Here is a 72,089-nt window from a genome sequence, read left to right as displayed (position 1 = left end):
CACCGCCCTACGACTACAGTCCTGATTTCTCATTTAATCCTACACCACAGGGCATGAGTCCCCAGCAGTTATATGGTTTTCTTTCGTCCATGACTCCAGAGCAGAGAGCCATGGCTCAGAGTTATTGGGGTTCTGGAGCAGGGACATCTGCCTCACCATCTGGCTTTCCGATGCCAGTTCCCACACCGGTGGGTACGACAGCAGCTCCCACACCTCATACCACACAGCCTTCCACTCCTCTTATAGCTCGATCTACCACCTCTTCACATAGACGTCGCTCACGTAGTGGGTCTTCAGGGGGAGGTTGTTGTGGTGGTAGTGCCACAGATGCTGTGACACCACCACCACGTGAGCGTCGTCCTTCGCTCTCATCTGTTGATAGCACACCCATAGGGTCACCTTCCACTCCCTGGGATGCACATGACCATGACAACAGCAAGATATACACAATTAGGGATGGGTCACCAATAATGAATAGTGTAGGGAAGGCAATGAAGACACGCATTCGACAATTGTGCACTATACAGTTTCACGACTCTGTCATGACTAAATGGGATCAGCAAGATAAGGGAAAGAAAAATTATATAAATACAAAGATAAAGCAAGAGTTTCAGCCATCTGACCCTATGAATGTCGTCTCTAATGAGTGGATACAGTATACAGCTCGCATTTTGATGGGGCATCATAGGTCAGAGGAGGCGAGGGATGCATTTAGAGAGGGGAAAGAGAAACCTCTTTGGCTAGATGACAGGGAGTGGGTAGCCATTGCTCAGGAGCTCACAGAGACACCAGAGAGGTTTCAACAACAAAGAGAGGCGGCAAGGGCCAGACTCCAAACAGTAGGGGCTTCTCATCTTGGGAGTGGTGGTTACGAAACCATGCGCCATGAATTCGTAAGTATTTGTAGCAATTTTATTTATGTAAATGTATGTATGTGGGCTAAATGTTGATTTCTAAAAGTTATAATTGTTAATCGTTTGTGTAAGAGATGGCCATGAATCGCCCACCAAGTAGGCGAGAGGAGAAGTATGCTCACAAACATGACCTTGTGGCCTTATTTGAGATGCTTGAAGAAGAAGGAGAGACCGTCAATTGGGAGGCATTACCATGATGTAAGATGACCTTCAAACTAATGGTATATGATCAAAAGATTCTTGAGTATTAATGTTTAATTTAATTTCTTGTTTATCGATCTGAAAAATAAAAAAACGAGTACGGTTGTTTTTGTGCTCTATTTTAGACAGAATGGTGTTGTCTGTTTGCTGTTGTTGATCTTGTTCATTGCAGGCAGCCAGGCAACACTATTCTGTCCAAAAAAAATTCTGGTACAGCGTCGGTATATCCCCCGGTATATACACCGGTATATTCACTGGTATATGCGCCGGTATACATGCCGGTACTGCCATCGGTATAGATGCCGGTGAACGTCGGTATAGGGACAAGTATACACCCCGGTATAAATGCTGCTATAGTGGCCGGTATAGAGGCCGGTATAGCCGTCGGTATTAGCGCAGGTGAAACGTCGGTATAGACACCGGTATAAGCGACGGTATTGTTCCCCGACGCTCGATGACGGGGCTTTTTTAGACCCCGTTCAATGACGTCGGTATAAGCGCCGGTATTAGGCTACCATGTAGTAGTGTTGGCCAGTTCCTTTTACTTCTCGAGACCGTCGACTCAATTGAGAAATTATTTTGGATGAGACAATCGAGAGACAATCTCAATATTTGCGGCGGTCAACTCCTTTCAATTACTCGTATGTTGGCATAGCACACATCACTAGGCATCCCATTCCATCTAGTTGTTCCCAAGTACCTTGAGTAATGGGTCAGTAACACTAGACCCTACCTTTTAAAAGTTTGGACATCTTTGAATTTGGATCTAGGCAATAACTTCTTTTTCGTTACACTTTAATAAGTGAAACAATGTTCACATAGACATTTCTTTTTATTGCTAAATCTTTTTCAAGCAACTTATTTACTTGATAACTTTTATGCATATTATAAAGAAACAATTATAAGGTTCCTTATACCATATATACCATTATGGAATCCACGAGCATAACCACTTGTAATCATGCCTCTTTTTAATACGGTCAGATTTTCTTTTCACAAATGAGTTCATCTCATTACAAGCGTATACTCATACCTTTACAATGTAATTATGCCTCTTTTTAATACGGTCAGATTTTCTTTTCACAAATGAGTTCATTTCATTACAAGCACATACTCATACCTTTACAATGTGGCCGAAGCAAACATCATTCTATTATGTCACCACCATGAGAATTTATAGCCTTACCTCTTTTCCAAGGAATTAGACTTTCCTCTTTTCCAAGGAATTTATAGACTTTCCTCTTTTCCAAGGAATTAGACTCTTATTTATAGATAGACAGGCCACTTTTACCAGACATTAACTATCTTTACCATCTCGAATCTTAAACCTTAAAGTGCTTGTATGTGCAATACTTAAACATCAACATTTATCTTTAGATAACCTTTTGAACTCACTAAAAAATCAATGATTAAAGGAATATCCCCTTACGTAACAAACTTCTTTGAAAAGGTAAGACTGATCAGTCTTATATAAAGATTAAGGAGTAGAGATTAGAGTTAGCAATGAGTAGCTCAATGGAAACATGAAAGAGATAGAACTTAGCCTTGATACCAATGTAATGCTCCTTACATCAATAGCTTGAGGACTTGTAAGACTAGAACTTTGATTCTCTACCCAACTATATCCCAAATGGATCTTAAACACATGGTTATATAGGCCTAGGTGATGCATGACCTTCCATCTTCAACCCCTTGATCTTTCAACGGCTAGGCATGGCCCTTTCACTATCCAATGCCTCCTCAACTCCCCCTAGAAGAGGGTGCCTACTTTTGTGTCCTTTGGGCTTTCCTTATGCACCATCTACATCCCTTTTACATTAACCTTAATGCCTTTTAACCATTGCTTTAGGAGTTTCCCATTTGAAATCCCCTGAACCTTATTTATATGCAAACCTTTTACATATAAATAATCCATTCTAGTCAAGTTACCTTATAATATTTCCTGTTAATCTCATAACATTTCCTCCCCCTTGAAAGAAAAGTTTTTGTCCTTGAAAAAACAAACTCAGGAAACCTTTTCTTCAGTGTAGCCACTCTTTCCCAAGTTGATCCTTCTTCTGGTCTCTATCTTTCCACTTTACTAAACATTCTTTAAACACAGAATGCCTACTTTTCTTTTCTTGATATTTGAGAATCTTTTCAGGCTCATGTGGTAGAATAGGTGGTTCTATGAAATCAACTATTGCTTTTCAATCTACTCTAACATGAAACACATGATGCACTCTGGATTCGTAAGGTAAAGCTACCTTGTAAGCTACACTTCCAATCTTTTTAAGTATTGTATAAGGCCACAATACCTTGGAATTAACTTTGAAACTTTTCCACTTTTTAAAGTTTTGGACTTTCACATAGACCAAATCACCTTCCTCAAAATTAATTGGTCTTCTTTTACCTTTCTCATAATTAATAGAATGATCTTGTGCTCTTTTAACATTGTTTCTTGCAACGTTTAACATGTCTTGCATGTCTTTGAGAAAGTATTTTGCACTGCAATTTTTATTTTTGTAACCCAACAGCTATGGGTGCTCTAGGTTGAAATCCATAGATTAGCATGAATGGACTAAAACTGGTAGCAGAATGTTTAGCACTATTATAAGAAAATTCTAATAATGGAAGATACTCATCCCAATTATTTTGCTTATGATTAACATATGCTCGAAGCATATCTTTTGGGAATTGATTAACCCTTTCTGTCTATCCATCACTTTGTGGATGTTCAGACATACTCATACTAAGTTTGGTGTCTAACTTTTTAAATACTTCTTTCCAAAAATGGCTTGTAAATTTTGTATCTCGGTCACTTACTATATTTGTTGGCAATCCATACAATCTATATAGATGATGGATAAACATTCTAGCCAATTCTCGTGTTTTAACTTCTTTTTTAGTTGGTATAAATTTTACCAACTTGGTTAATCTATCCACTACTACCCACACTGAATCATGCCCTACTTGTTTGGGGTAGTCCTACTATGAAATCCATAAAAATACTTTCCCACTTACCCTCAGGTATTTGTAGTGGTTGTAATAATCCACATACTTTTAGGCGCTCAGCTTTATTAACTTGGCACTTATGGCATTTTATAACATAATTTTGGATGTCCTCTAAACCTGCCCAATAAAACTGTCTTTTAACAAGTGCATAGGTCTTAGAAATTCTCGAGTGCCCCACACTTGTATTGTCATGACATTCTAGTAAAATATTCTCATAAATATTTTCTTCTTTGGGTATACAAATGCGACCTTTATATAATAAGGATCCATTATCGATGGAAATCTTTTTCAATGATTTTTTTAAGTTATTGACCTTTCTTTAAGTGATTCCTTTGAACCACTATCTTTCTTAAGTGACACTCTAGCAGTTGCATTTTCTTTACTCTCTATTTGAGAGTTATCTTTTTTAATCAAGTAATTCCAAATTACTTGTTGATAGCTAGGGTCATTAGCAAATTTTCCTTTTAAGTGAGCTAGCAACTCACTTTCTAGTTGAGTAAAACACAACTCCTTTATCATGGGTGCTCGACTAAGAGCATGTGCCATGACATTAAATTTTTCTTTTTTATATCTGATTTGAAAATCAAACTCTTGTAGGATTTCAGCCCATCTAGCCTTCCTACCTTCTTTAACTCCTTTTGAGTACTTAACCATTTAAGACTTTCATGGTCAAATAATACTTCAAAATTGGAACCATACAAATAATGACATTTTTTTAAAGACAATGAACAATTGCAAATAGTTCTTTCTCATAAGTTGAATAGTTACTTTGAGATTTGTCCAACTTTTTATTTTCAAATGCAGTTGGCCTTCCCTTCTGCAATAATACTGCTCCTATTTTGCAAATAGTGGATCCAAATGAACCATTAATATTGGAAACGGATGCAATGCCTATTGACAATTACTTAGGTATTTTCAATTTGAAATCCCATGAACCTTATTTATATACAACCTTTTACATACAAATAATCTTTCATAATCTTATCTTTTAATGTTACCTGTTAGTCTCATAACAACAAGGGGGGAGTGGCATGGTACACCTATCGGAAAGAGTTAGCACCAACTTGCTACACGTGGAGACGAAAACAGCCAAGAAGGCTGGCCTGTGGAGAGAAGAAGACAAGGTAAGCATTCATGGCACCATGGCCAGTTAGATGACGAGAAAGCTTCCCATTTTTTAGTTGAACATCTAGCATAGGAGTAGAGGACAACAGAGAAAAAAAATAAAATAGGTGAAGAAGGTCCACCATGCTGTGACGTCCACAGAGAGAGAGAGAGAGAGAGAGAGAGAGAGAGAGAGAGAGAGAGAGAGAGAGAGAGAGAGGTTAACAAGAATCCCTATAGGTTGCGCTAGAAGACGATGGGGGGGGGGCGTGGTCAGTGTTGGTCTCCCTCCCCTTTATTTAAAAATAAAATAAAAATTTTGGGGTTTTTTTACATCCTTCCTCCCTTAAAGAAATTGAGATGTCCTAATCTTGAAAATAGGTAGTGAAAATATTGATACAACTTAGGTTCATCTTCCTAGGTAGGTGGGAAATCCTTGCATTGAACTAAATGTTCCCTAATGACTCTATTTTTGAGAGTCCTTCCTCTAGAGCTAAGTATTTTGTATGGTTGAATCTCTAAAGTGCTTTGGGATGGCATAACAATTTTCTCATCATCTAGGATATGGTCAGGACTAGATACATAGACTTACATGGAATACATTATGGAATTTTTGATGAGGGGGTAGCAATAGATATGGTCAGGACTAGATACATAGGCTTTCAAAAGACCTACATGGAATACATTATGAACTTTTAGATGAGGGGGTAAAAATAGCTCATAGGCTTGATCATTGATTCTTTTGGTGATGACATAAGGTCCACAATAGAGTGAGGGCTCCAACCTTTTGTATTTTCCTAATGATATAGAGCTTCTCTTTGGACGTACCCTTAGGAAGACCGTATCCTCTTCTTTGCATAATCTTTGAGTTCTTTTAGCATCAGCATAATGCTTTTGTCTATCCTATGAGGAGCAGCCTTGATATCCTATGAGGAGCAGCCTTGATATCCTATTGGACAGCTTTCATTTGTTGATCCATGTCACCTAGCATTTGTTTAGAGGATTCTACTCTATTCTTTGGATTAAACCAATTTAATGGTGCTATGCAATCTTGACCATATAAAGCCTTGAAATGGGACATACCTAGACTCCAATGATGGGCTGAATTATAGGAAAATTTTACAAATGGTAGGTAATGAAGCCATAGCTTTGGTTTGTGATTGTAATAAGCCCTGAGTATGTCTTCAATGACTTGATTTACCCTTTCAATTTGACCATCTAATTCTGGATGATAGGCTGTGCTGAAGTTTAAGTGGGTTCCAATCCCCTTAAAAAGAGCGGTCTAAAATCGAGAAGTAAAGGTTTGTGATTGTAATAAGCCTTGAGTATGTCTTCAATGACTTGATTTACCCTTTCGGTTTGACCATCTAATTCTGGATGATAGGATGTGTTGAAGTTTAATTGGGTTTCAATCCCCTTAAAAAGAGCAGTCCAAAACCGAGAAGTAAACTTTATATCCCTATCATCACTGATAATCCTTTTTGGCAAACCATGCAGTTTAAATATCTCTTTGATGAATATTCTTGCAATGTCCATTGACTTGAAGGTCTTTTTGACAAGAATTAAATGGGCTACTTTTGTCAGTCTGTCCACCACCACCATGATAGAGTCATATCCCCCTTGTATATAAGGAAGACTTGTGACAAAATCCATATTGATACATTCCCACTTCATTATTTGAGGAATGTCTAGTGTGTGCAACTTGCCTAGCATTTTTATAAGGAAGACTTGTGACAAAATCCATATTGATACATTCCCACTTCATTATTTGAGGAATGTCTAGTGTGTGCAACTTGCCTAGCATTTTTATCATTTCTGCCTTGTTTTTCTGACAAGCTAAGCATTGTGTGACATACCTGAGTACATCATTCTTTAATCCTGGCTAAAAGAAACTCCTTTGTAGAACATTCAACATCTTCACATATCTTGGAAGTCCGAAAAATGGTACATCATGAGTGTCATGTAGGATTCAATCTTTTAACTCACTAATGTCTGGTATGCACATCCTTAGTTGATAGAATAAGCATCCATCACTAAGAGTGTAATCCTTGATTATCCTACTCTCTTTATTAGAGTGAGTTGTTCCATGAGTTGTAAAATGATAATGCTACTTGCTCATCTGAGCTAAACATCTGATAATCATGATATGCATATAGCTCACCTGCATGATGGCGTACATACATAATGCTATACCTTAGTGCCATATGAACAACCAAAATGCCCAAAGTATCAGGTGTGTGTGAACAAACACTAATAAGGCCTAAGGTGTGTAAATGAACTCACTAAAACCTCCCAAATGTGTGACGTAGGCATAATGTGCTAACGCATGTGATCAAGGCTATAATTTAAGCACAAATAGTGTGAGAAAATGCTAGCAATACCAAAATATACGTGAATCAATGCTAACAATGCATAAAACACACATCATGTGTGAACAAGTCTAAATAATGCCCAAATTGTAGTCATGCATGAATAAACTCACCATCATACCCAAGCATGTGAATAATCCCCAATGTTCCACACATAGCATGTGAACACGCCCAAAGCGCGAATGTACATGTGATCAAGGCTATAAAAGCACAAATAGTGTGAGAAAATGCTAGCAATACCAAAATATGCGTGAATCAATGCTAACAATGCATAAAACACACATCATGTGTGAACAAGCCAAATAATTTCCAAACTACAGTCATGCATGAATAAACTCACCATCATACCCAAGGATGTGAATAATCCTCAATGTTCCACACATAGTGTGTGAACATGCCCAAAGCACATGTACAAACCACTAAAATATCCTCCAAGAATACTCAAAGCTATAAGGGACAATAATGGAGATAAATGCGTTGAGAAAATGGTGGAATGTGGAAGGCTTGGGTGGGCAAATGGGTTGGCCCAAACGTGGGAAAAGAATGTGAAAGGCCAAAAATGTGAAAAAGGAAAAGTGGAATCCTAAATATTTTTAACACTCTCCTTCTTTCTCAAGCGTGATGTTTTATGCCTCTTAAAGCCATATATTCATGAAACTTCTTTGACATTTACTCCCTTCCTTGAGTTGTACGAAGGGTGCCAATTTTATATGTAGACACATCTTCAGCCACCATAGAAACAAAGTTTGTGAAGCATGTAAAAACCTCTATCTTTACTTTCAACAACGGATACACCCAAGTGTGCCTGGAGTAGTCATCAATAAAAGTCACAAATAGAGATATCTTTTGATCGATGATGTCCTCATCGAACCACATACATCTCTATGTATACGTTGTAATTTTTGGACATCCGTATTTGATCCATATTTTGGGGTAAATGCCTATTTGCATCTTGCCCAAAATGCACCACTCATACATGTATAACAAGGGCCTCAAGATTTGGCAACTCTGACGCCATCTCTTTCCTTTTAAGGTGCAACAAACAATTCAAGAAGTGACCAAAGTAGGCACGTTGTAGCTTCACATCACTCATAGCACGTCTGATAGTAACTCAACAAGCATTATGTGTCAAATCTCTCATCTATGTTGTCTAACCTATAAAGACCATGGCTTAGGATAACGGATACCATAGTGATGTCTCCATCACTTCTGTCATGAAACTGTACACCTATCATCAACAAATCTGGCCGCGCTAGGCCTCCCTAGCAATTCTAGAGATTGACAGCGAGTTCTTTTTAATGCCTGACACAAACACGACTTCTGAGAGAGTGATTGTCCCAGCATTTACAACAAAGAGAACAACCTTACCAACTCTTTTTATTGGATATGAGGAGTTGTTTTCACATGTGACCGTTCCTCCTTGAGAAGCAGACTGAAGGGAGGAAAATAAATCATGTTGCGGAGTAAGGTGCTTACTCTAGCACCACTATCAAAGTACCAAACATGTTGATCTATCACTAAAATGCATACATCATGGATAGAAGGATCATGCTAAGAAGTAATGTGCTTACTATCAAAGTACCCAACATGCTAGCTTATGTCCAAGCATCACTACCATATGAATGGCTACATGTTTGCTGTGAATTGTTGTAAATGGATAAAATCAATAAAGACAAGTCCTTTACTCACCAAAAATCCGCTTTATGATTGGATGGTAGAGCCTATACCCTTTGTAGTCTTTGTAACCCTTATGAAACGTAAGGGAATTAGGGTTACCCTTGATTATGAGCCAAAGTGTAGATGCAAAACCATGGTATGAATTTGGTAAAGCTATGAGAATAGTAGACACCAATAAACTATTTGGATATGGCTCATCAATACAAGAAAGCTTATCGCTAAGATCTTTAATCCTATAAATCTTCCTTATTTAATCCTTGTGAGAAACTCATCCACCATTAAATAGACCTCATTAATAATTCTCAAACTCTCATAGCTTACACAAGTAGGTTACTTGTATCTCATTATACACCTAGTAAAGCACATCAAGTGCATCCCAAGCGTGTCTTTCACATCAAGTGTCCAAGCCTACTTCACAGCTTATTTGATAGTTTCACATGAGCAAATATGAGGAATAATTCTCCTCTTCATAGAGAGTGCCACCAATGCATGTACTTATATGTGGACCCCTACCATCTCATCTGGCTTGTTCGGTCATAGGAGAGGTGCAGAGACAGATGCCAAAGTTACATGTGAACTAGTGTCACCATCTAAAGTACTTGTACTATCCTCCTATGTTGGGAAGATATGGCATGCCTCAATGTCAATGACAAAATTCCAAATCCCTTAGACAATCAATACATGATTCATCATATATCACAATGTGTAGTTGGTCCCGTTAAGCTTATCCTCAACAAAAAGCATCCCAAATACATCACTGCATGCCATTTTAGCCTAAAAATAACTAATCTCTAACATAAAATGAAAATATCCCAACTACCTATAGGTATTGTCAATGCCCACTGAATGCAACCAAGATGGCTACTAGTAGATCATTAATGATGGAGGAAACCTGTGACGTGTATGAAAATTACAGAGTGTAGAGTGTGAAAATGATACTTAGTAGGAATGCAAAAAATCAATGAGAATGTTGATGATGTTGTTGAAGCTGTTGAAGGTGAGCTCGAAGTTGTGATCTCAAAGATGACAATGATCATTTCTGCACACCAACTATAGTGTGTAAAAACCCAAAAACTTGATAAAGCAGTTCGAATTGACACTCCTCTGAGAGGTGTCTATAGAAACCCACATCATGTGAACAAGCCCTGAAATGCACTCGAAACGCTCCAAAACGTGCAAAAATTATTTTAATATAGTTAGCATTACACTATAGGGTACCTTCTCCACCTGAGAGGATAGCTCAATCTAAGACAACAAAAAGAGCAGATCAAGGAGAAGATGACAAAAGTGAGTGAGGGCCAAGAGAACCTTCTCTAATACCAATTATTAGAGTGTAGATCAAGGTAGCAACACAAGCATAGATGTAGAAAGAAAGAAGAGATAGATCAAGGTAGCAACACAAGCATAGATGTAGAAAGCAAGAAGAGATAGATGGAAACACAACACTCAAAGTAGATTGATAAGAATTAGTGAGGTACAAGTGAAGTGACATGATACTTAAGGTCACTTACACTCATAAGAGTGCGTACATATTCTTGGGGGGAAAAAACCTCCTAAAGAGGGAAAAAGTACCCGATCCATTAGTAGCCTATTTCCACACATCACTACCATATGAATGGATACATGTCTACTATGAATTGCTCTCAACTTTAGTCTGCATTCGTAAAGTCTAGCTTCATAGTTGTATAAGAGCTAGGCTCATGTAAGCAGTCACATTATCTATCTATGACCTATAATCTACGTTGATTGATAATGATGGCTGGTTCTTTTTTTTTAATACTTTTGTCAAAGAGAAGAGAAGAAGAGGCTTTGTCTCGCAAGTGGGAAAACTTGAGGTATGCTTTTTCCTTAATCACCTTAGCTTTGTTACTTGAGTTGTTGCAGCTATGGGCACTTTTCTAATTTTTAACCTACAAAACCCTTAAAAAACATGTAAGGCTTTAACCTTATAAGTATAAGCTTAGAGCCGAGTAAGGTACAATCAAGGGAAGGGTTGAGAAATAAACTAGACTTGATTAATGCTTATAGCATATCGAAACCCTATTAACAATATCAAGGGAAGGGTTGAAAAATGAACCAAACTTATTTAATGTTTGTAACATTGAAACCCTATTAATAATATAAAAATGTATGTATTCTACTATATTTGTGGTAGTGTAGCCCTCTCCTCTTTGTAGGTAATGTTTCTCAAATTGGATCTCTTGTTACTTTACTTTCTTCTCTCTTCTCCATTATTGCTCCATCCTCTATCACTATGTGGGATGTATCTTTTATTTCTTAGACCTTTTGCCCCCGATACCCCTAGGGGGATGATTCTTTTAGAAAATCTTAAAAAAAGTCTATTGGGGAAGGGAAAAGGATTGTTAAACAAGCAAAGAAGCAGAGATCACATGTACAAATTGTTGATTACCTATCATGGGGTAAGCACTTTTGCCATGCCTTTAACAAGGTTAAAACATACCAAGTCCACTAAGCTATACCAATCATGGTTAGATGGCAATGGTTGTTGATGGTTAGATCCTTTCTTAACCAACCACTCACGTATACAATAGGGTGCCCTTGTATTAAACAAGGACTGCTAGGACAAATTTTCTTCCCGCATATTGAGTGAGAGTCACATGCATTTGGACCTTAGGCCAAGCCTAATTTAGGCACACATGAAAAAGACAAGGACCTAGACCAAAGCTTAATTTAGGCACTCATGAAAAAGACAAGGATCACATAATATAAATATTTAGGTGATTCTACATCTGTATATTTGGTGTGTAATAGCTTACATGTTGGGTGTGTAATAGTTTACGTGATATCAAGGCATACATGTTGTACATGAAGAAAGATTGAATTGAACATTTTTAGGAAAGGAAATATTGTGGGAGGTGCTCCTATGAGGCATGTGTGGGAGGTGCTCCTATGAGGCATGTGTAGCCTCGAATTTTAGATTCTCTTACTTTACTTGTTTTTAAGTAGATTATATACTAAAGTCGATTATATCCTCAAGTTTGTTTTAAGTTGAGAATATCCTCAGGTTGACTATATCCTCATTTGTTAGTTGACTATATCCTCATTTGTTAGTTGACTATATCCTCAAGTTTTTATTATCTCTTATGGACATTGTATGGCTTATTGAGTGCAAAAAAGAGCTTATTGCTGACCTTTTTACAAACATTGTTGTAGAGCATAGTTGAAAAAAAACTCGCTTGATTATCTTTTTAAAACCGCACCAAATTTAAGGCGGTTTTAAACCATGCTGCTTACAACTTTTAGCTTCATATTACATGGCTCTATTAATGTGGCATATTGGGTTAAATTGATGATTGTTAGAGGGAAGCCATGCTTGCATAGCTATCAAGTCGTAATTTTGCAAAAAAAAGAAGAAGAAGTCTATGTTTAAGAAATACTTGTTGCATAATTTTTGTTGAGACGACATAGGGAATGACTTGAAGCCCTTTACTCATAAAAAAAGACTCATGAGGAAAACTACCTCATAGGACCATCGGTCATACAAAGTAAAAGGGAAAGGAAGCAAGAAAGGGGAAACCAATACCAAACTATGCATAATACAAACGAGAGAGACATAGATTTTGGAGTCATGTTTTCTCTATAATGTGGCAGCACCATTGGAATGTGGCTCATGAAGCTGGATTCTTGTGTCCTCTCTCTCTCTAAGAATTTCTAGGCTAGTATAAATATCAATCCTAGGCCTACAAGATGAAGACTTATACTATCATAGCTAATAAGGCCTTGCTTATGGACTTTATGCAGCTTCCATATAGTGGTGTACTTTGAGCTCATGATCAATGGGGCAAGAGGCCTTGGTGGATTTAGGGCTCTCGGCCTTTTTGTAGGTGTAGAACTGGGTGATGATCATGAAGGCCAAGAGATTGATGGAACTAACAACCGCAAGAAGCCAGGAGAAGTAGTCTATGTGAGATCTGTTGAGGTTATTTTGGCAAGCCATCCTGGGTGTTTGCCACCATGGCTAGTCACATTCTCAACAAGAGTAATGAGAATGCTGCTGATAAAACCACCCATGCCACTAGCACACAAGTAGAGAGCCATGCCCAAGCTCCTTAATCCATCGGGCATTTGATCATAGAAAAACTCTTGCAATCCAACGGTGGCAAAGACATCAGAGATGCCCATCAAGGCATATTGTGGGAGGAGCCAAGATATGCCTAGGGGTATGGTAGCTTTTGGGTTGTCAAGGAGGCCATGGTGGGAAGCTGCTTCAAGTCTTTTATGTTCTGTAATTGCAGCCATGACTAGAGAGAGGATGGACATGAAGAGACCAAAGCCCACACATTGCAAGAGGCTGATCCCATGCTCGTTGCCTGTGAGACGGCGTGTAAAGGGCACAAATACACTGTCATAGATAGGAAGCAATACGATGGCCACCAGAGCGGTTAAGGTTTGCAGGGAGGCTGGAATGATGAAGTGCTTTCCCACGTGCGTGTCCATTGTGGCACCTTGCTTTGTAAAGAAAGTGGTCACCTGCACAAATACAAGGCCATATGCAAAGGTCGTCACCCATATGGGCACTATTCGGACCAAAAGCTTCACCTCCTCTACTTGTGTCCCGGTGCATAGCTTCCATGGGTTGGCTTTGGCCACCATTTCTGCTCCATGATTATTATCAATGCTAGTTGCTTCACTTTTTTCCGGTTCCTCCACAGCTGCTTTGTCAAGAAACCTGCATCAAAACACAACACTTAAATGTCAAAGAAAGGAAATTCCTATACTACCATTCCTTGTATATCAATGTGAACATTTCTCTAGCAGCACCAGAACATTTGGAGCCTTAGAATTTTGAAGGTTTTTGGTTGAGAATTTACCAATTCCTTTGAATTACAAGTTTGTTTGTTGCATATACTAGTTTGCAAGTTTTGTGTGAACATTGCATCATCAATCGCCTAAAAAAAACTAGTGATTGATTTACTTGGTTGTTCAATATTTTTCAAGCTGGAGCTCAAACTCTCATTGATCCTTGATATAGCTCTTTTGGGTGGGAAGAGTCTAATGTCTTTAAAAGTAGTGTACATATAGATATCATTTTAATCAAATAGTAATAATAACAATTAGTTTTTTTTTGACAGTACCCATTAGGCTTTTTGTTTTTTGCTTGTGAGAAAGAAACACACTCTTTACCCCTTTTATGGAGTTGGGTCAATTGTTTTTTTTGAGTGAAACCTTCAGTTTTCTCTTTTAAAAAAATGTGAGAAAGGAACACACTCTTCATAGAACCCGGTTTGGTGTGGAAAAAGTGATTAACTTAACCACTCTAGTGTGGAAAGAGGTCACTATCTTAACCACTGTGGTGTGGAATCGAACCGGTCTGGTATGAAAAAAGGTCACCACCTTAACCACTCTTGGTATGGAAAAAGCTCACTACCTTAATCACCCCCCACTGCGAGAAACCATTAGGCTTTTTTTTGATACTTTTATCAAAGAGAAGAGAAGAAGAGGCTTTGTCTCGCAAGTGGAAAAACTTGAGGTATGCTTTTTCCTTAATCACCTTAGCTATGTTACTTGAGTTGTTGCAATTATGGGCACTTTTCTAAGTTTTAACCTAAAAAACCCTTAAAAAATATGTAAGGCTTTAACCTTATAAGTATAAGCTTAGAGCCGAGTATGGTACAATCAAGGGAACTTGATTAATGCTTATAACATATCGAAACCCTATTAACATTATCAAGGGAAGGGTTGAAAAATTAACCAAACTTGTTTAATGCTTGTAACATTGAAACCCTATTAATAATATAAAAAATGCATGTATTCTACTATATTTGTGGTAGTGTATCCCTCTCCTCTTTGTAGGAAATGTTTCTCAAATTGGATCTCTTGTTACTTTACTTTCTTCTCTCTTCTCCATTATTGCTCCATCCTCTATCACTATGTGGGATGTATCTTTTATTTCTTAGCCCTTTTGCCCCCAATAGCCCTAGGGGGATGATGCTTTTAGAAAATCTTAAAAAAAGTCTATTGGGGAAGGGAAAAGGATTGTTAAACAAGCAAAGAAGCAGAGATCACATGTACAAATTGTTGATTACCTATCATGGGGTAAGCACTTTTGCCATGCCTTTAACAAGGTTAAAAAATACCAAGTCCACTAAGCTATACCAATCATGTGGCAATGGTTGTTGATGGTTGGAACCTTTCTTAACCAACCGCTCACGTATACAATAGGGTGGAGTTGTATTAAACAAGGACTCCTAGGACAAATTTTCTTCTTGCATTGAGTGAGAGTCACATGCATTTGGACCTAGGCCAAGCCTAATTTAGGCACGCATGAAAAAGATAAGGACCTAGGCCAAGCTTAATTTAGGCACTCATGAAAAAGACAAGGATCACATAATATAAATATTTAGGTGATTCTACATCTATGTGTTTGGTGTGTAATAGCTTACATGTTGGGTGTGTAATAGTTTACATGATATCAAGGCATACATGTTGTACATGAAGAAAGCTTGAATTGAACATAAATTTAGGAAAGGAAATATTGTGGGAGGTGCTCCTATGAGGCATGTTTAGCCTTGACATTTAGATTCTCTTACTTTACTTGTTTTTAAGTTGATTATATCCTCAAGTTTGTTTTAAGTTGAGAATATCCTCAGGTTGACTATATCCTCAGGTTTTTATTATCTCTTATGGACATTGTATGGCTTATTGAGTGCAAAAAAAGCTTATTGCTCACCTTTTTACAAACATTGTTGTAGAGCATAGTTGAAACAAAACTTGCTTGATTATCTTTTTAAAACCGCACCAAATTTAAGGCGGTTTTAAACCATGCTGCTTACAAATTTTAGCTTCATATTACATGGCTCCATTAATGTGGCATATTGGGTTAAATTGATGATTGTTAGAGGGAAGCCATGCCTGCATAGCTATCCAGTCGTAATTTTGCAAAAAAAAAAGAAGAAGTCTATGTTTAAGAAATACTTGCATCATAATTTTTGTTGAGACATAGGGAATTACTTGAAGCCCTCTACTCATAAAAAAAGACTTATGAGGAAAACTACCTCATAGGACCATCGGTCATACAAAGTAAAAGGGAAAGGAAGCAAGAAAGGAGAAACCAATACCAAACTATGCATGATACAAAAACGAGAGAGACATAGATTTTGGAGTCATGTTTTCTCTATAATGTGGCAGCACCATTGGAATGTGGCTCATGAAGCTGGATTCTTGTGTTCTCTCTCTCCAAGAATTTCTAGGCTAGTATAAATATCAATCCTAGGCCTACAAGATGAAGACTTATACTATCATAGCTAATAAGGCCTTGCTTATGGACTTTATGCAGATTCAATATAGTGGTGTACTTTGAGCTCATGATCAGTGGGGCAAGAGGCCTTGGTGGATTTAGGGCTCTCGGCCTTTTTGTAGGTGTAGAATTGGGAGATGATCATGAAGGCCAAGAGATTGATGGAACTAACAACCACAAGAAGCCAGTAGAAGTAGTCTATGTGAGATCTGTTGAGGTTATTGGCAAGCCATCCTGGATGTTTGCCACCATGGCTAGTCACATTCTCAACAAGAGTAATGAGAATGCTGCTGATAAAACCACCCATGCCACTGGCACACAAGTAGAGAGCCATTCCCAAGCTCCTTAATCCATCGGGCATTTGATCATAGAAAAACTCTTGCAATCCAACGGTGGCAAAGACATCAGAGATGCCTATCAAGGCATATTGTGGGAGGAGCCAAGATATGCCCAGGGGTATGGTAGCTTTTGGGTTGTCAAGGAGGCCATGGTGGGAAGCTGCTTCAAGTCTTTTATGTTCTATAATTGCGGCCACGACCAGAGACAGGATGGACATGAAGAGACCAAAGCCCACACGTTGCAAGAGGCTGATCCCACGCTCGTTGCCCGTGAGACGGCGTGTAAAGGGCACAAATACACTGTCATAGATAGGAAGCAATACGATGGCCACCAGAGCGGTTAAGGTTTGCAGGGAGGCTGCCGGAATGATGAAGTGCTTTCCCACGTGCCTGTCCATTGTGGCACCTTGCTTTGTAAAGAAAGTGGTCACCTGCACAAATACAAGGCCATATGCAAAGGTGGTCATCCATATGGGCACTATTCGGACCAAAAGCTTCACCTCCTCTACTTGTGTCACGGTGCATAGCTTCCATGGGTTGGCTTTGGCCACCATTTCTACTCCATGATTATTATCAATGCTAGTTGCTTCACTTTCCGGTTCCTCCACAGCTGCTTTGTCAAGAAACCTGCATCAAAACACAACACTTAAATGTCAAAGAAAGGAAATTCCTATACTACCATTCCTTGTATATCAATGTGAACATTTCTCTAGCAGCACCAGAACATTTGGAGCCTTAGAATTTTGAAGGTTTTTGGTTGAGAATTTACCAATTCCTTTGAATTACAAGTTTGTTTGTTGCATATACTAGTTTGCAAGTTTTGTGTGAACATTGCATCATCAATCGCCTAAAAAAAACTAGGGATTGATTTACTCGGTTGTTCAATATTTTTCAAGCTGGAGCTCAAACTCTCACGATCCTTGGTTGTTCAATATTTTTCACGTGCTTGCGTGCGCACATACATATTCATGCATACAAAATCACGTGCGCACATACATATTCGTGCATACAGACATTGTTTTAACAAAGATTTTATAAGCTACGGTAAAGGCTGAAAAAAATGCAGGAGAAAAAGGTGGTGATCGACAGACAGAGATCTGGACTCACGAGAGCGAGGCGGTGTGGAGGAGGCGGCGACCTCTGCGGAGATCAGACTCTTCGTCGTCGGAGAGGGGCTCATGGTGGAGGAGGGCCGGGTCGGAGGGGACGCTCACACGCCGCCGCCACTTGCGAAGGGCGGCCACCAGCACTTGGGCCACACGCGTGAGGGGGCTACCCCCGGGCCTCTTGTGCCTGTAGAAAGGAGTCCCTCCGAGGAAAAGCAGAAAAGCAACGCCCATCGCCACCGTGGGTATCCCAAAGCCCAGCCCCCAGCCCTTGTTGTCTTGGATGTAGACCAAGGCACTGAAGGCCGTCAGGGCCCCCATGCATAGCCCCATGTTCCATACATTGAAAAAGGAGCTCTTCCTCCTCCTCTCTTTTGTGTCTTCTTCATCAAATTGGTCTGCCCCAAACGCCTCCAGGCATGGCTTCAACCCCCCTGTCCCCAGCGATATCAGGTAGAGTGAGAAGAAAAACACCCCCAACTGTGCTGAATTTGCTCGTGGGCATGCTGCTGCGTTGCTGCCCAATACCACTTGTGCAGCTGCACCACAAGAAGATGGAGATGGCGGCCTCAAGCTCTTTATAGAGACCGAGAGAGTCAGAGACACCAGTCCCTGCATAATCAACAAGAAGCAGCAGAGCACAGCAACAATCAATGCTTTAGACAGAATATGGAAAGTTTTGATTCTCTCTTTTGTGTGTGTGTGTGTGTGTGTGTGTTCCTCTTACCAATATGTAAACTATGGAGAAGGCTGCAATGCTCCAATATCTTCCCGTGAAGGTATCCGCAACAAAAGCACCCACCAAGGGCACTACATATGTCACCCCCATCCAATTGTTCACATTTCTTGCAGATGAAGCTGTGCCCTCATGCAACACCGTAGTCAAGTATGTGATAAGGTTGGAAGCAATCCCATAGTAGGCTAGCCGCTCACTTATCTCATCCACTACATTTTCCCAACAAAACAAGAAACACAACTAATGTTCACATCAATAGTTCTGTTAATCCTCCTGTGAATTATATGATTAATTAAAAAAAAGCATGCATTATTAACAACTTTGCTAATCCACCTCACTTGTGCGAGGATTTTAGCTGCAAGAATGGGAGAAACGTTGAACTTTCTTCATCACTATGCGAGTAAATTGTGTTAAGGAAGAATATATGCAGGTTAAGAAAAAGGGTGTACTACGGACGGCATTAGTAATCAACCTGCTAATCCAATTTAATTAAAACAGCTAATGTGGGCAGTTTAGGCCCAATTCTTCTGCATTAGATTTAGTGAGTAGGGGAGCTCGCTCTTTGCATGTCATCATCATGGCGGTGTATAGTCTAAATGATCAACATCAGTAAATGCCACAGCTCTTTTCATGAAATCATGCCACTGTCTATTCTAGATTATCAGCACCATGCTAGTAAATAATACACAAACGATCTGCAAAAATAACAATTAAAATTAAGAAAAAGCTCATACATACATATATATATATATTTTGGCATTGTGATTAGAAAAATGCATAAAGGTACTAGAATCACTACCTATTATGAAGCCACAAGCCTTCCAACCACCCGTCTTTGACCTTCTCACACGGTTTCCTTGCATGTCAATAGAGCCATCTTGGGCCAAATCGTCTTCATAATGAGCCTCATTATGTGATAATTTACCATCTTTTATCAGTTCTTGACGAGGATAATCAGGCAAGGGGTATGCAGAGGAATAATTGAAGGTAGGGGCCATGATTAAAGTAATAAGAATTGGATTAAAAGAGGTAAGAATAGTAAAGGAATGAAGGCCAATTCTATATGGAAAGCAAAGCAAAGGAGAGTACTTGATTATGCATTGAAAGCTTGTGAAAACTACAAAGTTAAGGAATTAATGGTTATATCATCTGCGAGAGTGTAAAGGAAGGGAGGGGGAGGGGGGGTAACAAAGGCCATATTAATGTTAGAGAGAGAGAGAGAGAGAGAGAAATATCAAAAGACGGAACCTTAGAATTGTGTGATAAGAGAGAAGAATAGATTCGTAAGGAGGAGAGGACACATAAACTAATGAATTGACATGCTTTTGAAGAATCCCAGGGCATGGCTATAAATAAAGGTGGGTGGTTACAAAATTTGCGCCCATCTTTGGAAGGTCCTTATCTTTGCTTTTGCAAGTCCTTACACATACCCTTTATTCTTTGTAGGTGGATAATCATAGCTCCAACACTCTTTACAAAAAAACACACACAAAAAAGAAGAAGGAGAAAAACAAATAGTTTCTTTAAAAATTACAAAAAAGTAGTTTTTTTAAAATTCTTGTTTAAGAAAAAGAGAGTCTTGTGAACGAGCTCATGAAAAAGGCGTTTCTTTCTCTAATTTAGAAAAGGAAACGGGATAAGAGTTCCCCCTCCACCCTTTACATTGAAGAGGGCAATATAGATTTAAAAAAGTGAGGTTCTCAGTTCATTAAAAAAAAACCTTTTTCCCTTTTATACTAAAGGAAAAATAATTTTAAAAAGAGAGATTTTATTTATTAAATCTTTTATAGTGCCATATATGGAGGACAACACGTTTGACAATAGAGCATTCAACATGGCACTTGCTTTATATTGAAAAGCTGGCTGTACGAATAAAGCAAAGAAGTGTGTTTTGTGAATTGTTCACGTTTTTCATCATCAGAATGGTGCTTACGTGGACCCCGACCGGCCCCACAGTGCCACCCACGTAGGTCGGTGTGTGGAAAACACTCCCTAGCTTCTTAAAACTTTTTAAAGTGAAACTACCTTAGCCTTTAAAAAAAAAGTGAGACTACCTTAGCCTAATAATTGAGCTACCTTAGCCCATCTTTTTAAAATGATATTGGTACATGATTTGCTCAAGCTCATGTAAGAGAACCATGTCTTATGCATTATCAAGCACTCTCTCTTCAACAATTCCTTGCATTATTCCCCAAAAGCAAAGTTTTACATCCAAAAAGATCCAACCAATGCCTTGGAAAGAACTTTGGATGCAACGGCATCCCTTTGTGCTACTTTCCTTTCCAACTCCGAGCTAGATTCCACTTCCACTTCAATGCGAGTTGATTTGGCTATGTTGAAATATCAACCTTGCTAGATGATAAGATGAGGCATCCCTTCCTCAAACATTTTACCACTTTAAGTTATAACCTCTAGTCAAAGAGAAAAACCAAATGGGAGGGTTTTTACTAAGAAAGAGAAACTTTTATTGTTAAACATGGCAAGCACATTCCCAAATATTTTAAGTTACAAATTTTGCAATGTCACTCTCCTCACCACAACATCACCACATGATTTGAAGTTGCAATTGCACCAAACATGGGGCTTTTATATGGCACTCCAAGATCCTATGCCCCATAATACATTTAGCCCCATTTGCCATCTCAACAAGTATGGTCAAATAGTGAATCTTAAGACTTGCAAGCCACATTGAGTGCATGGAAGTGGAGTTATGTGGCTTATACTTCAATACTTCTATGCCTTAAGAACTAGTCACTTGCCATTCTTGGTTTCTACTACCAAGTGTTTCCATGCAAATATGCCTCACCCTCTTTCAGAGTATAGCATGATGTTTCCATGTAAATATCCCTCACCCTTTCATATTAGCATGAAGATTTTTTCCATGCAAAGAGTATAGCATGATGTTTCCATGTAAATATCCCTCACCCTTTCATATTAGCATGAATATTTTTTCCATGCAAATATCCCTCTCCCTTTCATATTAGCGTGAAGATTTTGGAGCCACCCTATGATGAGAAGATTTTCTTTATTGAAACTTTTTATATGTTGGATTCATTAGATTTGCCATCTAAACATCTAATATTCTTGCATGATTTCAAGGCCCATCTATCTCTTAAGTACTTTTAGGTGCACATGTTTCAGATTGGATTGTCAACCTTGGTGAAAACTTTGATATAAGGTAAAGGATACCATTATAATGGCATGAATCTCTCTTGGGAAAAAACTCAAATCATAGTATCCCTCTAGTGCCTTCCCCCTTCACTGTAATTCTTACATCGGTCAAGGCATGAAGATGCTACTTAAAGTGCTTCCTTGCAAAAAGCACACATAAGGGGTAGTCAAGTATCCTTATTTTTGTGTTTTTATCCCTCTTTTTTTAAACTAGTTAACCTACACCTTTTCTTGACAAACCTTTGATTCTCTCTCTCTCTCTCTCTCTCTCTCTCTCTCTCTCTCTCTAAAATGATAAAAACCATGAGGTAAGTGAGTTGTTAAATGTTCTCTTATTGAAATCATACATTATATATATATATATATATATATATATATATATATATATATATATATATATTATAACACAATGGGAAAGATCCTTGCATGTATTTGCCTCATTTCATCTTCTATCGTACAGTAATAAGGGAACTCAAGTGTGGTAGAAAACTTTGGTTGCAAAGTAGTAATCCCACCTCCTTGTGGCATACTACATCATTATTGTGTCATATCCTACCCAACCTCCCATCCTCTATGAAACCTCTCCCACACAACCCCACCCCCCCACCCCCCTCCCCCCGCACCCCTGGGCGGGCGCCTCCCATGCTAAAAGACATAACCCCAATTATATAAGGAAAAAAAACAAGAAGCCCCATCCTCTCTCTCTCTCTCTCTCTCTCTCTCTCTCTCTCTCTCTCTCTCTCTCTCTCTCTCTCTCTCTCTCTCTCTCTCTCTCTCTCTCCCCAAATCTACATGATGGCGTTGGCTCAAATATTTTCTTCTACTCAAGCTTGGGCCTTCCATGGAGTACCATGGAGAGCTATATAAGTGTAGGTTACTTATCACTATCCATGAGTGTTTTTATCTCTAAAACAAGTGTGCAACTGCTTAAGCTAAAGATTTTTGAAACAAATCTAAACGCATTTATAAGACTAAAAATGTTGTAATCAAAGTTTGTAAAGGTCACAAACAAGACAACTGGATAATTATCCATGATGGAAGAGCCCTCATCAAAGATTCTTGAAACAAGCCTAAACCTATTGAGTCTCAAAATGACGTAATATTGATGCATGCACTGACATTGTAGCTTCAATAGGTTCCTAATAAGGGGTCTCTTTTTCTATTTCCTTTTCTTTTGTTATTCTCAACAATATCTATTTTGTTCAAGACCTTCCAGATATTTATGGTTGTACATGATCTCATAGGTCATTTTGGCTTCTATTATATGTTTTTACTATCTCTCTCCCTCTCTCTCTAATTTTGTTTATAGTCATTTTGTCTCTATAAGCTTGGAGAATGAGGTTCCTCGCATCTTTTGACGAACTCGTTAGCGTCCCCGAATAACGTGGGCCACTAGAGTCCAGCTCTTGGAGCACCTTCCGGGTTGTAATTTCTTTGGAAAAATTCCCGCTTGCTATCCCGAAATGTGACTCTTCCAGTATGGTCACGAATTCATCCTCCCTTACGCATCATCTGAGCACATTGTCTTTGCCCAATCTATACAACTCTCCGGCAATCAATTGATATGGTGCTCCAAGCTTGATAAGCCTCCGCATCTCATCCTTATTTAAGGGTACGTCCTGAGGGAAGCCATAAGCCAAATACTCTGAGATCTCTTCGCTCCACTCCGGTACCATATCCAATTTGAATAGACAAGCATCAGGGAGAGGTCATCATCGACACCAGATGCTGGTTCTCCATTTGGAACTCTTGACAGGTGGTCGGCCAACACATGTGTTCCCTTCCTTACCGTGACAGTAAAGTCAAATTTCGACAACAATAATAGCCAACGTGTGGTTATTCTTGTGGTGCAAGGTTTATTCACTAGATATAACAAAGCTTGATGGTCCACAAAAAATATGAATTTATTAGCCAAGAGATAATGTCAGTATTTCTTGACTGCGTAGACCATGGCCAATCCTTCTCTTTCGATAGTGGTGTAGTTCACCTCTGCATCATTCAATTGATGACTAGCAAAGCAAACTGGATAGTCCAATTTGAATTCACTAGGTTGGGCTGGCATGCAACCAATTGCAAAATTTGACGCATCGATGTGTACGTGGAATATAAGATCCCAATTTGGGGGGTCGCAAAATGGGTGCGCTTGCCAAGGCTTGCTTCAGACGATCATAAGCCTCTTGACACTCCTTGGTCCACTCAAAGACAATGAGCAGTTTATACAAGGGTCTGGCTATCTCTGCATAAAATACGATGAAGCATTGATAATAATCCACATGACCCATAAACCTTTGCACACCTTTGTAGTTGGTGGGCGGTGGTAGTTCCAAAATCAACTTGACCTTGCTATCATCAGTGGATATGCCATTTTTTGAGACTATGTGTCCTAGTACCACACCATGCTTGACCCAGAACTGGCACTTCAAAGGGTTTAGTGATATTCGATATAATTGGCAAAGTTCAAACACCTTCCTCAAACAGTTCAAATGATCTTCCCATCGAGAATGTGCTATCAATTTCCTCCTTTACAATTGCTGCATACTTTGGATTCATCTGGTATGGTTTCTACCTGCTGGCAGGCCGCGATCCTTCCATAATTGGAATCGTATGTTGTACCACCTCGGGTGGCACCCCTTTCATTTTCTTATAGTTCCAGGCGAAACAATCCTTGTATTCCTTGAGAAGAGCAATAAGATCTACTTCCTCTGCACAGGTCAAATCCTTGGCAATATAGATGGGCCTTGATTCTTCCCCTGATTCCGCAATATCAACCTCCTTGACTTCTGTCGGGCCATTGTATGATGTTGACAACCCTTCCTCTTTTACCCTAGTGGCTGTTAACCGGACCACTCTTTAATCATCAATTATATAGTTTCTTGAAATGGTCAGGCACTGGGAGTACATCCGTTTTGTCCTCATTGTCTTTTTTGGTTTTTTCCATGATTTTCTTGGCCTCACGTTCTGCCTCTGCCAAGGCTTGGTTGCGTTTTTGGCATCCTGATTTTGTAAGTTTGGGTGTATCAGTTTCCTTAAGGGTGATTTTCTCTATATTCCTCCCTTCTAATGATATTTTACTCAACTCTTTGCCCTAATCCTTGGAGAATTCATCATGTATAAGGTATCTCAACCATTGGGCATCCGTTGGTGTGCTTCGCAGTAATGCGTTTCGTTGGGCTAGATACCGTTTTTGTCTTTGCCCATCGCCTGATGCGCTGACTACTGGTATGAATTTGCACCACGGTACCTTTTGTACTTGATGTCTCCTCCATTGACTCCCCATCCATGGTTTGCCAATCAACCATGCAGATAGAAGTCATAGGCATCATTTCTCCAAAATATCTCATTTGTTTAGTAATATACCTAAGTTAGTTTTTAACTAATAAACCTTGTACTGAGTCAACTCTTCATCTTATGCGAGCATTTACTCATTTTTGGGTATTTTATTTTATTCTTTGGATTTATCTCATCCCAACACTTGGATTAATCCTATTGGCCCATTGGAACCTTAATTGGATCATACTCCAGAAAATTCTGAAAATGCTAACACTTGCCCCACCCTCCAGGATGGCCAACGCCTGGTATCCATTATGGAATCGGAATGGTAGCGTTTGTGTCGTCACTCTCATAGTAGCGTCCCAGTTGGTTAACTGGTATCTTAACCACTCGTGTTTCCTTTGTATGCCTTAAGGGTCTTTCTACCAAGGGTGGCAGAGCCTCATCCATATTCTCCGCTGGCCTTAAACCTCCTTCAACCCATTCTTTTACATCTGTCCATAGGGTGGGTGAATTGCATAACAACTGATCCAAGGGCATCTGGACAGTTGGTGGATAAATTGTTGAAAATACAAGTGAATAGGGTGTGTGCGGGAACAAGCCCTTGGTTAGAGGCTGTAAAAGAGAAGATGTAATTGTGAAAGAACCTGTGAAAAGGTGAGAAGAATCTACTGGGAGAGAATAAAGGGTAGCATGAGAGAATTTAGGAAGTGTGGAGTTATTCTAGGAGATATTCAGGGAAAAGAGAAGAGGTGGAGAGAATCAGGCAAGAGGTGGAGATATTCTGGGAGGGAATCATGGAGAAATCAATGGGATTTGATGCTTGATGTAAACTCTATAAATTGAGGCATAGCCCTAATGAGAATTTGCTGGTTTTTGAGTATCCATGCCTACATTAATCTATTTACTAATTACCCACTAATTACGTCTTAATTATTTACTAATCACTTTGTTAATGATGTTGATTCTAGTGTTTGATCCACCATAGCTCATCATTATGCTCAAATTTTAACATGGTATCAGAGCCATGCCTAGAATCCATCAGGTTTATGAGCCCATTAGTTAATTAATCAAGATTAGTAGATAATTAAGAAATAATCCAAATTTTAGTTATTTTTCACTTCACCCCTTCACCCCCAGCCAGTGGAGGACTCCATTCAGCTTGCACACTCACAATTAGGGCAAAAGCTTCTAGCATATGGTAGCCAACACACTTGGCTTCAAGCTCATCAAGACGGTGCAGCAAACCGCCAAGCAACGAAGGAGAAATCGACGATTTGGCCTGCGCGTTTTTTTCTGAGTAATTTGCAGATCTCGTCCTCATCAAATCAAATGCTTCTAATTTCTCATAGCCCAAGGTGTATTCAAGCATGCTCTACAAGCTGGTGAAGACAGAATTCAATTTCATCAAGTCTACAGTGAGATCCAAGCTCTTCATCAAATCTGCAGGTGACTTTGGTAAAACAGAGATTAAGCTTTCAATATTTGGTCAAATCTTGTGTTTCTTGGCTTAATCCTCTACTAGACTCATTGCTATTGATGCCTTTGAAAGCATTTGAGCTCATTTGAAGTGTAAGGCACCAGATCTGGACTCCCCGCATACTCTATTTTTTGTACACAAAACAGAGCATTAATTTGCTAATCAGTGATTAATCAGTGCTAATCACTGTATTTTGGTACAATTGAGGGTTCAAATTAACCATTAGGTATCTGATACAGATCCCTATAACTTCAGATTGCAAATCGGAGTTGGTTTGATACTCCAACCATCCCGTACAAATTGGTTACCCTTAATTTAATGTAATTTCTGATGATTTTATGCTGATAAAATTGTTGTAATCATCTATTAAACACCAGATTGAGTTGTAAAAGGGTAGACATTGTCCTTGAATCTTGAAATTGGATCAAGAGGTAAGACTCCCTTCACATCACCATGAGTTCAGCACAGAAAATAGCCAAATTTAATGGGGAGCAGTTTTATACACATGGTAGACAAAAACCATGTATTTGCTCATGAGGAAAAATCTGTGGGGATTAGTTGAAGGGAGAGATGAATGCCCAGAGAGAGGAGAAAATGAGTGGAAGAGCAGGAATGAAAAAGCATTGGGACTTATTGCACTCAGTTTAAATGATGAAATCATTCATCACATCACAGGGATACAATGGGCAAAAGATGCATGGGATGAACTCAATAAATTATTTGGTACACAAGCAAAAAATTCAAAGATAAATCTGTTAATGCAATTCTACAAATTGGACATGAAGGAAAGTGATCCTTTAATCACACACTTGAACAAATATAAAAGCATTAGGCAACAGCTACAGCTATTGGCAAAAAGGTAGAAGATGATGAAGCATTAGCTGTACTTCTGAAGAGTGTGGACAAAGGTGATTATGAAAACATTGTAGCAACACTAAAGAATGTACCTGAATTGAAGCTACAAGAGATAGAAGCAGCTCTACTAGAGCAAGAGAGCAGAGGCAAAGAGAAGAAAGGGCTCGACTCAACAGCAGGAGAAGAAAAAGCATTCTTCACCCGAGGAGGATTCTCTCGAGGACGAGGACGAGGAAGAGGCAGAGAAGGAGGAAGGACCTTCACTTGCCACAAATGTGGAAAGCCAGGACACATTGCGAGAGACTGCTACAGCAAACCCAGTGGAGAAGGAACGACATCGGCAAACTTCATGGAGGCTCCAAAGGAAGTGGAGTCGGATCATCTTTTCTGAGAGAGAGAGAGAGAGAGAGAGAGAGACCCCACAACCCAATGTAACCTGCCCCAATAAAGTAAAACCACCTCTGAGCCACCTATGATGTAGGCCACGTGGTAGATGTATTTGTGAGCACTTTAGTCAAGGTCGTGGGCACTTATAGTAGCCTTGGACATATAGAGAGAGAGTGTGTCAAGGACTATGGAGTTTAGGGACTTGAGGCACTGGTCGCGGGCTATCAAGTAAGAGGGAAACTTGGTATAGGGTCCAGGTGTGCTAGGATTATTCACTTGAGGGGAGATGTTGAAAATACAAGTGAATAGAGTGTGTGCGGGAACAAGCCCTTGGTTAGAGGCTGTAAAAGAGAAGATGTAATTGTGAAAGAACCTGTGAAAAGGTGAGAAGAATCTACTGGGAGAGAATAAAGGGTAGCATAAGAGAATTTAGGAAGTATGGAGTTATTCTGGGAGATATTCAGGGAAAAGAGAAGAGGTGGAGAGAATCAGCCAAGAGGTGGAGATATTCTGGGAGTGAATCATGGAGAAATCAATGGGATTTGATGCTTGATGTAAACTCTATAAATTGAGGCATAGCCCTAATGAGAATTTGCTGGTTTTTGAGTATCCATGCCTACATTAATCTATTTACTAATTACCCACTAATTACATCTTAATTATTTACTAATCACTTTGTTAATGATGTTGATTCTAGTGTTTGATCCACCATAGCTCATCATTATGCTCAAATTTCAACATAAATAGCATAGCTACTAGGCTTCCTATATCCCTAGTTTTCTTGGATATAGAGTGTTCTTCCCATCGAGGTGTCTCGTATTCTTCCATGGGGAAGGAATGAATGGACCCCCCCCAACTCATTTTTCTCAAACATTCTAGTCATTGTGTTTGTTTGGGAGTTTGCTTCAGTTCCTTCTGGAATCGGGGTGGGTAGGTTCAAAGCCCTATTTTTGCGGGGTGGTACATCTTGTGGATAGATGGTATCCCTTACTTGGCTGGCCCTAGGCTTAGTTTCATGAATTTGTTGGTACTTTTCAACTAGGGCCTTGGCATCTTCTAACTTCCTTATCTCTTCGTCAGGTCATCAGCATTAGGATATTCACCAACCCCCTTGGGGGTTGCTGGTTGTTCTCCTTGTGTTCCTAGGTCTAACCCTTTCAGATTGATCCCTTGACCCCCCTCTTCCTTTGATTGTGTGGATCCGGTATCACAATTGTGTCTTCTTCGTCTTGGATTGTAACCAGTGTTTCCCCCTTTCCTAATTTCTTCACTCTTCTCCTACGACCCGATCTGGAAATAGTAGCATCCACCCGGTTCCTTCCTTTGTCACCTAATTGAGATTTGAGCTCGTGTTAGGACATTGAGCGGTGTGATCTTCCCAGATTGTACACTAATGGTACAAATGGGTGCCTGATTTTAGCAGTAGAAGCTGAACCACTTGCTTGGTAGGGGCAATCTTTGATCAGATGATCAATTCCACACTTTGTGCAAGTGAGCACTGGCATGTCATTGGGCATGGTCACCACTTGTTGTGGCTGGTGTGTATGAGTCATATTCTTATTTGGACATTAGGCTACTCGATGTGGCCCAGCACGGCCATAGCATTGTAAAGGTCCTCTTCTCAGATTTGAGTTGATTTCCTTGCCCTTCCACTGTATCGTGGTTTGAAACACAGGTACTGGCTTGTTATTCTATAGGACATAATACTCTGGTGTGACCTCACCCATATCCTCATAGTATTCCCCACTAAATTCTAGTTCCCTCGCCAGTTCAATATCTTCTGATGGCTCTTCAATCACTACTTGATTGATCTTGGCCTGTGGTGGTTGTGGCGGTTATTCTGTAGGACATAATACTCTGGCGTGACCTCACCCATATCCTCATAGTATTCCCCACTAAATTCTAGTTCCCTCGCCAGTTCAATATCTTCTGATGGCTCTTCAATCACTACTTGATTGATCTTGGCCTGTGGTGGTGGTTGTGGCGGTAGAACTGGTGGTGGCAAGGGCGAAGTGTCTTATACCCGAAACATCCCCCTAGGTAAGTAAGAAGGGTTGGGTTATACAACAGTGGCAGTGGTTTGCACAGGTGGTGCAGGCAAGGCCACCGGGGCTCTATTTGGTTGCAGTTGTGCTATATTTTGAAACCTTGGAAGTCTACATGATGATGTGTCATGATTGCCCAATGTGCACAATATAGTAATGGTCTTGTCCTTAACTGTGCGGACATTCAGTGGTGGTATGGTTTAGTCTGCACATGGAGCACCACACTAGTTCCCTGCGGGGGTAAAGGTGACTATGTCCATTGCCCCGACATCTCTCTTCCTTCCCTTATCTTTAATTTCTTCAATATGGCATTGCTGAGCTCATCCACAGGACTTGTTTACTTCGAGTTCCAATTTCTTGATGACTCGAGACACGGGAAGTCGTGGTTGCTGCTGCTGCTGATGTTCTAACATCTTCAGGTTGTGGCAATTCTAACATGTTACCTTCATATTCGATTGCCGATTTGCAGCATGCATCAAGGGTAGCTGGCCGGGCTAGTACCAAGTAATCATGCAGGTGTCTCTCCTGGGGGGAGACTACCATTAGCCAAATAGTGGACGATCTCTTCATCCCATTCTGAAACAATGCAAAGTTTGAATAGTGTGATGTCTGGTAGTTCATCCTCCACTCTGACTAGCAATTCATTAAGGATGCGTGATAAGTTGCTAGCATGCACATGCTCTGAGCCCTTCCACATAGTCACAATGAAATTGAACCCTAGCAAGATCAAAAGCCATCGAAAGCCATGAGGTTATCCTTCATGTAGCACAAGGCTTATCGACCAAGTAGAGAAGTGCCTGATGGTCTATGAAAATCATAAATTTGTTCACCAAAAGACAATGGCAGTATTTCCTTATAGTGTAGACCATTGTGAGTCCTCTTTATGTGGTTGTGTAGTTATGTTCTACATTAATTGCGGCTATAAAAACAGAGAAATCCATGTTATGCTCTCTTGGTTGTGCCAATACGTAGCCAATTTCAAAATCCAAGGCATCAATGTGCACGTGGAAGATAATATCATAGTTGGGAGATCTTAGGATTAGTGCACTTGCTAAGGCTTTCTTGAGAGTGTCATTTTTGACACTCATATATCCACTCAAAGATAACAAGTAGTCTGTACAAGGGTCTTGCTGTGTCGACATATAATATTATGAATCTTTTGTAGTATCTAACGTGTCTCAAGAATCATTGGACACCCTTGATGTTTGGGGGTGGTGGATTGAGCAAGCCCATTTTTGCGTAGGTGGAGGACACTTCGCCAAGAACATGACTGCTTGCAAAGTTTTTGAGGATGGCCTACACTCTTTAAAGAAGCAATTGTCAAACATTAATTGAATGCCAAAGGTTTGCTATAGTCTAGGAGAAGGATTGAGTGTTCCTAGCCCCTTTAAGTTTCGCTAAGATTAATTAAGAGAACCGAAACTAGCATAGGTCATGAGTTCAAGCCCTCACTGTGTAAGTGGTGGCATGTATGGGTGTGTGTTGTGTTGTACTTTCTAATTCCAGTTAATAATAAAAAAAACTAGCATGTAGGTGCCCAATTTGGAAGAGCTCTACAAAAATAGGGCACCAAAATGTTGTTTTGCATTTCCATTAAATATATTGAGATTTTTGTGATTGGTGCATATTGAGATTTTTGTGACTAGTGCATTTTTGTGAATTATTTTCTAGCAGGTACCTTAGGATACCGAATATCCTGTACCGATGTGGCATGTCACTTAATCCAGTGGGAAAATTAAGATATTTTAAACAGAAAAGACGGAAACGAAAGCAAACTTTGTTTTATTGATCCACTAGAAGTTTTATTTGTGTACATAAATATCCAGCGGACGTTATAAGGAAAGCGAACTGCAAGACTCAGACAAAGGCTTCTCCACTAAGGTCAAGCTTTGGCGGTACTGAGATGATCTCATCTCCCTCGCGCTGATGGCTATGAGGAACTCTGCAGCTTTCTCTTCAGAGGAATTTATGTATGGCTCCTGCAGAGTCGACATCAGGAGGGCTGTCCTCCACGATGATTGGATTATTGCAGCCACCAAGTGGAACTCCATCGTCTTCACTTCGCAGGAAGGCTTCTGGATCATCTTCTTGCTGTGCTTCACATGGCTTCGGAAGAAAATACCTGGCAGACTAACCTTTGATGTAGTGATCTTTGAAGAACACTTTTCTTATGTCAGAGATGTCAGCAAGCTCAAGACTCTTCAAGCACTTCCACACCGCAAGAGCTCTGCTAGAATCCATTCCATTGCCTACCTTCGGAATGATCCATTGAGCACTAGGGAAATATTTTCCACTTCTCATCATTTTTAGAAGAGTAACACCAAGGGTCACTGTCCATTTGTTGAGTATATAGTTTTCCATTGAGCACTAGGGAAATATTTTCCACTTCTCATCATTTTTAGAAGAGTAACACCAAGGGTCACTGTCCATTTGTTGAGTATATAGTTTTCCATGTATACAAAAGCCCTCTCAAAAATATTCAGTGGCGTGAGACAAACCCTATTTTTCAAGTCACCCTACCCAAATTGGGGTACGTCTTTTCTCTGAGCGTCTTGGTCTGAGCACATTTTTCTGAGCATGGCCTATATTGTGATTTCGTAGACAATTTTATCATAACATCACACACCATTTAGTCATAAAACTACCCCAAGAAGATACTATATACATTTCTACCCCACAAAGATGCCGCTAACATCACACACCCTTTAGTCATAAAACTACCCTACAAAGATGCTATATACATTTAATTACATTTCTTTCCAATAGTATTTAGGGCTTATAAGATCCCTTTATTCACAAAACTACTTTTCATGTCTACTTTATTTCAACACCCTCCACCTACATCATCCATCATTCATACTATCATGATAGATAGTGATGATGAAATGATTGCAAGTCACATGGTGAAGAATTTAGGGTGCAAATTTGCATGCATCTATGCCAAAACATTTATTAGTTGCATCAAGGAGATACTTCAAGATTCAATTCACCATGATGATCATTTGTACACAACTCATAGTTTTGACATGCAAACCTTAATTAAGATATGACATGATTGTCACATCTCTAGCAAATAGAAAAAGTTTTATGAAACCAACATGCTCAAAATTGAATATGCGATATTGAGATTAATATTCATGGTGGGTACTCACATGATGTACTAATAGTTCTTCAATATGATTACTACATCTCTAGCAAATGAAATAGGTGCAAGACACCACAAAAGTTATGCATGTTCAATACTAGGGCATCACAAGCAAAATGAATTGCTTGAAGGGAAAAGCTCATGTCAAATCACTAGACTCAATCTTCTTTACTGATGTCATCCACATAGATATTGCGACGATGCCTTCTCTCTTTGATGGGGGCATTGAATGCAATGTCATTACACATCATCTCAGCCATAGCACCTGCATAAGAAGGCAAAAAGCTAAAATAGATCAATCAATATCAATGCCTCATTGATAATAATATTCTCCAACAAATAGGTTTAAAAAGATAAAACACAAGAGTAACATACTTACTAGTCGTCTAGAAGATTAACAACCATTTCCACATCTTCGGAATCATTTAGAGTCCCATAGTTGCTTAACACATTTCCCTTTCCTTTCTGTCCATCCAAAAATGGTTGCAATATAGAATTGCAAATGTCAGGATAATTCTCAATAGATAAGCATGCTCTCCCAGAATGCACGCATGCTTTTTGCATAGAACCAGTCCTCCCAGCACCTAAGTCCACCACATGTCCAGAAATTGGACACAAGAACTCCAAGAAGTACAACATCATGCATGGAGCCTTCTCCAATGCACCTCTCCATGGAATACTCTCTCCATGTTTTATAGTCTGCTCACTTGTTGGTAAATAATGATGAAACAAACTACTTCCAAAAGCAATGCCCAATTTGGTACCAACCACGGCAGGATTACAAACACAAGACATACCAGCCCGATGAAGAAGGCATAAAACCACAACATCCACCTAAAGATAAGAAAAGAATTAAACATATACTTAGTACAAGCCATTTCATTATACGAGAGCATAAATTCTTTCAACAGGTCATTGTATGACAATTGTCTCACCTTATGATCAATACCACCAACTTTGATTGTGCAATATGCATCCAAGCATTGCATGTACATTCGACATGCAAACTCCAATCTACTGATCCTAGCATAACGCTCAACCAAATGAAGAACATGAGGAGCACACATAACTAGGATCCAGCCAGAATCTGAAACAACTGTGGCCGCTACTAGCAAGGAGTAGCGTTCATGGTCCTCTGTTAATAAATTCCAAGACGGAGATGTGGAATCCTCTACTCCAAGAGCTTCTAGCTGTGTAGGCAGATCAATAATGACAAAATCTATAGCCCAAGCAACACTGTTACCATTTCTTGTTTTTCTTTCACCTCCAAGACCCACAAAGTATTCCTTCATGTCTATATAGGCTTGTGTGAAGTTTGAGACAGACAATTGCTTTCCAAACTCGACATAATCATAGCACCAAACCTTGCAATGTGAAGCATCACATGTGCCACTCTGATTCAAAGTTAGAGAGGTCAATGGAATGTACAAAAAGCGGACAGACCTATCTTTCCATTTACATCCTTTCAAAATGGGTGTAGACTGCAGTACCTGCACATTTGTACCCACACCACATATGTAAAGACACAAAGTGATAACAACATATGTTACACAAACAAATAACAGCTTGAAAAAAGATCAAGAGAACTTGCCATTATTAGTACCAGGATTTTTTGGTGGCCTACCACCCTTCTTTAGTTCCATACTTGAATCTTTGTCCTTTTTAGTCATCTTCTCAAGTGTTTTTTGAACCTCAATGACTGCATCATCCTCATGGACTGAATTTGAGCTTGATGAACCCATCTCTCCCTTTTTATGCTGTGTGTACAGCTCTACCTCCTCCTCGATGCAACATCCTTTTTTCATATCGAGCCACCACGTGCAGTTCTTTCTCTCCCACTCAGAGAGCACTTGCTTCCCTTCTTTTTCTATCATGTTTGGAGAGTACATACAGAATTTTAAGTCGTGAATTTTTGTCCATACTCGACATATGGGCAACAATTTTTCAATCTTACCAACAGCTTTTAAGGATTGCAAGAATCTGCATACAATAAGAGTCTTAGTACAAAAGCGAAATACTTAAGGATGGATTTTTAATTGAAAAGGAAAAAACATGTATTGCTTACCTAAATACCAATCATCGAGATACCCTCGTCATCTCCATTTGTCCTGTTTGCAGCTGTAGCAACAGTCATTGAATCCTTTAAATCTTCATAAAGTTCAAGTCTGTTCATTGCTTGTATTTCCCCAAAATACTCTCTCAACGTAGGATCTTGAGAAAGCACAAAGCTAGCTTGTTGACTAGCAACCAAGACCTGAGAGAGTAACCTCTCAGATTCACAAAGCAACTGATCCATCCATGCCTCTTTCGCCATCCACTTTATGAATTCTCTATCAGCTTTTGGCATCCCATAACTTGTTCTCAAATTTGAATCTGACCCTAAGATTCTGAGGGTTGCTAGTTGTGTCTCCTTTGAGACTTTTGCAATGGAGATGTTATACAACTTTTCCAATGTGACAATGGATGATTTATCATCAAATGGGAGGCTCCACAAGATATTAAACCAATCTTCACCATTTGTTGGTTTGACAATAGACAGAATCTACATATAAACAATACATGCAATCGTCACACTCAACTGTATTTTTTAATCATACAATACATGCATATCCCATACCTTGATCATTTTGTAAACAAACATCATATGACCAATCTCAAAAAACACTTGAACACTTTAAAAAGTCAACTTTATGTTAAGAATCATTAAATTAATCATACCTTGATCATTTTTTGACCATACTTGAGATTCACATCCTTTCGAATACTTTTAAGTGCTTTCTCCATATCAGCAACACTCAAATTTGGCTGAAGTTCCTTTAGCTTTGCCTCATAATCTTGCTTGTATAGTGGCTAAAATATATTCCAAAGAGATGAATGAGTACAATGAATTAGTTAGTTCTAATTTAAAAGACATCCATGACAAATGGTATGAAACTTACTGCAAATACCATTCTCCCTAGCATCAGAGATGTCAAAGGATACCAAGTACTTGATCCTTTACTGCATTCATTTGCCCTATGCTTTTCAAGTGTCTTTTTTCCTTCCTCAGAAAAAAGTGATAAGTACTCATTCTTATCACACGAACACATTGTCTTCGTGTTGTACAAATAATCCTTGAGATTTGTTTTAATAATTGCTGTTTCATTAAGGCTGAAAAATAAAAAATACATAGCTTCAAACATATTAAGAATTATTCACAAAACCCTTAAAAGCTCGAAAAAAGGTAACACATATAAGCAAGAACTTGCACTTACAGATTGAACCTTTGAAGAGCAGCTATTAGCTTCATTTCTGTTTCTTTCTCTAATAAAACTTGCTAAAACTCAAATATGCCATGCCTTTGATGTCTTGAATTTCTCCTCAATTAGAGACATCCATGCAACAGTACAGTGATTCCCCTCCCACACAAAAAACATCTTTCGAGACAAAAATGACCAATCAGCATCATCAACAATCTGTGCCTCAAATTTTGCATTTACATCCCTCCAACAAGAATCCCATGATTGTTCAATTTCATCTGTCACCTCTTGTGAAACACCATCCGAAAGTGTTGTAGATAAAATAAACATTCCTTTCTGTTGAATATATTTTTCTGCCTCTAGAGCTTGCTATAGGCTATCCATATCAGTTCGTAGGCCTCTCACTCTTGTGTTTACAACACAACGACATAATGGGATCAAGGGAGCAATCTTTCCAGGATTGATTGCAAGAGATTCATTAACAGCCTTCCCTTGGCCAATATCAAGTGCAGCAAGAAACTCTTGCTCAAACTCCTCATCCAGTTGTTTATCCTCTTTCTTTCTCTTCTTAGAAGATTCCTCCACAATTATAGTAGTGTCTTCAAAGTCTTCCATCTCCTTATCCTCTTCAACTCCAATTTCAACCTCTTTTTGAATCTCTAAATTTGGTGTAGATTCCACTTGCAAACTTCTCTTGCTACTTGTCCTTCCACCTCTCTTGCCTCCTCGTTCTCCTCTTCCACCTCTCCCCCTCCTCTCAGAAGTTCTTAATTTTACCATCCTGCCAATGTGACAAAGATGCATTTAAAAAAAGAAGTCATCGCATGGCATAGAATAGACTTACAAGGTCAATTAAGTCTCAGCATTACTTCAATAGCATACAAAGAAACCCCAAGAGGCTTCAAAATAGAAAATACCTGAAGCTTGATCGTGATGCTGCTAATTGAAGTTGCACTTGACGAGATGATGGGGCTTGAGGAGACTAGCTGGACAACAAAAGCATACAAGAAAAAGTTATTAAGCATACAAGAACAAGTTATTAACCTTAAAAGCGTACAATATCTCGAATATACTATGTTGTGTCTCCTAAGGCCTCCTCATCTCCTTGCTTTATTTTCATAATAGTGCATGTGTCTAAAAGGGAAGCGAAAAATCTCCAAGTACTATGCATACATATGTCAATATCATGTGGTGTATAGGAAAACAACATGATGTGCCCTTAAACCACACAGTGTATTTTGTTTATACAGCTTGGTATATATGTTCACTGTGCAATAATAATCTAGTCAACCAATTTGCAATGACTGACTAGAAAAGACGTGTCTTTTTGCATTTTAAACATCTTTAATTCAAAAAATACGTACTAAAAACCTCCCTAATATCATAAGGGAGATATTGGGGGAAAGCACAAAGAATCTTGATCATAAAACTCCTACTGAGTCTCTTCTACTACTCAAAATAGGCAACCAACAATCATAGAAGCCTCGAGAGGTATCGAACTTCAAAATATCCAAGTTGATGCTGCAAACATAGTATGCTGCTCTAGGTTATCATTTAATATTCTTCATTATCCTTCATGGCATAGATCCTTGCAATCATGGTGAAAACTCTATAATTCCATCCTATTATGCCATGTGCACCACATTGTTGGAGGTCGCGTATAAAGATATGCAAAACAAATTGAAAGAATCCATAATTAATGATCTAGCTTCAATAGCCAAGTTCCGACGTGTGCATACCTTTCACTGCTTGTGGTGGTGCGGACTTCAGACTTGCGTGGCCATGAGACCCGTTTGTGATTTCACGTAACCCCAAGCGCTACGTGTTTCAGGTCGATACGCCGTCCATAGATGCAACGACCCCTTTTGTCAGCACCTCTCGACGTCGCGCCAAGCACATGGGGAGGAGTTCATGATGCACCAAACGGCCAGGGGAACGCCTGATCGGGAGGGAGGGAGGGAGAAAGGCAGAGCGAGGGCGAGGGAGGCAAAGCGAGATCGAGGGAGGGAGGGAGCAGGAGCGAGGGAGGCAGAGCGGGAGGCAGAGCGGCGGGGGAGGCAGAGCGGGAGCGAGGGAGGGAGAGCGGGAGCGGGCGAGGGCGAGGGAGGCAAAGCAGGAGCGAGGGCGAGGGAGGCAAAGCAGGAGCGAGGGAGGGAGGGAGCGGGAGGTAGAGCGGGAGCGAGGGAGGGAGAGCGGGAGGGAGAGCGGGGGAGGCAGAGCGGGAGGCAGAGCGAGGGAGAGTGGGAGGTAGCGAGGGCGAGGGAGGCAGAGCGGGGGAGGCAGAGCGGGGGGCAGAGCGGGAGGGAGCGGGAGGCAGAGCGAGGGAGAGCAGGAGGGAGAGCGGGGGAGGGAGAGCGGGGGGCAGAGCGGGAGGGAGAGCGAGGGAGAGCAGGAGGCAGAGCGAGATAGCGAGAGAGAGCGGGAGGCAGAGCGAGATAGCGGGAGAGAGCGGGAGACCAAAATTTGAAGATTGAAAACGAAAGGCCAAAATACCCCTTTCGTCGACGAAAGGGGTATTTTGGCTTTTCATTTTCATGAGCCCTTAAGAAAATTTAAAGGCCAATAGACCCCTTTCGTCGACGAAAGGGGTCTATTGGCCATTTATTTTCATGAGAGCCTAGACTAGAGAGAGACACGAGGGCGCGGGAAAGGGGGGCGGCGTGCGGGTGGGTCGCAAGTCACAAGGGCGAGGGCGGTGCGTCGCAGAGCTCGAGAGGCGACGATGACCGATCCAATCCATAATTCATCCAAGGGCTCTCATGAAAATGAATGGCCAATAGACCCCTTTCGTCGACGAAAGGGGTCTATTGGCTTTAATTTTAGACACATTTCGTTGTCGTTTTTATTATTTTAAATCATTACAATCAATGCGTTTATTTTATTCACCATGACGGGACGACATACTGGCTATAAAAATGCTACCAAACTATGATGTTAATAGGAACCATGACTTATAATGATTATCATACGAATTCGATTGCTAATGAGAATGCAGCAATGATGAGTGATCATTTAATTAAACATCATTACTGTGTGAGGTTGATAATTTTTCATAATTGTGAGGTTGATAATTTTACTGTGTGAGGTCGACATACAATTAAATATCTTTTTGATTAATATTCAATTAATGATAGAGGCCAATAGACCCCTTTTGGAGAGAATAATTAAATATAGAGGCCAATAGACCCCTTTCGTCAACGAAAGGGGTCTATTAACCTCTATATTTAATTAATGGTTCATGAAAGATAGAGGCCCATAGACCCCTTTCGTCTCGACGAAAGGTGTCTATTTTGGCCTCTACCTTTCATTAATAATTGATGAAAGATAGAGTCCAATAGACCCCTTTAATCGATGAAATAGTCTTTCGGCATATTTTTAACATCATAATTTATATTCAAAAGGTTAGAGATGTGCTGACCAACCATTTCTTGTTCGCCACAATTATAATTTATATCTATCTATCAACTTTAAAATACTTATATCAAATTGTCGAAATGAATATGTAGCAATAATGAAATGTCATTGCTAGCGAGAATGGCTTGCAATAACTCCCATACATGTCAAAGAAAGGTTGGGGATTAAAAGGTCTAAGAGTCCATGGTATTATAGTATTGTTGTTAACAAATGATGGCTAAAATTTACATCATGGTTCAGTACCATTGTCACACTTGTGCCGACTTTCACAAGACCTATCTTACAAAGTTGTGAGTATAAGCAATGGGCAGTGTGTGCATAGCATTTGTGAGCATTTTTTCTTGCGGCAGACTCTTGTTTCAAATGAGTTCTTGAAACGAACACTCTGCTCTTGATCTCACCCTTTGGACTTCATCTCATTGAGTTGCATAGCTCAACCATTCCGTTCTTATGGAATCTGTCACAATTCAGAATGAGGATAGATCTTTGCATATGTTTGTTCGCACTTCCATAGGTAGAGAAGTGTTGTCAGAGATGGTGCTTGCTAGCCATTTTCAATTCACACTTGGGTCCATATCTGTCCATCAGCACTTTGGTGATAATGGGTCTGATTTGACAATGGAGCTGCAATACGAAGTCCATGACGATGGATACAAAATGTTTCACCTTGATGCGTAGTTTGGTGATATTTTCACCATGAAGGGAGAAAGATTCAAGCTTGATGACAATGAACTTCAGAAGACTCTAGTGCACGAAAACAAAAAAGATTTCTACTCTGTTTGTAACAAAAATGATGAGGCAAGGAAACATGATTCAGCTAGCAACATTGAGAATGACAAACAACATAGTGTCATTGAGATTATTATGCAACTACCTATAAAGAACAGATTGCGTGAGGCCTATGAGAAGGTTGGAATGCACGTCACTGTGGATGAGTTGCCTTCTACTTATAATGGTGATGTTTTCTTTGAGCTACCAGCTACTTCAATGAAACATCGCACAAAAGGTACGGAGGCAAAATTTGATGGTCATGTTTGGAGTGATCCTATCACAACAAATATAGTATTTCCTGGTGTGGTTCGTAGAAAGGAATGTGGAGGTCACCTCCGTTGTATAAATGCAACTTGTGGTTATAAAAAAAGAATTGGGATCGAGAATGACACAAAATGGGATGGGAGATTTGATTAGAGTGGCCCCAGCAAATGTGTCAATTGAATCATATGGCTCCTTATCATGTATACATTGTGGTCGTCCACCAATTTGCTTGGAGAGATGTTACTGTGAAATGTTACTCTGCATGCCAAAATGTAGAGATGGTGTGAATCTTACTCGTGCAGTCATACACCATGGCCATCATAATCATCCTGTTGGAGATGGTTTGACTAGAAGAACAAAGGATGCCATTAAAACCAAAGTTTCTGAAATGGTGAGGGCTGGTGGTGCTGTATGCCCTAAAGGGATACAAAATATAATTGTCCAAGACATTATTCTGGAAACTTTATTGTCTAAAAATGTGCAAGATGGGATTAACATGTCGGATGTTGAGCTACAAGATTTGCTAAAACAATGTGAACCTTTGCTCGACAAAAGAAGGTAATTACCATAACATTTGTTATTGCATTGGTTTATTAAATTATGTTATGACAATGAATATTGATCAACTTTATGTCTCTGTATATATTATCAAGATGGATTGAGGAGGGTCGACGTGACTCTCGACCTATGTCAGATGGGCTAGATGGAATTTTATACTTGAAAAGACATTGTAGATATAATTATTTTCAAAGTGTAGTGTTTCCTGGACAATTGCAACATAGTTCATTCAGCAGGTGTCATGTATTTAAAATGTCTACCCAAGGTTCTGGTGGTTCAAGGGTTGATTTGGTAAATAAAATGAGACCTGGAGGAGAACTGGGTCATTGTTGGGTGTTGTTTGACTTTGTGAAGCGAATGAAAGATTGGACTACCATGGCTTGCCATGTGTATAATCCTTTTATCCAAGAGTTGCAAACAATTGCAACTTGTGACTTCAAGGTAGAAGATACTGACGTACAAATTCTATTTTGGGATACTCTCAACAAAGTAATGGTTTCAGAAGGGTTTGACAATGCTGAATTCAAAGGGTTCATGGCAGATGAGTCCCAAGCCAACTGGAGAGCTGTACGTGCCACTTTCAATGGTGGCCCTGACAATATAATGGAAGGGAAAGAGCGTTCTTGCCTTTTCCATTGGGAGCAAAGTCTTCATTCCCATGCAAAGGCATGTATAAAAGTTGGCAGCTAAGAGGAATTTAAAATCCGATGTAGACGCTGGAAGGATGCCTCTACAGAGCAAGCTGCAGAAGTCGAAATGAGAAGCCTAAGGGCATGGTGTTAGATAAGGAGAAGTACTTGATACCTCGAACAAATCTAGCAGAGTCTATTCATGGTAGTTGGAGGGCTGGATTGAACCATGTCAAATATGTTGGTCTCTACAATGCCTCTATTAGTGACCTCTCAAATGCAATTTTACAAAGCGCTAGATACACATCTTTTTTGAAGGGCCAGTTTATCGGAAGTGGGCCGAGTCTGGAGACCTTAAAAAAAAAAGATCTTCAAAATCTCGGATTGACATTAGTGCCAAAACAGTTGTTGATCTAACAAGTGATGTTGCAAAGGAAATGGGTGTTGCATCTGAAGTATGTTTTAATGATGGAGATGACAAGACTGTGCGAAGGAAAAGGCCAAAGTCAATGCCTTCAAATATATGTCAGGATGATAGTCACCGCCCTGAGTACAGTTATGCAAATAAGAAAAGATACTCCATGTCTTCAAAATCTAGTACTAAATTTGCAACAGAGAGTTTTGAGGATGATGATTCCAAGAGTGTACAAGAATATGAAGTGCATGATGCAAATTGGGCATTACGAAGAGTTCCTGTAACAAGCCAAGTCCGTTGTTGCCAGGCTTGGCTTGGACAAGGAGGAAAATGTAACAAGCTTGTCAATATAAAGGATCGTGAAAATCGACGTGGAGTTGTTGCACCATCATTCTTTGGGAGGATTCAAACACCAATTGGAGTGCGCTTATTTTTTTGAAGACTGAACCTTCATGATGTTGAATACAAAATGAAAAGATATCTATAATAATCCTTTTTTCCATGAAGATTTTGAACCACAAGAACAATGTTTTTGGAGCCTTTTGCATTTCTCCTTGTGTAAATTTTTGGTTTGTTTCTCTACTTGTTGATAATTGTGGCAAGACGCTTTGTAGGAAACTTATTTGAAATAACATGAACTCAACACATCTAGTAGCAAAATACCAAACTATGAGTGTAAAATATTGACTTAAAATTTGGCTATATTTGTTACATTTCCTTTTGTACCTTGGATTGGATATAAGAAATCCTTTTTTCCATGAGTAATTTGAACCACAAGGATAGTGTGCTAATTATTCTCCACTTGATAATTGTGGTAGGACATTTTGAAGGATGATTTTACATCACAAAAGTTTGAACATGTCTTCTATGTGATAAATCATGTCTTCATTTTCATTTGCATAGGTAGAAAACTTATTTGAAATAATATGAGCATGTATTGGAATATACAACAAATAGCAAAATAGAAAATATTGTGAGTGTATTTGACTTAAAATTGGGCTATATTATTTACATATTACTTATATGGATAGAAAAGATAATATTTTTGGTCACCAAGCTAACTTGAGTACAAAAGAGATCTTCACAACATTATCTTGCATGCCTCAAGGCCTGGTTTTTGCAGATTGCACACCTTCATGATGTTGAACAAAATTTGAAAGGACTATTATAATAATCCTTTTTGCGATGGAGATTTTGAACCACCAAAATAGTGTTTTGGAGTCTTTTTCATTACTCCTTATGGAAACTTTGGGCTATTTCTATACTTGATACTTGATAATTGTGAGAATTGTGATGGGACGCCTTGTAGGATGATTTTACAATCACAAAACTGGTTGTTGTGGTTTATTAGTTTACAAGGATAACCACTTCTTTTATTGAGCAATATGGACCCTTCATTTACAAAACGGTTTCATAATCATGGCCTCATTTCATGAACTTCAAGAGTTAGAAAACTTGTTTAGTCAGAAATGAGGATATCCATTTCTTTTCTTAAGCAATATGACCCCTTTATTCACAAAAGGGGTCCATACACTTGGATTGTTTTCATAAACTTTGACACAAAAAAACTACATTCTGATCCAATTTGCTCAAATGCTTAGATGGTTTTGCTCAAAAATTAGAAACCCCCCCCCAAATTGTGCATACAGTGTTCGGCCTCGGGAGATTTCTTCAGCAAAAACATTGTGTGCATGAAAGCGAAAGTGAGGTTTATGAAGATCTTTGAGATAGTAACCTACCATTCCTTCAAACGTATGCATCTTTATCTGGCGCAATGCATGGCACATGACAATAGCCCCCGGCGGCTTATTGACATTCCACATCAAAAAAACGCCTCACAGTTTTACCTACTGATATTATAGAGGTCGACAGTATGCGAGTGACCATCTGGAAATGAAGGTGGTGCAGAGTTCCACCTCTCTCAAGCGAGAACACAGCATGAGTGCACTCTTGACGTACAAACTCCACAAGATTATCCCACAAAGAGATGTTCACATCATCATTTCCAATGCCGATGGTGATTGATACCTCAAACATCTTTAGATTGTTTTGGGTAGGATTCTGAGGACATGCTGCGGGTGGCTCGGTTAGGTGCACAGCACGGGGGCCAACAGTATCTGCACTCTTTTTCCACTTTGTTGTAGCACACGAGGTTTCCGAACTCCCTGCAAAGAAGTAGAAGAAATAAAAAACGCACAGAAACATGCACACGAAGCATATTCACAAACATATATAGTCCTGGATTTTCAAAAAGATGTACCGATGATCACATAGAAACATGCAGACGAAAAGAAACGTAGAGAAACATGCACATGAACATGTCGATGAGCATATTCAAAAACAAATACAGGAAGATGTTCAGAAATGATCACACACAAACATGCATGGAAATATGCACCAAAAAAAAGCACAGGAAAGCAAAGGAACATGTGCAGACAAAGGAACAGAAAAATACATACCAAAGAGAGGAAAACATACAGAAGATGAACGCAGAGATTTACATACCAGAGGAGCGAGCTTTGCGTTTGACACCTTTCAAATTTTCTAAACCGGCTAGACCTTCAAGACGCGTAAGGATTTGAGGAGGCACGTTTTCCTTGTTGGAGTCTAGCACAGCTATGGAGGAGGAGGTTCGATAGGAAGCTGCGAAGGCGATGACACCTTCGTCCGTCTACGAGAGCGCTCAGGCATGCCGAGGCAAACATGGCATGCACAACAAAACAAGACGACCATATAAGAGGATAGCCATTCTAAAGCACATCATGGGTGGTAGAATGGCCCTAAGGGTCATTCTTTCAATCTCACCGTGGATGGTGTGCTTTAGAATAGCCCTATCTTGTCTTTGGCATTATTATGCTATGGAAAGAGACTGTTTTAACGAACCTTGTGAAAGGGCCTGGTAACCAGAATGCTCACCACCTGTTCACTGAGGGGCCTTTTCAATAGTTCCTAGCTCATAGTACCCAGAAATATTATCATATAAGAAAAATCTAGATGGACTCTCCGTTGGAGATCAACAAGAACAACCAACAGATCCATAAAAAAAGAGTCATGGACTCATCCGCTGAGGACCAACAAGGCCAATCAACTAGATCCATACCCGAGTTCAAAAAACAACTCTAACTCTTTATTCCATTTTCTTCCTCGATGCACGTGTGGGTATCTTCGCAACCCAGAGCTTGAGCACTGCATGTGACGCTTATCTTGTATGTTTCATTTGATGTTATGTCTACTTTGTAAGTATCAACGCTTATCTTGTTGTTTTGGTACTTTTAGAATCAAGTGGTTGGTCAGCCAGCACAACAGGAGAAGAGGAGGACATTGCTCGCCACCATAACACGTGCTTTCTTTTGGAGAAGCGTGTTCCTTGAAGATGTCTCGCATTAACCAATTCAAGGTAGCAAGGATATTTGTCAATCCAAATGGCATCACTAAATAAATTCAAAATGTCTTTGCAGGGTATGAAAGGTAGTCTTTGGAAATCCTTCTCCTTACTCTAACCTTGAGACTTCAAGTCAACTTAGTAAATATGGCACCATGAAATCTATCTAAATCCTCATGTATCCTAGCAATGGAGTAGTTCTTCTTTATGGTTAACTTATTGAATACCTGATGATCAAGAGTCATGAAGCCTTTATGCATTATGGCTCTATGCATGAAGCCTTTATGCATTATGGCATCATGCATGAATCCATAATGCATAAGCAGGTTGACACATGTACACCATGCAACACGAGTAATTGACACGCGTAATTCATGCGGTCATCTACAAGAACAGAAGAATTAGAAGATACTTTGGAATATACCACATTTAAAACAAAGATGTTTGCCACATATTAAGTAGCCAGCCACCATTAGGAGAAAAAACTTGGAGAATACTCTTTGATGCATTGATTTAGTCATTTATTTACTGATAATTATAAATCAGTGCGGTTTCTGCCCTAAAAATTTCAGTTTACATCAAAAAGCGGAGAAGACGAAGGGGGCTACGCTAAGTAGAGAAGAAAGAAAAAGAAGAAGGAGGCCGATTCTTTGCGGGAGATGGCTGCGCCGGATCAGTCCCGGGAGCCCTGCCCTGACAGGATTTTGGACGACGTCGGGGGAGCCTTTGGAATGGGGGCAGTGGGGGGCTCCGTCTTCCATCTGATCAAGGGCATGAAGAACTCGCCCAAGGGGGAACGCCTCTTGGGCGGTACCCAGGCTGTCCGTATGAATGCGCCGCGCGTCGGCGGCAGCTTCGCCGTCTGGGGGGGCCTCTTCTCTGTGTTCGATTGCTCCATGGTCTACCTCCGACAGAAAGAGGACCCCTGGAACTCTATTTTTGCAGGGGCCGCCACGGGCGGCTTTCTGCAGATGCGCCACGGCGCGAGGGCCGCCTCCCGCTCTGCCATGTTTGGTGGTGTACTCCTGGCCCTCATCGAAGGGGCTGGCCTCATGATCAACAGGGTCCTTGCCAACATGGCTCAGATGCCCCCGCCTCCACTTGAACAGCCCATGGGCTTGCCTGCGGGGGTCCCTTATGCCGGCATACCTGCAGGCGTCCCTGGGCAAGGGTTTCATGTACAAGAAAGCCCTAAACCCAGCCCTAATGCTGGCGGGGAGTCCGGCTGGAGCTCCTGGATGGGAGGTCTCTTCGGCAGCAAAAAGGATGAGGCTGCCGAGCCTGCTACGGCGTTCGAAACCAGCTCACCAAGCTTCCCCAGTCCCAACCCTGGCCTCAATACAGGTGAAGTTTTCCCTGCTGCCTCTGCGAGCACCAGTGAATCGGGATGGAAATCATGGACTGGAGGGTTTTTTGGCGGGAAGAAAGAGGACCCTACTGTCCCTTCGGTTACGTCAGGGGAATCATTGGGATCTTTTGAGACTTCATCAGGGCCTGCTATGCCCACATTTGACTACAAGTGACTGTGAGTATTGACTGCATCGTGAAAGAGAGAGGAAAAGGTCAGAACTTGTCATGGAATCTAATGCCTGCATATTGCTGATGTGTATATCTTGAAGGTTTAATGATGGTCACCACCTAGTTTGCGCTTTTACAGATGTTTTTAGAAACTTCCACATGCTCATCATTAGTCATCTTAATTCTATATTCTGCTATGTTGTGTATCACATGGCAATGCAGAATGTAAGTGAGAATTTCCAAGTTTTGGGTCTCGTAGAGGCTGTATTACATGCTAAGCTATGTTTTGGCAGTTTTTTTGTACTCGTAAGTTTTACGTGCTTCTTTAATTATGTCAATGTGTAATGTTGTCCACCATGAATGTTTGATATGTTTTTGGAGTAACTGGTGGAAGTAAAGAAGAACTAGTAATTGTTGTTGTTTGTGGTCATCTGTGAATCTATTGTTTTCAAAGACAATTGCTTGTATGCAATCTTCATCAGTTTCAATCCTGTACACGTGATACTGAGCTTCAATGCTGCTGTCACGCTCTGTAGCTTGCCTATGGCTTATGGTGTACATGCCTTAGGTTACGTGTTCAAAGAATGTTGGGGATGTCATTGCTAGTAACTTATGCTGCATGATGGGGATAGACCAGAATCAGCTTATCTTCATAGCTGCCCTTTCTAGACATGGCAGAATGCAAATACCAAGTGAGTTCTGATTCCTGAATGATAAGATTATGAGGTCCTGAGGCCACATAGGATGCAAAAGGTATGTTTGTGTGGCCTCTTTCTGATGCGGCCTGATGAGAGGCACAGAAAAAGCATTGTTGATCCCTTGACAGTTGGGTCGAGATAAGCTGTTCTAGCAGCAGTTGTGTGGCTGCCAATTTTTTCAGCTTTGTTGTGAAGATGGGATGATTATGATGCCACAAAGAGGCTGGGGTTATTAGGATGCCATGAAGAAGTTGGGGTTATTAGGATGCCACGAAGAAGTTGGGGTAATTAGGATGCAGAGGGAAGGAGGGAGTGTTCGCGTAACGGGGCGGGGTTGGGGGGTTGGGGAAGAAGAGGAGACGTGCAATATTTACCTCTGCTGCCAGAAAGAGGACCCTTGGAGCTCTTATTAAATACTTGAACTCAACTCCAGTTTTGTCTGGCCACAAGAGGTGTTTTGTTGTTCAATGTGAGCTTTGGCATTTTTAATGATGCACTCTCTGCCTTGTGGAAGGTGCTGGCCTTGTAATGATTTGCATGGCTGAGCTATTTCGTGTTGGTGCTGCTAATGGCAATTGACGCGTGCATACGCATGCATGTCAAGGACTCCCAGAGTCACCCTCGAGAATTTTGATCATAAAAAAAGACCATGTAGGGTCTGCTTGCTAGGTCTCTGCCCAGGATAGCACTACCCCTGTGAGCTTGAGGCTTGACTAAGAATGAGAGCGCACCTAAAGCTGTGTATTCGAGTGTGTGGCATTTGCCTGTAGTCCTGATAGAGGTCTCGCATCCTATGGTGGGATTCTCCATCACAAGCAATCAATGGCTAGTAAACGCAGTGTCTTATCGAAGCTCTCTTCTTAAGTCTCCTCACAGGGTTTTATTGATCGATAGCCTATCCACAATGCACATTGACAAGCCAGATTAGGTATGTCCTTTATGTACATAACAACATTGTTTTATCAAGCATCCCTGAAAGGTCAAGTCCTCTTTGAAGCACACGGGAAAAACCTTCGATTCATTTTTAATTTGTTGAAACCTTTAGTTTTTGCTAAGATTAATTAAGAGAACCGAAAACTAGCATGTAGGTCATGAATTCAAGCCCTCACTGTGTAAGTGGTGGCACGAATGGGTGTGTGTTGTGTTGTACTCTCTAATTCCAGTTAATTAAAAAAAAAACTAGCATGTAGGTGCCCAATTTGGAAGAGCTCTACAAAAATAGGGCACCAAAATGTTGTTTTGCATTTCCATTAAATATATTGAGATTTTTGTGATTGGTGCATATTGAGATTTTTGTGAGTGGTGCATTTTTGTAAATTATTTTCCAACAGGTACCTTAGGATACCGAATATCGTGTACCGATGTGGCATGTCACTTAATCCAACGGGAAATTTAAGATATTTTAAATAGAAAAGACGGAAACGAAAGCAAACTTTGTTTTATTGATCCACTAGAAGTTTTATTTGTGTACATAAATATCCAGCGAATGTTACAAGGAAACAAAGGCTTCTCCACTAAGGTCAAGCTTTGGCGGTATTGAGATGAACTCATCTCCCTCGCTGATGGCTATGAGGAACTCTGCAGCTTTCTCTTCAGAGGAATTTATGTATGGCTCCTGCAAGGTCGACATCAAGAGGGTTGTCCTCCACGATGATTGGATTATTGTAGCCACCAAGTGGAACTCCATCGTCTTCACTTCGCAGGAGGGCTTCTGGATCATCTTCTTGCTGTGCTTCACATGGCTTCGGAAGAAAATACTTGGCAGACTCACCTTCGATGTAGTGATCTCTGAAGAACACTTTTCTTATGTCGGAGATGTCAGCAAGCTCAAGACTCTTCAAGCACTTCCACACTGCACGAGCTCTGCTAGAATCCATTCCATTGCTTGCCTTCGAAATGATCCATTGAGCACTAGGGAAATATTTTCCACTTCTCATCATTTTTAGAAGAGTAACACCAAGGGTCACTATCCATTTGTTGAGTATATAGTTTTCCATGTATACAAAAGCCCTCTCAAAAATATTCACAGTAGACAAACCCTATTTTTCAAGTCACCCTGCCCAAATTGTGCTTACAGTGTTCGCCTCGGGAGATTTCTTCAGCAAAAACATTGTGTGCATGAAAGCGAAAGTGAGGTTTATGTAGATCTTTGAGACAATAACCTACCATTCCTTCAAACGTATGCTTCTTTATCTGGCGCAATGCATGGCACATGACAATAGCCCCCGGCGGCTTATTGACATTCCACATCAAATAACGCCTCATAGTTTTACCTACTGATATTATAGAGGTTGACAGTATGCGAGTGACCATTTGGAAATGAAGGTGGTGCAGAGTTCCACCTCTCTCCAACGAGAACACAGCCTGAGTGCACTCTTGACGTACAAACTCCACAAGATTATCCTACAAAGAGATGTTCACATCATCATTTCCAATGTCGATGGTGATTGATACCTCAAACATCTTTAGATTGTTTCGGGTAGGATTCTGAGGACATGCTGCGGGTGGCCCGTTAGGTGCATTTTTGTGCATAATGTGAAAAGAGGACTTCTCACCATATTCTAGGATTAGTCATCCTATGTTAAATGCATAATTCTCATTATATCCAGAAACATGGACACGAAGCATATTCACAAACAGATACAGTCATGGATTTTCAGAAAGATGTACACACGATCACACAGACACATGTAGACGAAAAGAAACGTAGAGAAACATGCACACGAACATGTCAACGAGCATATTCAAAAACAGATACAGGCAGATGTTCAGAAACGATCACACACAAACATGTATGGAAACATGCACCAAAAAAACGCGCAGGAAAGCAAAGGAACATGTGCAGACAAAGGAACAGAAAAATACATACCAAAGAGAGGAAAACGTACAGAAGATGAATGCAGAGATTTACATACCAGAGGAGCGAGCTTTGCCTTTGACACCTTTCAAATTTTCTAAACCGGCTGGACCTTCAGGAGGCGTAAGGATTCGAGGAGGCATATTTTCCGTGTTGGAGTTGAGCAGCTGTGCAGGAGGAGGTTCGCCAGGAAGCTGCGAAGGCGACAACGCCTTTGTCCGTCTATGAGAGTGCATGCCATGTTTGAGGCTTCATTTTTCTAGTTAACTAAGGTTTCTATGCCAAAGAAATGAACAAATTCAAATGTGCATTGGCTTTTACAAATTTGTGAACCCGCTATATAGCCACACACATTTTACGAAGTGGTACAAAAGCTGTTGCAATAAGATTTTTACAAAGGCATAAATTCCAAAAAGATAGATAAAATAAGTATTTTTGCCGATGTAGAACACTTTATTGATGCTATTTTGGTACCAAAAATAGAAGTTATCATTCCTCCCACACTTTCTTGTGATATCCCATGAATAACAAAGAGAAATTCCTTTGCCATTGTGAAACCACATCTCAATAACCTTCACAAACTCCCAATGTCATTTAGACATCTTAACTTCTTCTCACACTTCTCATAACTTCACACTCTTCATCTCCTTAAACTTCACACCAGCATCAATTTCTTCCCTCACACCTCAAAATGATAAGGCAAAACACTACTCCCAATTATGAGCAAGAAACTTTCCAACCACGCATAAAGAGAAATGCTAACTCCAGCTTTGGCACCAGTAAAAACCCATAAAAATTTTGCAATGAAGTCACTCCCAATCAAAATATTTTATGATAAAGCTCACCCACCCACTTGATCCATTTCTTTGGTTTTTATTGAAAAAGAAAAACTAAACCTCCAAATTTATTGAGCTTAGTGTGTTGTGTATTTTTGAACATCTCCTTGGAAATCTCCATCTCTCCTCGTGAGAAAATCTTGGATACCATGTTTATAAAGAGATGCTGAAATTCAGCTTTATGAACACACTGTGTATGAATGGTTGCTTGTGGAAGACCATTTACACCTGCTTTCCTTTGAAATTAAGGTTTTAATATCTTTTTTTTATTTTGTTGGTGGAAGATAATCAAGGCCTTTATGAATTGCTTGTGGAAGACCATTTACACTTGCTTTCCTTTGAAATTAAGGTTTTAATATCTATTTTTTAAAAGAACCCCTTTTTTTTCATTTTCATTTTCGTTTTTTTTTCCAAAGAAAAGCCTATTATATTAAGGAATTATGAGAAAGTTACATAGAGTAGAGAGCTTTGACCAACATCATGTCTTTAGTTATCACCGATTCTCTTATCACAACAGATCTTGGATTGTATTTGTCACTCTATCATCCTTCCGAACCTGTGCTATGCAATCTTGGAATCCAGATCCTTTAACCTCCTTTGCATGTACCTTTCATTTGCATGAATCAAATGGTATCTTAGCCAGATGTGTTGAGTAGAAGAGCTGTTTAAAAAATGAAGTCCAATCTGTTTAACCACAGTAGCCACATCATCTCACATCTCAACACAGACTAGAGTTCCATAGTACATCCTATACTTTCTCCCAAGATCAGATTTTTCCACTCCAAGGATAGGCTATTCCATGACTTAATACAGTTAGCAAGAGAGAGACAAAACATTGTTGGGCATGAGGGCAGTGCATGAAAATATGCATGTCATCCTCCAATCCATGGCAATTGTGACCCTTAGAAACTGCAAGGATAGTACGTGCGTTCAAAATAAGGGGTATTTTATTGATACTGATGTACATATATTTATTTAAAGGAGCCTTATTTTAATCCAAGGTTTTAAATTTCATATAAGGGGTTTGAATATCTTCAAAAGCGTAGAAGGGCAATGAATTGTTATTAACATTGTATTAAGTGAAGCAAGCGGCCCGGGTTCGAAAGCTCCTTTTCTTTTTTTTCTTTTTTCTTTTCCCTCTAAGAAAGCGATTTCTTTTCCCTCCAAAAGAAAGCAGCAGGTTCGAAATCGGAATGGGACTTGCGATGATCCAAGATCTTCCTTCTAACCTTCTCTCTCTGACTTCGGCATTCGAAACAGGGCAAGTTCAAAGCTAGTTGAAGAAAGGGTAGGGCTCAAAATCGCAGAGTTTGGGATGATCTGAGATTCATAGCATTTATGCTTCCTCCAAAGTTGAAGGAGTATGACGACTTTGAGTTTTTGATGAGACCACGCTTGATGCTATCAAAGATTCTTGCGTGTCCTGTTCCAGGTTAGTTTTGTTGCTCCATCATATTGGTTGTGTCAAGAGTGGAAAGTTGAAATTTTGATGAGCTTAAGTTTGATGCTTTTTGAGTGTTTGTGATGAGCTCAAGTTTGATGCTGTGAAGATGAGACTGCACGCTAGTGTTTGTGAGCTCAAGGGAATGGGAGATTTGGGTTCTTGTGCCAATCCGACCTTGAACGCCCTTGTTGAGGTAGATGTATGGCTGGGCTGCATGGAATAGAAAGTTGACCTGTAATTGCTAGGCTGCTAGATTGTTTCTAGGCTGGAATTCCTTCTTCTAGGCTGGGATGGAGAGTTGACCTGTAATTGATAGACTGCTAGATTGTTTCCAAGCTAGAATAAAGACACAAACTCTACTACTTGTCAATCTAGTGAAGTGCTTTTGGGGTAGTCCGTCCACTTTGGTCCATGTTTTTTCTTAGTTATGTTCATGTTGACCTTTGCATATGCGAGGAGAGCTAGTCATTCTAGGAGGAAGCTGCAGAGGCAGGAGTAGGCTTCCCTCACACAACTGGTCAGCCAGCTTTAACAGGACAACCTTGCCTGTAGAGAAAGCCCCCACCGATCACATGTAGAAAGAGAGTTGCATCTACACATGGTTCATGCAAAATCTGGCAACATCAAGGATGCATGCCGGATGTTTAATAATTATCTACATCAGCATTCAATCATTATTCTCTCACATGACTACTGATAAAGAGGTTTTGGGATTTCTTTCCCAAGCTTAAATGTCCATTGTATCTTACTGGTTCAGATGGTGCTAAAATTTATTTCAGCAAGATTGGGGGCATGATTGGGCAAGAACGAGCATCTGATCTTGGAGATGTTTTGCATAGCATAGGTAGCTTGAATAAGATTGCCATGCGTGAATGTAATTTGAATGGGCCAACCTTTTCAAGGGCTCGTAAAAAGCACGAACACATTTGGAAGGAATTGAATGAATCTGAAGGAGCTATTAAAGCAGATCTAGGGGATTACGAGAGTGTATCTTGTGATGAGAAAATAATTAATGCATTGAAAGAAGGTCTACAACATGCTCAAGTGTTGTGTGAGTCATTGTATATGAAACCTAGTAGGGTTGAAGACATGAAATGGTGGTGTCAACCTTGGTTAGCAAAAGGGTCTACTTGGTCCATGTTGGATGTTGAAATGAGGGAAGCTGATGAGTATGATGACTTTGTAGAGTCATGTGGTACACAAGATCCTTTGGCAGAAGATAGCGACGAAAATGATGAGGCAATCTCCCTAAGTGAGATTCGACACGAGGTAGATGGAACTTTAGAAGAGAGAATCAATGGAGAAGATAAGAAAATTGTCAGTCCCATAGTAGAAGTTGATGGAAAGTATATCTTTTAAGTCCTCATTAGTGAGCCAACTAAATGGAAACTCAACTTTGTCAAAGGATAGACTCACGAGGGTAAAGCAGGGGGTATACTTTAGCAAGGAGTCAAAGAGACAATTTTCAAGCAATGGAAACTTTTTTGGCATAGGATGTGATTGTGCAATTTATTTTCAGGAGGATGCACATGCACAAGCTAATGTTCGGAAAAAAGGAGGTGGTGTAGCTACAAGCTTGAAGAAGATGAAAGTTACCCATGGTACATGGTACCTTGGAAGGGTTCAAAAGATGAGAAAGAAGATTGGAGGTAGATATGTGGATTATAAATGAGGATTTTATTTGGCAGATAAGCCTCAAGGCTTGGAAGTTCAGCTTTGTGACATGTGAGAGCTTAAGACCGTAGTAATCACAACCTTAGTCTAACTAAACTGCACTTAATGACGTTCAAGAGACAGATAAATATGTGTCAATGCAATGCAGCTATATTATATGAAGAATGCGGTTACAATGAGATCCAAATGGATCTGTACTGCTGAATATGCTGTCTATATGCTGAATATGCGGAATGAACTGAATGAACTGCTGTCCACTATCTTTCCCTTGTCTCCTGGGAAGGAAACGCTGAAGGGAGGCTTTGGAACAGATGCTGAATGCTGATGGGATGATGAAACGCAGACCTGATGGCTGAACTGAGCTGAATGTTGCTGCGTTTGCTGAAGATGATGGCTGGTTACCCTGTAACGCTTTGATACCAATGTGACATGTGAGAGGTTAAGACCGTAGTAATCACAACCTTAGTCTAACTAAACTGCACTTAATGATGTTCAAGAGACAGATAAATATGTGTCAATGCAATGCAGCTATATTATATGAAGAATGCGGTTACAATGAGATCCAAATGGATCTGTACTGCTGAATATGCTGCCTATATGCTGAATATGCGGAATGAACTGAATGAACTGCTGTCCACTATCTTTCCCTTGTCTCCTGGGAAGGAAACGCTGAAGGGAGGCTTTGGAACAGATGCTGAATGCTGATGGGATGATGAAACGCAGACCTGATGGCTGAACTGAGCTGAATGTTGCTGCGTTTGCTGAAGATGAAGGCTGATGCTGATGCGTTACTGGATGCTTGATGCGTTGACTGGATATGCTGCTCCCAATGCTTCCTGGAGGAGATGCGTTGGAGAACACACTGCTGAATTGATATGCGATGATGTTCTCAGCCCTTTTGGAGTAGAAACGCTGAGGGACTGAGTGCTGAATGCTGAATGGATGATGCTGATGATGATAGGCTGAAACGCAAGATGATCCAGATGAGGATGCGCTTCACTGATGAGCTTGGATGGCTGAATGGAGAGGCGCCTGTATTTATATGCAAGCATGCTGCTGGTCGGCCAGCATAAGGGCTGTCAGCCAGATTCCATGTCCACAAAATGTTGTCGGCTGCCCCATAAATGCCAGTAAAATACCTATAAAATTGCATAAATGCCAGTAAAATACCTGATGACTTTTGATGATGATAATGATGCTAGAATGATGCCATGTCACTGTACACCTGACTGGTGTGCACGTGACATTCCCCGTTGCTAAACTGTTGCTGGGTGATAAACCTGGCAACCTTCGACTCCTCTGCGATCCTTCTCCTCCGAACCACTGCCCCCTTCTGTCTTCTGTTGCCGGGACTGAGGCCGTCTGCAGGAATGAAATCCTTTGAGCCAAGACTCTATGTACTGCGGGAATTGAATGGCAAATACCTCAGTCACCCCTGACCTGCCTTTGGAAACCTTTCACCTACCATCTCCGTCGTACCTGAAGCTCTGAACCTGCTGAGGCGATGTTGGAGCAAACTTCCGTCTTCTTCTGTGGAAGAGAAACCCCCTGATGTGCTGCCAGTTGAAGCCCAAAACTTATGTGCTCCTTTGATGATGGATGTCATTCTTCCCTGAGAGTTCATGGGCAACATGTATGCAAGACTGACTGCTAGGATGACTGCTATGCAAGCCATGTGCAACCCTATATGCTGTGCAAGAATGCAGATGGATGGGTTACTGATGCAGACCTAAGGGAAAATCCCTAAGGGTGGCTTGCAAAATTTTGAGAACTGGGTTTAACTGTGCGGAAGCGATAAAAATGATGTCTGACTGAATGACTGATGAACTGAACATGCTCTAAGGCTGGTTACCCTGTAACGCTCTGATACCAATGTGACAAGTGAGAGGTTAAGACCGTAGTAATCACAACCTTAGTCTAACTAAACTGCACTTAATGATGTTCAAGAGACAGATAAATATGTGTCAATGCAATGCAGCTATATTATATGAAGAATGCGGTTACAATGAGATCCAAATGGATCTGTACTGCTGAATATGCTGCCTATATGCTGAATATGCGGAATGAACTGAATGAACTGCTGTCCACTATCTTTCCCTTGTCTCCTGGGAAGGAAACGCGCTTTGGAACAGATGCTGAATGCTGATGGGATGATGAAACGCAGACCTGATGGCTGAACTGAGCTGAATGTTGCTGCGTTTGCTGAAGATGAAGGCTGATGCTGATGCGTTACTGGATGCTTGATGCGTTGACTGGATATGCTGCTCCCAATGCTTCCTGGAGGAGATGCGTTGGAGAACACACTGCTGAACTGATATGCGATGATGTTCTCAGCCCTTCTGGAGTAGAAACGCTGAGGGACTGAGTGCTGAATGCTGAATGGATGATGCTGATGATGATAGGCTGAAACGCAAGATGATCCAGATGAGGATGCGCTTCACTGATGAGCTTGGATGGCTGAATGGAGAGGCGCCTGTATTTATATGCAAGCATGCTGCTGGTCGGCCAGCATAAGGGCTGTCGGCCAGATTCCATGTCCACAAAATGTTGTCGGCTGCCCCATAAATGCCAGTAAAATACCTATAAAATTGCATAAATGCCAGTAAAATACCTGATGACTTTTGATGATGATAATGATGCTAGAATGATGCCATGTCACTGTACACCTGACTGGTGTGCACGTGACATTCCCCGTTGCTAAACTGTTGCTGGGTGATAAACCTGGCAACCTTCGACTCCTCTGCGATCCTTCTCCTCCGAACCACTGCCCCCTTCTGTCTTCTGTTGCCGGGACTGAGGCCGTCTGCAGGAATGAAATCCTTTGAGCCAAGACTCTATGTACTGCGGGAACTGAATGGCAAATACCTGAGTCACCCCTGACCTGCCTTTGGAAACCTTTCACCTACCATCTCCGTCGTACCTGAAGCTCTGAACCTGCTGAGGCGATGTTGGAGCAAACTTCCGTCTTCTTCTGTGGAAGAGAAACCCCCTGCTGTGCTGCCAGTTGAAGCCCAAAACTTATGTGCTCCTTTGATGATGGATGTCATTCTTCCCTGAGAGTTCATGGGCAACATGTATGCAAGATTGACTGCTAGGATGACTGCTAAGATGTCTGCTATGCAAGCCATGTGCAACCCTATATGCTGTGCAAGAATGCAGATGGATGGGTTACTGATGCAGACCTAAGGGAAAATCCCTAAGGGTGGCTTGCAAAATTTTGAGAACTGGGTTTAACTGTGCGGAAGCGATAAAAATGATGTCTGACTGAATGACTGATGAACTGAACATGCTCTAAGGCTGGTTACCCTGTAACGCTCTGATACCAATGTGACAAGTGAGAGGTTAAGACCGTAGTAATCACAACCTTAGTCTAACTAAACTGCACTTAATGATGTTCAAGAGACAGATAAATATGTGTCAATGCAATGCAGCTATATTATATGAAGAATGCGGTTACAATGAGATCCAAATGGATCTGTACTGCTGAATATGCTGCCTATATGCTGAATATGCTGAATGAACTGCTGTCCACTATCTTTCCCTTGTCTCCTGGGAAGGAAACGCGCTTTGGAACAGATGCTGAATGCTGATGGGATGATGAAACGCAGACCTGATGGCTGAACTGAGCTGAATGTTGCTGCGTTTGCTGAAGATGAAGGCTGATGCTGATGCGTTACTGGATGCTTGATGCGTTGACTGGATATGCTGCTCCCAATGCTTCCTGGAGGAGATGCGTTGGAGAACACACTGCTGAACTGATATGCGATGATGTTCTCAGCCCTTCTGGAGTAGAAACGCTGAGGGACTGAGTGCTGAATGCTGAATGGATGATGCTGATGATGATAGGCTGAAACGCAAGATGATCCAGATGAGGATGCGCTTCACTGATGAGCTTGGATGGCTGAATGGAGAGGCGCCTGTATTTATATGCAAGCATGCTGCTGGTCGGCCAGCATAAGGGCTGTCGGCCAGATGCCATGTCCACAAAATGCTGTCGGCTGCCCCATAAATGCCAGTAAAATACCTATAAAATTGCATAAATGCCAGTAAAATACTTGATGACTTCTGATGATGATAATGATGCTAGAATGATGCCATGTCACTGTACACCTGACTGGTGTGCACGTGACAAGCTTGGTTGGTATCAAAGAGTAAAAGGTTCTCGAATGTTTACATATGATCTGACTGACTTGAATATGGTGGACATTGAGACAGTTATTTCATTAGCAAACTTGACATACAATGCAACAACAGACAAATACCAGCTGGATGAGAATGATCACCAAGTGTTTAATGCATTTTTGAAGGGTGTTGTCTGATAGACCTATTCATTTGCATGTAAGTGATCTTGAAAATTATATATTGTATAAAATCAGGTTTGCTGCAATACTATAGGACTGTTGAAGGTTGTGGGAAGAATTTAACCCAGTAGCTATTAAGGAACACATCCCTTTTTGGCTAGGGTGACATAACATATGGAATATAGCAGTCTGTTTTGGCTAGATCATTTTGACAAGTGCTACAACCTTGCTCTTCCTCCTAGAGGTGATGGTTATGTCAAAATTATTATCAACTTTGTTTTTCTAAAATTACTGTCAATTTTGTGGCTGGTATCACTTTAGCATAGGTAGTGAGAAATTCACTTTAGCATAGGTAGTGAGAAATTCTTTGTATTAATTTGCTTACAAACTTATGAAATTTGTTTATGTTTCAAATTAGGTTTTGCTATAATACTATAGGTCCATGTTGAAGGCTGGGGGAGGAATGGATTTCGAGTACATGATCATAACACTTACCTTTCTGGCCAGTATGAAAGTGCCATAATGTATGGAATGTAACAATTTTCGTTGGCTAAATCATTTTGCAGGTGATGGTTATGTCAAATTTTTAGCCTTTTTTTCCAAAGTTATTGTCAATTTTGTGACTAGTATCACTTTAGCGTAGGAAATGAGAAATTTTGGAATGCTCAAGTGTTGTTAGTAGTATAGGTGCATCTCAACCATCATGACATTTTGAGTTTTTAAAAAAGGTATTTGAATGTTTGTTGAGTGAAGGGTGCTTCAATTGACATTAGCCGTGCAGTTTATACTTTGTTTGATCTTGTAGCATCTTTTTATTGGTAAGTGCCTCATGTATCTATTTCCTAATCATGCTGACTTGTAACAAGTCTCTAATAATCTATTTGTGGTATGTAGATAAGACAATTGAAGCACATGGATGGTGGCCAGAGATTTGTGTAGATCTTGCATCTTGGAAAGACAACACACTTTAGAAGGTGAATGTCTCCATTTGTCGTCATGCTATCTTTTAAAGCATATAAATGGTGATAGCTATTCGTTCTTATCTGGGTTCTCACTTTAGCAGCTACGTACCTAAGAAGCATTGTTTGCTCAGACAAAATTAATGATCACTGATCAGAAGTTCTCCAAGTTTGAACCATATGTCTTCTGCTTGGAGAAGGCCCCGCTCCAAGGTCACAATAGCCTACTAGGGGCATTTGTCCCCACCCTCAGCCTTCAGGGCCAGTTGTGAATGTATTAGGTTTCCCATGCCTGTTGGAAGGATAAGAATCAATGGGCTGAGTCATGTGTTTCTAGGTGGTCTTGGGTTTTAGTTCCTTCAAGTGCAATATAGGGTATACAGATGCTTTGTCACACACCATTGTCCATTGTTATCCATGTCAAGGATGACTACTGTATGTGGGAGAATGTAGCCTTTATCTGTCCAACCCTATCTCTGTAACTTGTGACGTGATTCAAGTGCAACATAAGGTCCCGGGGTTAGGAGAATTGCGTCCCTCATTACACTGGTGGCAAGTTAGCCAGCGGTCGGCTTCAGGCAGACCATGTCCCCCCTTGACCTATAAGTAAGGGACAGCCATAGAACATACAACATTCTCTCGTATTTTGCAATATCCAAGTTCTTACAATGTTGCTCTCCAGGCTTCCTTTGCTCACATATTTGCCTCAGCTTTGCTATTCCTGCACCAGTGCTCTTCAGGGGACAGCAGTACAACTCATTGCTCGAGATTTCCTCATAAAGAGTAGAGGCTAAGGTACTTCACAAAATTTGGTAGATGTGTATTAAGACTTGTACTCTAAGCCAATGGACATTTTTGTCCTCTGTCATGTCTTGTCTGGTCTTCTTTAATCTCAGTTTTCTTTTGTTGTGTTTTAAGAGTAAAACAATTCTAGCAAAACAGTAGGGGCTGAGTTACTTCACAAAATTTGGTAGATGTGTAATACAGCTTGTACACTCTAAGTCAGTGGTCATTTCTGTCCTCTCTCATCTTGTTTTATCTTCTTTAAACTTTTGCCGTGTTTAAAAAGTAAAGTGATTCCATCAAGTGCTTGCTTCAAAGACTCTAAGGGGTTCTATTGATCTCAATTTTCAGCAAGTTATCTACCTCTACAACTGAAACACAGGTTGAATGGAGAACAGTAAAGAACAGGTTGCAAATGTGCAAAGAGCTGACAGTAAAAGGGTTGCTGCCTCAAGAGCTTATAATGGCCGTGTGGAGAATACTCCGGAGCATGGAATCTTCGTGCCAATCGAGGACCAAACAACTTTACAGTTGGAGGCAAGTCTAACGTTCAATATATGAAATATGTCTAGTCATGTCTATTTGAAGATGCAACTGAAGTTTTGTTATGTCCAAAGGGTGTGGTCATGTTATATTTTCTGAAATTGCAGATGTGATGAGTAAACACAAATAGTTGAAGAACTTTGTTTTAACTTTTACAAGGTTCATCATTGGGTCCCAAGTTCTATTTTTTGGTGGTATCAAAGGCATTAATTGGTTTGATTTTTGTCTTGTATTAGACCTATTGATTGTTTTACGAATAGGATAGCTAGGGGCTACATTTTTTTATAAATTATCCTTAATTCTAGCAGCTTGATATTAGTAGGATCAATTATTGCAAAAAAAAACAAGGTTTTTAAATGGAAAATGGCTAGTTCAACTCTTCAGGTCTGAGAATTTTGCATGTGTATGTGTGCACATGTGTGCCATGTGTGGATGCATCTCTAAATGTAAATTTTTTCATTGAAAGAGTAGTTGGCCCCTCATGTCAATGCTTTGTTCAAAGCATTTGTGCCATTCATAATTTGATGTTAATGTGATACCCAAAAATTTAAGACATTCCTTCTCAATGTTTTATACATGATAAATAATTGTGAGGGAGTCATTGTTTACTTGGTCTTTCCCAACTTGATAGACAACCCATTGAGTTGATGGAAATGATCTAATACATGCATGAGGTTTTGTAGACTAGACTGTTGTGAAAAGAGAACTATATCATTAGCATACATAGAGAGGATAAATGTGATTTTCCTAAGGATCAACACATGGATTTCCATCTTGTATGCGAAACACTTAGAAATGACATGCTTAGTCTGTAGTGGTACAAAACAAAGTCTTTTTCCTAGTTGGTGGCTAGTTATTATAGGATGGAAATGATAGAATGGCAAATATCATTACATATATATAGGATGGAAATGATAGAATGGCAAATATCATTACATATAATTTAGCAATGACACTTTTGCCTTGCATGGACATATTCAATAGGGAACAAACGTGTGAAGCAAGATGCAACCTCGAGATGTTGCTTCATATAAGGAATCCTAATCTTGCTATTAGACATGGAGTTTCACTTGTTTTGGGCTTTGAGTTTCAATTGTTGGTCTCTTTGATGATGTGGCATGTACATGGACAAGAACATGTTTATTGGTTTTCCTCTTTGTGTTTTGCAGTCCACCTTTTTGTGCATGGAAATATTTGTTTTATGTAGCACATCAATTAACTATGCAAGAAACATGGTCAAAGGTCTTCTTTGGGGGATGACATCATTGAGAATCAAGGAGGAATACAAAAAATTTCAAGCATGAATGTTCTCTTTCTCTTGTAGACTTGAACTTGAAGGAGGGAATGTCTTAGAGGGAGATGCCCACAAACTTGTGTTTACATTGGACATGTCATATAAATTTTCAGGTTGTCACCTCTCATACACCTTTGTATAGACTAATATGTTATGAGGTGTATCTCAACTAGCCATGACATTTTCAAGTTATTGAAATATTTGTAAGTGATGGGGGCTTCAACTCACTTTACAATACTTTAAATGTTTCCTTGCAATACTTTATTATTTATTTGATGTTGTAGCTTTCTAAATATGATGGATATGGTGGGATCCAAGGAAGAATCAACTAGTGTTATGGGGGAGTAAACTCAAAGTAAATAAATTGCATCTTTCAAAAAAGTAAGACATTCGGCTTTTATAGCCTCATTGAGGTAAGAGATTAAATCAATTCAATTATGTAAATGAGTAAGGTTGATTAAGAAACACATGGTTTAGAACTTGTCACTATTGAAGTCTATTGGTGTCATTAGCCTAGTAGTCAACATTTCTCTAGTACCTAACTGTGCAATTTTCTATGGGATTCCTCCATTTATAACACAAGTATGAGGGAGCCAATATGGCTATTGTTGGAAGCTTGGCAAACCAAAAGATGAACACGATTTGGGTGCAAATTACCTATGGGAACTTAATTTAAAAGAAAATGCTAGCAAAGTGTCTTCTCTTGATATTGAGACCTATAGAATTTGGGTCTTTGGCTCCCCATGATGGGTCCTCAATAGACAGCTATAGAGAATTCCATGTCACTTTCTCTCTAAATGATGCTTGACACACAAAATGGAAGATTCATGGGAAGATGCAGTGGAAGTAGTGGAAAGAGTGACCCCTAACTATCACTTGGAACATGAAAGCCTTGAGCTACATTGAAAATATAGATTCTCAAACACGTCATAGTCAGTACCTCTACAAGTGGATGTAACAATAGGGATTGTAATCAAAGCAAGTCGCATTAATTTGTTTTTTGATGGCATATGATTGCATAGCAACCTCTTAGATCAAGGACAACAAATTTACACTTGCATATTAAAAGAGGCCTTAATGTTGAGTTATGTGTAAGTAACATGTATTTCCATAATGCATAATGAGCTATGAGATGCATGTGCAGTGAAAGTATCACTCATACTAAAATTTCCAATAGAACTTATAGGAGTCTACTTTTTTTTTTATAAAGAATATTGTGGTATGTTTATGTATTTTGAAAAACCCATTTTAGCAAAAGTAGCTAAATGATGATTCCTAGAAGCAATAGTGAGTTCTATACATTGTTTGTGAAAGTTATTTAAGGAGATAAGAAATACCAAGACTTGAAATTGTACATTTACAATAAGGGATATTAATATTATCCACAAAATTCACATGAGGTATGTGTCAAAAGGAGAGCAAGGGGGTTTTTAATATGAGTTTGAACGCACGTTGTATGTAGAATTTTATGAAGGTGCACCCCCCGGGATTGTGACATTGGCCATCCCCAATCTTGCATCTGAGAGCTTTCTATTGTGTCCATAAGGCTCTGTGCATGAGTAGCTAGGCAAGGCATGCTTTCTTTGGTTCAACATATTTGTTCTAGAGTTTACCAAAAAGGAAATACCAGTGAGTTCTATCCCACAAGAGATGCCATCTTCTATTTAGAGTGCAGTGAACAGGCACAGAGAGATTTTCCTAGCCAGAATGGGAAGGTGTCTAGCTTGGGTTTTCCACTAGAAGGCTTTGGGTAGAGGAGGGTCCCTTATAGAAAGAAGCCAGTAGTCTGATTGGGACCAAAGGCTAATTCTGTTTCCAATCAACTCAATTTCATCATTTGAGACATTGAACAGTCTGATTAGGTCAACTCTGGAAATCCAGGTCTTGTAAGAACTATCCCACACGTCCCACCAACAGCAAATGCTAGCTTGTGAAGCCTAAGAGCTGAGTCAGCCTTGGTCTCTTCCACTAGGGAGAAGGGCAGCATTGGCCACCACATGGAATCCCTTCCATGTACCCCCCAAGTGTGGCTGGGTTTCCCTGAGAGGGTCAGATTCTCTTTTACAGAATTCCATGCTTTCCATAAAGAGATGACAAATGGGCTGCCCACTGGTTTAATGTGATATTTGCTTGCCAATATGAGGAAGAAGGTTCTTCCACTTGGGGTGGCTTTTCAGTTTGAACTGGTTTAGGTTCCTTTTGATCAACCAAGCCTAGTCTTCTGCCGGATTGAGGAAGCTTCTCAGAATCCACTTGGCAACCATTCTATCTGCAAGGTTAGCAACATCTAGGAGGCCCAGTTCCCCTTTTCCAGTTTCAGTGCAACACCAGTCCCATCTCACCTTGGGGATTTTCTTTAGCCATGGTCCCCCCCCCCCCCCCCCCCTCCCCCCACAAGAAGTTTCTGCATAACCTTATGACCTGATTCAGGTCCTCATCTGGGGGTCTCTAGCAACTCAGAAAGTAGATCAGTGAGGGGATAATGAAGTGATTGATGATCATTTTCCTTCCTGCAAGGTTAAGTTGTCTTTTTGGCCATCTGTTCAACTTGGTTTCAATTTTGCTGAGTATCCACAGCCATCTCTGTTTGATAGTAACCTTGAAGCCCATTGGGATACCCAAAACTTGGTTGTAAGAACCTCTTCAACCATGCTGTCATGACCAGCAAGGGCTTCTCTGTCCTGTGCCATAGACGGGGGCCAAGGGGGAAACAGCTGATGGATGGGAGATCTCTTCTGCAGGTGAGAGTTTTCTGTAAACAGACCGGTAGGGCTAGCTTGCGGTCTAATCAAAGACTGGGTTCCCCTCCACTCGGTGCCCATGCACCCGGGGGGGTTTACTGGCGATGAGATGAAGATCAGACTCAGGGCGAGATGAGAGGAGGAGACCCTGTGCTTTGCTAAACCCTAACGGGCAAGAGCATGCAGGGCTGTGCACATGGCGGCTGAGCTGAAAAAAAAGATTAGTGAGGTCTATGCAGCATGGAGGGCAATGCTGCATAGAAATTTCCTTTTTTTTTTTTTTTTGGGTGTGTGTGTGCTCTATGATTTGCCATTTTGCTCTTTCGCTGAGAGCCATCGCTTTGCTGCTGCTTCTTTGTCGAGTTCTTTGCAATCCGTTTTGATGATTAAACTACTAATCTTATCATGATTTGTTTAAATTAGCAACGTCAAGCCCACAATTTTAAACATTTGAAAGATTGAATCACTTTAATTTCTGCATTCCCTCCCATGTCTCATGTATTTAAAAAAAGAAAGCCTTTCTTGCCCACAATATTGAATTTTCTACATTCTTCAAATCTAAAAATTGCCAAAGCTTTCTTCCTCCGGATGAAAGCACCAATGAAATGCTCTCCTTGTAGTCCAAAATGATGGGTAAAAAGCCAGCAAAGTATATGCTGCGAAGGATTGAGAAGGTGATTAGCACAAATAAATGCCCAAAAATCAAACACACAAACTAAGCTATAGTGCTTTCTTGCTCATGTTCTCTCTCTCCATCAATAAAAGGACTCATGGTTGCACAAGGTAGAGTAATGCAAGAAGCAAGAAAGTGGAAGAGAGGGGAAAAAAGAAAGACACAACTTCCTTTTCAAGAGAAAGAAGTTGTGCACTTCTTTCTCATGAGAAAAACACAACTTCCTTTTCATGAGAAAGAAGTCATGCACTTCTCCAACCACCCAAACCACCTTTTCTTGATATTTTATTAAATTGAAAAAGTATACAACTTTCACTTGTCCTAAGGTTTCAATTTGAGGCTTCATTTTTCTAGTTGACTAAGGTTTCTATGCTAACAAAGAAATGAACAAATTTAAATGTGTCTTGGCTTTTACAAATTTGCGGACCCGCTATATAGCCAATCACATTTTACAAAGTGGCACAAAAGCTATTGCAATAATATTTTTACAAAGGCATAAATGCCAAAAAGATGGATAAAATAAATATTTTCACTGATGAAGAACACTTTGTTGATACCATTTTTGTATCAAAAATAGAGTTTATCATCCTCTGTTCCCATTAGTATAGCTTTTGCTTTGTTGGTGCTATTAATTAACCCTGACACCTCACAAAAATCATGGATCACTTGTAAGAACATGTCAATGTTTGACTCCTCATACTTTAGAATAGAGCTATTATCATCCGCTCATAGAGGGTAATAATCTCTGCATCTCCCTCAAAAAGGGGAAGTCCTTAGTTATAATAGAGAATAATAGGGGAAACCTTGTCGGAATGACTGCTTGAAGGCAAAATCCCTGACCAAAATAAAGAATATTAAGGGAAACCTTGTCGAACTGACTGCTTGAGGGAAAAATCCTTGACCACAATTCCATTAATTAGTATCATGAAGAGGTTGCTTTACCCACAATAGGGCTCAACCACCCCTACCAATGCTTGGCCAAAACCTAACTTATCCACAATACTACAAGCATGAAGTCCTAGTGGACTTGGTCATAGGCCTTGTCTAGGTCTAGATTAAGGAGCATGTAGGGGCAGTTTAAAGTAGGGCATAATCAATCCCACATAGCACATTTAGGATGGCCTCATGAATCTGCCGACCATGGATAAAACCAAACTGGTTAGGTTCCACCATCCTAGGGAGAATGAATTTGATGCACATCATGAGTGATGACTTTCTCAAAGATCTTGTAAGATGTGGTCAACATGTAAGAGGTTGCCCCAATCACCCACCACGATATGGTTGGATCATTTGGATATCCTCTGTTGACTTTCACAAAGAGTTCACCTTGCCTACATACTTCATTAATCATGGCATAGAGTTTCGGCTGACTAGTGTCCAGAAATGCCAATAGAATTCTATAGGAAGCCCATCTAGGCCTAGCATTTTTTCCTTACCCATCTTGTTGTGGATGCATATCTCAGTTCCTCTATAGTCTAGGCTCTACTAAGCACATATATTGAGGCAGTATCAATGGCACAAGTAATCCTTGAAAGGAAGTTTTGTAGCCTCCTAGGGTAATCCGTGTTTACTAGAGGAGGGGAACTATTAAGTTCTTCATCTTTGAATTGATGCTCACATGACCAACCAAGCTTCATGGTCATCTTGCCCGTACCACCAACCTTGTCAAAATTAAGGGGGCAGTCGTCTCCTATTTTCAATTCCTACAGGCATAAGAAATCCACTACCGTTTAGTAAACATATCTAGAGCTTCTCTACATTTTCATGCAGTCATAGCCCTTGGATATTCTCGGAGAGGATGTTGACTTTCGCATGCATGAACATACTATCCAGTGTGAGAGATGACCTGGGACATTTCTAAATTGTTGGACTCGATATTTGCAAAAGCATCAAACTTATTTCCTAGAATGATTGCATGACCTTTGGCTCTTGTAAGCCTTACCTTGACTTGGGGGAGGGATTTTAGGGTCTTTTGGTTGTAGAGGAGTGTAGATGTAGGTAACTTATCTTTTTTGCCACCCCAAGGTGAACATTTATGGTGGGTCCCAAAGGGCGCTTATTTGCTTCGGCACTAAGGGGAACTGATGTAGCAGAGGAGGTAGCCTAGCCAGAGGGGATATCAAATTTGTTGCATGATTCATTTTGTGTGGGGAAATGCGAAAACTTTTCCTTGGTACTAGCTTGTTGTGGGAAATCCTTGGCAAAGTGGCCTGCTTACTTGCATTTGTAGAAGGAGTCCGAGAACGTGCCAAACTTGATAGCCACATTAAACTCATTTCCTTTTTGGGTAGAGGAAGTGAGTTCATCAAGAATATCATTCTTTCTAGCCCAGATTATGTAGCATCTAGGAGGACTACACCCAGAGGTGGTGCATAAAGAACTTTCTCTGCACATGCACCACCACCCACCACCGTGGGTAGCTCCAGCCCCATAGATAGCATGGCAAGTTTGGGAAACTGACCCACACTAGGCACTCATTTGGTAGTGTTGGAATGCTAGAGAAAGCTCTGATTCCTTAGCTAGCACCCACACTTTTTACCTATGGTTGGGGAGTGGTTGGGCCAGTTTCGCATGCTGACACTATGTCCTTTAGCACTGTGCATGTTAGCATCATGCACACAAATCTTAAGGCCACCAAAGGAGAGAACCGATGACACTCCCACTCCTGCTTCTAGCAAGAAAGTTCTTAAAGCATGTGTTTCCCTCCCGATGGATAGGGTTTTCTTGGAGTTCAAGCATGAAATAAACTGTGGAGCATACCTATATTTCATATAATGTATCCTTGCAGAAGATGGTTTGAAAAGATGGTTTTTGCATGTGTTTCAAGGAAAAACCTCTCTAGTTAGATATCACTTTTCTAGGAAGGTCTTTTTTAATGTGTTGGTTAAATCCTTTACATAGAGGGAAACTCTCTTCTCTTTGGTGCCTAATAACAACGGTAGCCTGGTGCATATCATTCCTTGGTACCCAATTTTCAAACCCAAGCATGTTGCTCAGATGCATGCTCTAGAGTTATGCCAGATGGGTGTGCCAGATGGGGCATCTCCATGCTCATCATATAAGGGAGAAAAAAATCCTCTTTGATGACATACAACGAAGGAGGTGGCCATGTACCTACAGATGTCTAGTTGAGGTGACTTAAGAGCTGCCTTGGGAACTAGAGAGACTATGGGTGTTTTTCCTGGCTTAGAGAGAGAAAGGTGGAGTAGCCCATCATCCTCCATTAGTAAAATAACATTTATCTAGTCTCCCCATTGCCACCTGCCAATTTTTTCCCGCTTGCATGTTTGTCCAGGTGTACATGCATGCACAAGAGGCCTCATTCACCTAGTTTCCCTCCATAAAGGATAAATTTTGGGGGAAAAAAGGAGAGTCATTACTACTTGGCCTCCTTCTTAGTTAAACACATGGGAGAGTTGCTATTACTAGGCCTCCTTCTCAGCTACTAGGCACATGTCTATATGAGCATGGTAGTGGTATGCATGATACACCATCATATTAAAATCCCCAAAATGAACGCCCTTCTCCCTTCTAGGAGGTAGGAGAGATAGTCCCACAGGGTAGCCCTTTTAGTAGAGTCATTAGCTCCTCCACTTGTTGGTAGCAGGGAAAGTCCAACAAGGTAGCCCTTTAAGTAGAGTCATTAAGTGCATAGACAGAGTAAAGGTTAAAGCAAACATAAGATTTACTCACCTTAAGAGCAAAGGTGAGTAAATCATTAGACAGAGTCATTAGTAGAGCCATTAGACAGAGTCATTAGGCATATAGACAGAGAAAGGCAGAAGAAGACATATGATTTACTCATCTTAAGAGAAAAAGCTAAAGGACATAGGATTTACTCACTTCAAGAGCAAGGGTGTGCCCATTTTCATCTTTGAATTACTACTCACATGTCCAACCAGGCTTCAACAAGATGGTCGTCCAACTTGCCCCACTTCTAGGAGCAATAATGTAGAAAGAAGCCCCACCCCTCTTGAGATTGAGGAGGTGGTTGTCTCCTTTCTTCAATTCCTATAGGCATAAGAAATCCATGTAGCTTCTAGGAGTAATAATGTAGAAAATAGCCCCACCCCTCTTGAGATTGAGGGGGCATGTCATCTCCTGCCTTTAATTTCTTGCAGGCTCATGAAATATGTAGGCATTTAACAAACATATCTAGAGCTTCTCTAATTTTTTTTGTAGTGCATAACCCTTGGATATTCTAGGAGAGGATGTTGACTTTCGCATGCATGGACATACTAACCAATGTGAGGGATGACCTGGGAAATTTCCAGATTGTTGGACTCAATATTTTCAAGAGCATCAAACTTATTGCCCAACTACATGACTTTTGGCTCTTGCCTCAGGGATGTTACAGTCTTTTAGTTGTAGAGGAGTGACGCTTACAAGAGGTCTTGATTGCACTTATATGAGGTCTTTGCTTCGGCAAAATTCCATGGTGGGTCTCTTGATTGTGTTTACAGAAGTTCTATGAGGGAAACTAGTGTAATAGAGGAGCTAGCTTAGCTAGAGGGGATATCAGATTGGCGCATACCTCAGTACTAGAAGAGAACCCTTATTTGTGGGAAATCTTTGGGGAAGTGGCATGTTTGCTTACATTTGTAGAGCAGGAGTCCAAGAACGTGCCAAACTTTCACGTTAAACTCAATTCCTTCTAGTGTAGAGAGAGAATGAGCTCATCAAGAATATCATTCCTTCTATCCGAGAGTATGCAGCAATCTATCGTGCCCTTCATTAAGTTCCAGAGGTAGTGCATAAAGAACTTTTCTCATCGTACCACCCGCCACCACCATGAGAAACTTCCATAGATAGTATGGCAAGTTTGGGAAATTGACCCCCACCGGGCACTCATTCTAGAGTACATGCTCATGTTTGAATGTTGGGTAGCACCAAGGAATAATATGCACTAGGCTACCATTGTAACTAGGCACCAAAGAGCTGAGAGTTTCCCTTTGTGTAGAGGATTCAACCAGCACTTGAAAAAATCCCTTCTTATTACTTCAACCACATCTCCTTCTCAAACAACATAGCACTAAGTTCTTTGAATGATAGAGGTGGAACTCTAACATGAGTGTTTAATAATGTAACCAAGCTATCATACTTCTCTAGAGAAGAATTTGGATGCACCTCCAAGCTAGTTTTTCATTTGTCTTTTATAATCCCCAGCAACCATTTGGTCCTGCAAATTTTTGTTCCGTATGATAAATGCTTCAACAACTTCTCCTTTATTAGCAAACGTCTCAGCGGTAAGCTCATTCTCCAGGTCTCATATTGATTCCTTAGGATGGTCCAAGCTTTCGATGCCTTAGTTGTGTGTTGAATCAGAGTAAAAACAGAATCACTCATATTGGTGTGACGATTGCACAAAGTGCATTAGCATTGCACCTCTTCCATGCTGGAAGAAGTGTAGCATTTGGTGAAAGTGTGTCCGTGCTCTTATTAGAGTCGAGGGCTTACTAGTTCTACATCCATTTCTAGAATAGTTTCTACAAGTTCATAACAGTCTAGAATGGCATTGATTTTGAATTTCCAAAGAGTGTAGTTTGTTCCATTAATCTTGCCTTCTATGAAGGCTGGTAGATGAATAAGAAGGACTAGTGTAACAGCAGCAACAACAACAGAGGTAGAAGCCATCACTCTCACTATTCTATGCAAAGAAAGACTAGACTTTATTCACTATTTTTGCTAAGAGCACCTAAGCTCTAATACCATATAAGAATATAGCATAGCAGAAAGATAGATAGTAAAACCAAGTGAAATAGACAAGGCAATAGATAGAGAATTCAAAAATTTTGAGAGAGATACAATGTGATGGTGCTGTCAAACAAGTAGAGCTTAGATGATGGCAATCTAGACAGACTCTCGATGGGGGAAGTACTAAGTGTGGAGGGTCTGGATACTCACAAGAATTAGATACCTTGGCTTGTGATAATTGTGTCCATTTATAGTGCAAATTCTCTGACGTGAAAAACCAGAGTTATTCACATATCATGAATAACTCAACCCTTAGGTCTAGCGGTTTATAAATAAAGACAAGGCATTAAGA

At 40.2% G+C, this 72,089-nt stretch overlaps 2 protein-coding genes and 1 long non-coding RNA gene across 4 annotated transcripts; 2 read left to right on the top strand and 1 right to left on the bottom strand.

The window, feature by feature from the left end:
- Positions 1 to 12,765: 12,765 nt before the first annotated feature.
- Positions 12,766 to 20,018, bottom strand: LOC147626926 (protein NRT1/ PTR FAMILY 8.1-like). Of its 2 annotated transcripts, none has more exons than XM_086815479.1 (4): positions 19,497 to 19,957; positions 18,689 to 18,906; positions 17,963 to 18,573; positions 12,766 to 13,949 (listed from the first exon to the last, which is right to left on the bottom strand). In XM_086815479.1, exons 1-4 carry the CDS (start codon positions 19,693 to 19,695, stop codon positions 13,181 to 13,183), a joined length of 1,797 nt encoding a protein of 598 aa, XP_086671605.1. In that variant the 5' UTR covers positions 19,696 to 19,957; the 3' UTR covers positions 12,766 to 13,180. The 2 variants fall into 2 exon arrangements, with proteins under 2 accessions (XP_086671605.1, XP_086671604.1); XM_086815478.1 differs by lacking the exon at positions 12,766 to 13,949 and adding an exon at positions 16,228 to 17,482 and having other exon boundaries at positions 19,497 to 20,018.
- A 26,256-nt stretch (positions 20,019 to 46,274) lies between these two features.
- LOC147626925 (mitochondrial import inner membrane translocase subunit TIM17-1-like) lies at positions 46,275 to 47,572 on the top strand. The gene has a single exon (XM_086815477.1). It carries the CDS (start codon positions 46,382 to 46,384, stop codon positions 47,243 to 47,245), a length of 864 nt encoding a protein of 287 aa, XP_086671603.1. The 5' UTR covers positions 46,275 to 46,381; the 3' UTR covers positions 47,246 to 47,572.
- Positions 47,573 to 52,784: 5,212 nt separating this feature from the next.
- LOC147626924 (uncharacterized) lies at positions 52,785 to 61,552 on the top strand. The gene is made up of 4 exons (XR_015268508.1): positions 52,785 to 53,063; positions 59,469 to 59,616; positions 59,945 to 60,024; positions 61,144 to 61,552. It is a non-coding gene; the product is annotated as an uncharacterized LOC147626924 (long non-coding RNA).
- The last annotated feature ends 10,537 nt before the right edge of the window (positions 61,553 to 72,089 follow it).

Source organism: Cibotium barometz, chromosome 21 (genome assembly GCF_041138505.1).
Source record: "Cibotium barometz isolate CiBa-2024 chromosome 21, ASM4113850v1, whole genome shotgun sequence".
Classification (NCBI taxonomy): Eukaryota; Viridiplantae; Streptophyta; class Polypodiopsida; order Cyatheales; family Cibotiaceae; genus Cibotium; species Cibotium barometz.
This window is presented reverse-complemented; position numbering and strand designations above follow the sequence as displayed.

Excerpts from the sequence above, each read along its gene's own strand:
- LOC147626926 (XM_086815478.1), bottom strand. The coding sequence starts at position 19,695 with ATGGCCCCTACCTTCAATTATTCCTCTGCATACCCCTTGCCTGATTAT. Across the intron at positions 18,574-18,688 it reads TCTCCATAGTTTACATATTG|GGACTGGTGTCTCTGACTCT; the intron begins GTAAGAGGAACA and ends TTGATTATGCAG. Across the intron at positions 17,483-17,962 it reads CTCCACACCGCCTCGCTCTC|GTTTCTTGACAAAGCAGCTG; the intron begins GTGAGTCCAGAT and ends GTTTTGATGCAG.
- LOC147626925 (XM_086815477.1), top strand. The coding sequence starts at position 46,382 with ATGGCTGCGCCGGATCAGTCCCGGGAGCCCTGCCCTGACAGGATTTTG.